This window comes from Melanerpes formicivorus, unplaced genomic scaffold, assembly GCF_026170545.1.
Source record: "Melanerpes formicivorus ecotype bairdi unplaced genomic scaffold, bMelFor1.0.p_v2 SCAF_78, whole genome shotgun sequence".
NCBI classification, from domain to species: Eukaryota; Metazoa; Chordata; class Aves; order Piciformes; family Picidae; genus Melanerpes; species Melanerpes formicivorus.
In genome coordinates, this window is record NW_027142430.1 from 2420640 (window position 1) to 2492506 (window position 71867).

Below are 71867 nucleotides of genomic sequence, written 5' to 3' on the forward strand. Positions count from 1 at the left end.
TCTGTGCATGTCCTCAGGCTGCTGTGGTGCTATCAAGAAGGAAACTTGTTCATTCTTCACTTTTGTGCAATAGACATTTGGAATTAAGCTTCATTCTTCCCTTTCATTCTCCCCAAACCAACTGAAATCATTATCAGACTACAGCCCCCAACCCAGCACCTCTGCTCGCAACCTGCCTGGAAGCTTTATTTAATCTCACCTGCAATCCAATTAAAAGCTTCTCAAAACTTCACACCTGTGATGATTGTGGATTCACATCACTGCTCCATAGTCATTAAGCCCAAGAGTAAAGGTTTTTATGAGTGCAACTAATCCAGTTTCTCAACAGAACGCTGGAAGGTTTATGTGCTAAAACAAGATAATCAGCATTCATGCTTCAAGACTGCAGCAGGGGTCAGGAAGGAATTATCTTGTCTTATGAAGCATTTCAAAATGGCTAATTATGTTTGCTCCTAAAATTTGGTCCTAAAACAATTGAAATCAGATTAAAAGCCTTTGAACTTTTAACTGTGAATGACTAATTTGGCTGAGGTGTTGATTTATATCCAAAAGCCCTGTGATTGTTTTACTCCTCACCGGAGACCAACAAGATACGCTTTGCAAATACAAACCTTGTTAACATGAAAGTCTGCAACTCCATGCTGCTTGCAAAAGTTGGAAACATGGTGCTGAGAGGCACCTGCTGCTGAATCTGTCTCTCTGTGACTGTATGTGTGTGTGGATGGATATCCACTACAAGACCTCAAAGTAGTAGCCTTCTATATTCTGCCCTGGTAAGGCCACATCTGGAGTGCTGGGTCCAGTTCTGGACTTCCCATTACAAGAGAGACAGGAAACTGATGGAGAAAGTCCAGTGGAGGCTCCAAAGCTGCTGAGGGGCCTGGAGCAGCTCTGTAAGGAGCAAAGGATGAGAGCCCTGGGGCTGAGAGCCTGGAGAAGAGCAGCTCCAGAGGGGATCTGAGCAATGCTCAGCAAGAGCTAAAGGGTGGTGATCAAGAGGATGGGGCCAGATTCTTTTCAGTGGTGCCCAGTGACAGGACAAGGGGCAAACTGGAACCCAGGAGGTCCCGTCTGAACAGGAGGAGAAGCTTCTTTGGTGTGAGGGTGCTGGAGGCCTGGAGCAGGCTGCCCAGAGAGGTTATGTAGTCTCCTTCTCTGGAGAGATTCCAAACCTTCCTGGACAACACAACCTATCCTTAGTCACCCTGCTTTAACATGGGGATTGGACTGGATGATTTCCACGGGGGCCCTTCCAATTGCAACCATTCTGTGCTTCTTATCTTACAGAACCAAGTTCCTAAAATTACCCATCTGTACATGGTTGCCAAATACCTCCTGTGGATCCCAAAGTTACTGGACCTAAATAGCCTAAAATTTTCTAGTTTGCTAGAGAGTTGTTTAGAAACATAAATTTCTTAACCCTCATACAGCTACAATCACCTAGCAGTGGAAAGCCCACCTAGCACCTAGACAGATGAGGACAAATAAAACCAAAGCAATGAGAAGGAAAAATCCTTGTACACCAGCCAGAAATCTTCTTTTGCTAATGGATTCCTGCTCCCAGTCCACCCAGGGTAAATCACCAGGCATGTGGCATGCAGAGCAGATGGATCAGTCATGGTAAATGTATACAGCTGCACATCTTTGTTCCACAGGTGCTTGGGCTCAGACTCACTGGCCAGAGTCAGAGCTGTTGGCAAATGACCATGGATTGGAAGAGAAAAGACAGTGTGAAAGTAGTCAGCTGGCACCACAGCTTTCCACAGCAGCCCCCGAGCCTGAGCCAAACCTGCAGGTCTCGTTCCTCACCCCATGTTCTGCATCACTGTCAAATTCCTAAACTTACTCTGCAGTTCAGTGGGAGGCTTTTTTGGCTGGAGCTGTTGGAAGGGAGACACTGGGATATTTACTGGAGACACTGCATAAGCTATTGAGCCCTTCAGTTGTTGGTCAGTCTAGGGCAGAAGTACCTGGGGGGAAGGCTGCATTTATGGGCCTTGGGGTTTCTCTTTTTGTTTCCCTCCAACTTGGTTGTTCGAAGTTGCGTTGGTCCTCCCCACTCTCCCTCCCTTCTTGTTTGGTTGGAGTTGTTTGTGGGTTTTGTTCCCCCGTGGTTGGAGTTGTTTGTGAAGTGTTCCTCCCCTCCTGGGAGGTTGGAGCTGCTGGTTTGGGTGTATTGCCCCCTCCATGGAGGTGTTTTTCCTGTTTCTTTTTTATTTGGGTTTCTGGAACATTTTATGTATTTGTTAATTTGTGTGTCTCTGTGTGTGTGTGTGAGAGAGTGTGTGTGATTGTGTGAGTGTGTGTGTGTGCGCGTGTGTGTGTGAGTGTGTGTGCAGTTTTGTTTCTTTGGGGTTTTGTTCCCCACCTCTTTCCCCTGCAGTTGTGAGGAAGAAGGGAGAAGCAAGGGCACAAACCCTCTGTGACAGGCTGGCATTGACCAGAGGCAGGGGAGGCTGGACATGCTGCAGGTGTAACTGAAGAAGGGTGATGTTCGTTATGTCCCTCTAAATAGCTGCTGCTGATGTTGCAGAACTGGTGCTGAGCCAGTAGAAATGTATGAACCATATTCAAGCTTGAAAAGACAACATTATGGTGTTGACAGGAAAACAAATCCCTCTCCACTGTTCATGCTGGGTTCAGATTCATGTGTGTCGTACCTGCATATGACAAGGAGCCAAATCACTTGCTGGGGATCTGTTGTGATATGAAAATTAGAGAGGTCTACAGATGGCCACTTTAAGCTTATACATCACAGAATCACAGAGTGGTCTGGGTTGGAAGGGACCTCCAAAGCTCATCTAGTCCAACCCCCTTTGCAGTCAGCAGAGACATCCTCAACTAGACCAGGTTGCCCAGAGCCCTGTCCAGCCTCACCTTGAATATCTCCAGGGATCCCCATCCACCCCAACCACCTCTCTGGGCAACCTGTTCCAGTGTTCCACTACCCTCATGGTGCAGAACTTGTTCCTCACATCCAATCTAAATCTGCCCTTCTCTAGTTTGAAGCTATTGCCCCTGGTCCTGTCACTGCAGGCCTTAGCAAACAGTCCCTCTGCAGCCTTCTTGTAGCTCCTTCAGGTACTGGAAGGTTGCTATTAGTTCTGCCTGGAGCCTTCTCTTCTCCAGGCTGAACAACCCCAACATACACAGCATGGAATGTATACATTTTTTTTCCTGACAGTTCCATAACTTTGTGCTAATCAGAAACAATTTTCTCTCCAACATTCAAAATAACAACACAAAAAGAACTTAAGGCCCTTGTGTTCCAAAGACACATTCAGTATTCAGTATTCAGTATTCCTAAGGTTGGAAGAGACGTCAAAGATCATCAAGTCCAACCTGTCACCCCAGACCTCATGACTAGAGTAGGGAGGACACTACTACCCACTGCAGGCTTTGAACTCACAACCTTCCCATTAAGGGTCTGATGCACTACCGCACATTTCCAGCCATGAGCCGGTAGAAGTTTGCCTCTGCTCCTTACTGTTAAAAGTATGAATTGTCCATTGAAGATTTCAGCTAGGGCATCTCTCTGCGTGTTTATAGAGCAGTAGCCCTAGAAACAGCCTAAGCCCCTGGTGAACAAATAGGGCCAAAAAGCCAGGGAACCCCTCACACAGGCTGTAACTGTGTGGTAAACAGCGATGGCAGGGCTTAGAACAAGGTCTGAGCAGCCATCCCCAAATTCCAGGCTGTGAGTATAAAACCTGGAACTGGGAGAAAGCCTGGAGACCCTGGGTCATCATTCTGACATTTGGGGAGCTGAGGGCCTCTGTTCAAAGCCAGCATTTTCAGCTATGCAGACCAGGTGCCTGGAACCTCCCAGATCCTTCAGTGCCCTGCCACTCCAGCAGGAGCACGGATGAGAAACTTACCCAACCCAAATTCCTTCAGACAAAACGTTTTAAAATGCAAAAACCTGGTGGTTGTCATGAAACTTTTTTTTAATTTCTGGTAAATTTCTGCCTTCAGTCCCTGTCTGGCTCCATAAAGTACCTGTGAAATGTCTGTAATTTAATCAGTGTGCTGCTAGCTTATAAACCTAATGGCAGCTGGGGGAATGCCAACATTTTTCTTGGCACTGCACTTCATTTTATTATAATCTTCCCACAGCTCTGGGATCGAAATCAGAATTCCTCCTTTGGATATCAGGAATCAACACATTTCCTCGGGTTGCATGGAGAAACCTTGATATCTTGGCTTCTTTTGAGCCAAAAGAAGACGTTCATTGCCAACAGTACCCCTCCAGTGAGGCCTGGGTGAGAGAGCTCTTGGATGTGCATTAAGCCATGACACAGAATCCTCAAACAATTCCCAGCCTACCTTTGCCTGACCTTTACTTTGAAACTACCCACAATGGGGACTGGGCTTTTTTTTCACACTTCATTATCTTACCACTTACATCCAAGTACTTCAAGCTTTCTTGTATTCACAGAAGTGTGACTTATGAATAGATGACTCCATCATACATATTGATTTCATAGCAATGAAAAATGGAGAGATTATTTCCCAGCATAGGAAAAAAAAAATTACAACTCTAGCAATCTACCAAGAAATCAGTAAAACTTCAAAATGTGGTTTAACCTTTATTTTATTCTTCTCTTCCTTCCTCCCTCCTCCATCCTTATTCCTTCTAAAGAATGTAGCATGGTTTGCATACTGTGGAAAGTCTTCAAATGTACCTTCTCCAGCCTAGCTCACAGAGCATGCAGACCAAGGGTACCTTCCCAGCAACCAGCCTGATTTCCAACCTGCCCTTCCCAAAGGTCATTTGTGCATTTTACTTAGCTCAGATTTCCACACACACCCCTCCACACCTACCCACACACACTTCAATTAGGCTGTTTAGACAGTGAAATACAGACAAGAAGAGGATTTCAAGAGAGAGAGATGCTGCTTTTAAACGTGCTTCGGTGGTGCTGGTGGCTGGCAGTGGCAGAACAACGCCCAACATGTCTCTGAAGCACATCAAGTTTAAAATAGGGAGGACCAGAACTGCACTGGTTCATCCTGCTGTGTTTTTACCAGCAGCTCATCACTGGCATGAAGAACAGCCAGTAAATACCCAGTACACTGCAGGCTGACACAGCTCTCCCTGCAACTGTTCCTAGCAATAGCTATGCTAATGTATGTAATGAGCTAATTACCTGTGCTATAAACACCAAGTGCTGCATAAAGAAGGCTTTTTAATTCCAGATCATTTCAAGTTGAAATCAGCCTGCTCAGAAATGGCCAGGTTGCTTTGATTGTGGTCTTGGAAAATGCTGTGCTAAAAGGTGATTTTTCCATCATTTATCTGAGTAATAACTTGTCTTCTCTCAGAAAAAACCTGAAATTGCAGAATTTGGCCTTTTGCAAAAATAAATCCTTTCAGTGTAGGGATGCTCTGTGGCCAAACTGCTTACCAGAAGGAGAATGCTCTCTGTTCATTATCTCAACCTCTTCAGCCTCCTCAATTCGAGGAGGAATTCTGCAAGAGCTCACAAGCACTAGAACAGCAAATGGATGCCCTGCAATGCTGTTGCACTTCTCCAGAGCTGCAGGATAATTAATTCATGAGCTGGGCTGGTGCTTTTGCATACTCCTGATATTTATCACAACTTTGGCATTTATTCTTCCCAGTTGGGCCAGCAAAAAGCAGCCAATTAAGGTGTTATTCAGGCATACAACTTCCAACCCCATCCAGAAGCAAAGTAGGACAAAGAATTATCCAGGGCTTTTTTTAGAAGCTTCTAATAGATTCAGCTGAAGTAGGTAGAGAGAGATCTGGGAGACGCCTACTTGCATGGCATCTAGGGATCGCTTGACCATGTCAAAGAGCTGGGTCCTTCCCAACAAGGTCACAATGCCTCTCTGCAGTGTTGTCCTCCCCAGCTTTCCTCAAGAGGAGCAAGGACTTTGTGGCCAGGTCCCACTGCCCTGCTGAGAGTGAGCTGGCTGAGCAGGGCTTTCATGGCTGCTTTCTGATGAGCCTGCTGACAGGCAGAGCAAAGCTCTTCTGCAGTAGTCATGGAGCTGTCTCTTGACTAGGAGGCAAGGGTGGACAAAAAAAAAAATCATAACTGGAGCTTACCTCCATAGCAGAGACAACTGAAGACATTGGGTGCCCAAGCCAGGAAAGCTGTGAGCTTGTGAATCTGTAGGTCTTTACTCCTGAAAAATGAGGCCGGCAGAAGCAGAGGCATCAATTCTTCTGGCTTGCTTCACCACTGCATTTGCACACAGAGTGCCAATGATTTAGGCCTTCAATACCCAGTTTGAATAGTCTCCTACAATGGATTGTGCCACAGGTTTGGCCATAAAGAAGCAATGATCTGGAGTTTTAATGGCAGTCTTAAAACTTTTTGGTCTAACAAGCAAATACCATTTGCTATGTCCAGCAAAGTTATTATCTCTTTATGTTTATGTCAATGCAATGATGTCTGAAGCAAGGTTTAAGTGCGGTGGCATCGCAGCTAAAGATCAAAGCCAATTGTGTTTTGCATGGCAGCCCTGTAAAACACTGCTATTCCTATTAACCAGAAATCCACTTTTCTGTAGCAGATTACATTGTTGCTTTGAAGTGTGAATTGCAGCAGCCAGTGTTTATAATAATATGTACATCATTAATCTTCAGGCTTTAATCTCTGTAGTCCTATCTAGCACGGCGAAGCTTCAAACACTGCGGTGCCTGATATTGTTTATTGAGATATGAGGTGAAATCTAAATCAAGGGTCTGGGGAATCAAAACGAGATCATAAAACTCTTTTAATCTGCATAACATATTTAATGCTAGATGTGTTAGAAAGCTACTTGTGGATTTGCCTGATGAGCAGTAATACAGACATACTGGAAAGGGTAAACATATTAATTAGAGCCTGCACATCTCTCTTTCTTGCTGGTGTAATCATTAAATTGATTTTTCCAGTCTGACATGTAATTGTTCCAGCGATGGAATCCTGCTTTCCACTCCCGTTCTGCTTCATCAATATTTCCTGTAAAACACAAAATGGGTTACATTAATCTAAATGTGAATCTCTTTATATGCTAATTGGAAAATAATTTTGATTATCAATGTCATTTGCTCCAGATAAATCATGAGATGGGGCCTTTGCCTCTTAAACCTGGAATGAATGAAAATGCAGTGATTAAGGCTTTATCTTTACATCAGCAAGGAAGGACTGCAAAGAGACAATTCTGGCACACCACAGGGTAATAAATATATTAAGTGTGGGCTTGCTGATTTTGGATCATACTTCTGTCCATCAAATTAATAATTTTAAAGCCTTTTTTAACTAGAGGGGGGGAAAAAAGAGAGAGAACCATCAAAATGTTCCTTGAAGTATCCTTTACAGTGAGACCTGCATACCCTTGGACAGACGCTTCTAAACACTCCAGCTTTGCTCACGACGACAGCAGTATTGCCATTAGTCCCAATGGACTTCAATGGATGGCCAGGATTCCATCCTGCTGTGGAATAGATCCACAAGTTTAATGTGTAAGGAGCACAAACCTGGGGAAGGATCCTGTAAACTGTGCACTATGTCAACATAAAACCATCTTCTCTTTTGCTTTTCATTCCAGCCTATAAAGTATTTGCCAATAATCTGGTGTCCCAAGGCAGTACTTATTGTTAAACTTGCTGTACTTAACCAGAGCAGAGGGTGAGGATGAGAAGAGTAATAAAAAGACATCCATTTACAAGGTTGCCAGAGCATTTTATGGACAAGCATCAGTTGCTCCAGTCCCAAGAGTTAAAGCAAGGGAGAGGTGCAGGGACCTTGCAGGGCCAAGCCACACAACTATTGAAAGTAAGAGGAGGAACGTGGGCTGTATCCCACACTGGGGCTTCTGCTTTTGGATCAGTTGTAGGCTTTAAAAACACAGCTTGGAAAACCATTTATGATCTAAGAATGCCTCTACTCATTTTGGACATAATTATCTCAGCGTTCCATATTGACATAGCTTTCTTCCAAAAACCATGGTAGTTGTGTTCAGGAGATAACAGTTCCAAGGCTTCTGCATGCTCTTGTGACTTTATGATCTGCTGCTGCAGCAGACTGTAGGGCTTTTCCCTCCATAAATGCACACTTTCCCCCTTCTTTATGATCCACCAGTATTGCAAGTTTAACTGGATATGTGGAAATGAAATATCTTTGTGTTTTACACATCAGTAGAGAAAATATTTTGGAAAGCAAGCAAACAGATTTGGGGATTTAGTCTGGAGAAGCATCCAGCAGTTTGGTTACTTATCTGTGGTTTAGTTCAACACTTCCAAACCTTTTTTGGTCTGGGAATCCAGATGGCAACTTAATGAGACTTTGAAATGAGATTTACATTGGTTGGTTTACATTACTTGGTTTCAGTGAGACCACAAATAAAACCAAGATACTTGTTTTCCTGGGGAGGTTCTGTACTTGTAGCCAAAAGGGAAATTGTGAAGAACAAAGAGAGGGGGGGAGGGGGATTAACAAAAATGAACCACAGTTCTGAGATGGGGCCCTGCCTTATTCCCACCCCACTTCCCATCCCCTCCAGCAAGGTGTCAGGGGAGGGAGGGGGTACCAGGACCCCAATTAATCCCGTAATGAACCCCCCACTGACTGCTGAGCAACCCCTGAGTGTTGAGGGGGTGGTGTGTCTCAGCTTCAGGGGGTGTCCCATTGAAGCTCTAGGAAGTGGGGTGGAAAGATGTGTGGCCACCTGCAGAGTGCAGGATTCCTTAGCCGACAAACTCTGTAGCTGCCTAGAGCAAAACAATCACATTCCATGGGTGCCAAGAACAACATCCTCACCTTGGCACCCTGGGATTGGCACAGGCTGAAAAAGCCACCTCCTTGGCATGCTGGCACCTCTGATTGGGAAAAGATTTTAGCTTATCTATGTGGTTGGATTTTACTGGATAGGGGATTGATAACACCATGTAAAAACAGCCACTCCAAGCTATAAGGTAGATTGGGGGTTAGGGCTGCTTCTGTAAGTTCACTACTTCTGGCTGGGGCTTCTGTGTAGGGAAGCTGCAAGGGATATGCTCAGGACTTCTGTTGGCTGCTTTGTCTCTTAAGGGCTTCCAGGACTTCTGCTGTTAGTGAGACTCTGAGACTCTGTATTGCTGGGGATTCCACAACGCAGCAATAAAGGACTTCTGGGAGGATTTCTGAGCTCCTGTGCTCTCTGCACTTCTGGAATCTCATTGCTATATGGCAACAGGGTTCCTGCCTTCATTCTTCACCCAATGGCAGCCTGGATCAGGGGGGAACAACACCAGTTGGTGCCTGAACGTGGATGGACGACTGGAAGATTTCAAGAGGCAATATCCTGCCTCTCAGAAACTCACCTTGGGACGTTTCTGAACATAAAGCTGCAGCCAGGGCCTCAGGTGGAAAATTCAGCTATAGCCACGTCAAATGGTTTGGGAATACTGGTGTTATTTGCAGAAAAATGCCTCAGCTCTATTTCTTATCTTTTCTTGGTTAGGGGCATCCAGTTTTGTTTATCCAGGCAAAGCCTCCCTTTAGGAATTAAATAGCCTGTTCCTTCTTAAATTATTCAAGTTTGGATGTGTTAGAAGTCTGCCCCAAAACGTTGGGAACTGAAATACCTGTACCATACACAAGTCCTCATTTAAAAGTCACTGTTCTGGGGTGTAAATTATGAGGTGTTTCAGCATTTCTTAAAGATCACAATGAAAAATTGAGTTGACTGGGGGGAGCCAACATGAAGAAACTCAGAGTGGCCACTAGTATGAATCTAAAAGACAAAAGGAGAAGGAAAACACTAAAGTAAGAACTTGGTTTCCCATTTGTTTGCTTTTTTTCAGTGATAAGATCCAAATTGAAGTCACAAGTCAATGCATCCCATTATCACCAACATCATCAATCTCTTTGAAGCAACCACCCATGACTTAGATGAGCTGACAGCTAGAAGGGAAAAAAAAAAAAAAGAAGGCAAAGCTTAGATAATTTCTCTTACCTAGGAATCACAGCTCAGAGCTGTGGTTACTCAGCAGTGCTGTGGCATTCAGCTTTTAATGCACTGGGCCGAATCTGCTCTATGCTCTCATTGAACAGAATCACAGAATAGCTCGCACTGGAAGGGAGCTCAGAGCTCATCTGCTCCAAGCTCCCCACCATGCCCAGGGACACCTCTCAGCTACACTCAGCTGCTCAAGGCCTCAGCCAGCCTGGCCTCAAACACCCCCAGCAAGGAGGCAGCCACAGCCTCCCTGGCCAGCCTGGCCTCAAACACCCCCAGCAAGGAGGCAGCCACAGGCCCCCTGGCCAGCCTGGGCCACACTCTCACCACCCTCACAAGCAACAACTTCTGCCTCAGCTCCACTCTAACCCTGCTCTGCCTCAGCTTCAAACCATTCCCCCTTGGCCTGGCTCCAGACCCCCTCAGCAAAAGTCTCTCTGCAGCCTTCCTGCAGGATGCCTTCATGTCCTGGCAGGTAGCTCTGAGGTCTTCTCTTCTCCAGGCTGAACACCCCCACAATAAAAGGGAGTAAGGTGTTGTGCTGGGTTGCACCCATTCTTGATGGGGGATGAAAAGAAGTGGGCAGAGAGAGACTTGGTTTTCCCCTCCCAGGAGGAGGGCCTCCCCTGGGTCAAACAGTTCACTCCCCCTCTCTGTCAGCAAGCCTATAAAAACGGTGGACATCTTTCTTCCCTTTCCCATTCACATCATCAGACCTCTGCTACTGCTTGACAGACCTCTGCTACTGCTGCTTCCTGTATCCACACTTTCTGAAGAACTGAATCCACTGGCACCACGGGAATCCAATGCCAGCTGGGCCTGGTTTTGTATATGTGCCTGTTTACCCTTCATCCTATACCTTTGTAACCTTCCCTGTTACTGCTATATGCTTGGGGCTTTTTTTTTTTGTTAAAAAAATTACCTTTATACTTCCAAACTGATTCCAGACCTTCTTATCTCATGATCTTACCTCTCCTTTCTCCTGCCTAGTTTGCTTTACCTTATCAGGAAAGGGAGAGGGGAAGGTGTTGGGGTTTGTTTTGAGCAAGAGGGGACATGGGTCCCAGGAACACCCATGCAATTCAGGCCTTGAAGAATTCTCTGTTGATAATATAGTGGTGGAGTAGGAGATGTGAGAAAGTTCTGATTGCTTGGTATGCTGAAGTCCAGCTGCCCCTGAGATGGGAGGCAAGCAAGATAAGGAGGAGGCGAGATCTGGGAAAAAGAGCAATTAGACCGAATAGAAGAATTCCACAGAGTTGTGAAAACAATGATGTAACCTTTTAGAGAGAAACCAATAGTATGTTGCCAAGTGGGCATAATTATAGTAAACTGTATATAAGATATGTCTGATGCTCAATAAAGTTGGATTTTCGCTGATCACATTGATCGTATAGCGGCCCCTTCTTGTAACAGGAAGGAATCGAAGTCTGTTTCCATTTGGGCTCTTGGACTCTGAGTAAAGCTCAAACCAGCACTGAAGGCAAGAAGAGCCCAGACTCAATCCCAAACTTTAGAGTGCTATCAATTAGCCTAATGCAAAGCCCAGATGAATGTCTGAGGAGGGAGATTTCCGCAGGAATGACTCACACCTCAGTGCTCAGGACCGTCCTGGTTGAGCAGACCACAAAAAGAAACGGGATTTTTTTGTTGGCCGCTTCGGCAGTGTCAGCACAGACAGCTGGCATTTCTTTTCTCTCCTTACAGCCATGCACCCCTTGCTTGAATGGCATTAAAGAAAGTTCATGTGCTGAACTGCTCAATGTGCTATGGGGTGCTACTTGGGACTGTGTTTTTGTGCATTAGCATTAAGCTTGGGACAAAGGCCATGCCGCTGTTGAGATAGAGCATAATGAATGAGGGATGGTGAGTTAGGGTGCATTTTTCCATCCTCAGCAGCCCATAAATGCAGGTACCTGCAAGCTTCTTGATTCATTAGAATGATAAATGCTACAAATGAATCTGTGCTGTAAGTTTTCAGGATGATAGTTCGTACATTAATGTTCAGAGAAGAGAAAACAAATAGTATCTACCCTTCAGTATCTCTATTCCCTGCTCTTCAGGCACACGCTCTGAATATCTATGCTCTTTTAACCACTACAGGAGATTTGGTTGCAGATGAATTTTTAAGGAATACAAGGTTTATAATTTTGTTTGTTTGTTTGAATTTTATTTCTTCTTCCCAAAGTGAAGAGAGCTCTTGGGGAGATGAAATACTGCCAGGGTGGTTCCCTTTCCTGTGATGCGAGGTGCTGGAGCAGGAAAGATCTCAGATTAAAGCCCATAGCCTATAGGTGCAGCGCAGAGTCTTATTTTGGTAGGTGCAATGGCATTGGTGAGGTTATGTCTGACTCTTCTGCATGCATCTGGTGCAGCATCCAGCTCTGTGGATATTAAAACTAATTCTGGTGGGGGTTTTCTGATGAGTCACATTTGTAGTATTTTTGCTTCCCTGAGGATTTTGCTCTCCTGAATCCAGATAACAATAGCAAATAATTATTTTGGTGGTCAAGAGGCTGAACTTTTCTTTGTCTCCACATTCAAAATCATTTCAGGGTTGTTTCAATACCTCATGTATTTATATCAGCTCCTTTGATTTCTCTGTAGATGATATATGATGCAGTAATATCAAATAAACCAGAAAACTCTGTATTAGGCACTCAAAAATCAGTAATGGAGCAATAAATGGAAAGCTTGGATGCCTGCAGCTTTCTATAATCAAGAGGAAATGGGCATTTATAAATAGTTAGGGCTCGAGATGCCTTAAAGATTGTGTTAAGGAGGGAGAGTCTAACATAGATGCATTTATAATTAAGGAGTGATTGCTCTAAAAGCCACTGAAGAGTCACTTGCTGCTTACTGCCCCTCCGGTGCATTTCTTTCAGAAGCAGCCATCAGGAAAGGTTCTGGTGGGGGTCCCACTGCTCGTGCCCTTAAATGAAACATTAAATGATGAATGCTCCCAGCTCATCTCAGGGTGAGTGGGAACAGGGGGGATGCTCAATACCCTTGCAGTGGGGTTGAAATCTCACCAGGAATCTTCCTGACTTGGAAGCGGGAGCCCACAGAAGGCAAATCGAGTTCCAGCTGCCCTGCCTAGTGATCATCAGGCTGGCCACAAGGACAGTGTCTGACTTGTGTTCTCCATGGTACTTCTACAGTTTGTGTATTGGAATTGAAGGAGAAGGCATTCAGAAGTCTTCACAAGTCATGCCAAGTCCTCTGGAGGTCTGAAAGCCAGGGTTTATGTGTGGCTGTTGCTGTCATCTTACTGCATGAGGCTTAGTTTTTACTATTTTTTTTCTCAACCCATAATTGTGACTTTTCCCCCCCCCTGATATATTTGATGAGGCTGCTTGAGGAAAATAACCATGCAGATGGCAGGGAGTAAATATTTTCCTCTCTCATATTGAACTGCCTCAAGGAACCCATTTTACCCAGCCTGTGATGGCAACAGGCTTGCTCAGAGGCTGAGCACATTTGGAGCTGGCCACTGCATGCGGGGAAGATCCCAAGGGGGTAGCAAGGCTTGTGCTAGCAGCGGATCAGTAACTAAATGAGTGGTTCATTACCAAGCATATCCATAACAAGTTCTGACCACTTGGGACAGTGAGAAATCCTCTTGCAATTTCTTCAAGATAAGTTAAACCGGTTTGATTGTCCTCTGCAGCTTCTGCCTGCTGTAATTCCATTCCCTCTATTCAAACCCTACTTGAACCATAACTCACAACAACAATAATATTAATTTCCCTTCCTCCTTGTTCTCTGTCATCTTGCAGCACATCATATTAAAGCAACTTTCTCCTTATGTGAATATTTCAGTGGAAGACATAATAGAAAAGATAGACCCTCAGAAGAGGAGGCATTGTGTGTGTTTATGGCACGTGATGTCCTTTGGGCATAAAAGGAGACAGAAATGCAAACCAAGATTACAGTGAGAGAACTGCCACAATATAAACTGCTGTATTGTGCTGGTAAGCAGAATCCTAAAGGTTTCTTTGTCAGGTTGTACAGGCAACATAAACATAGCCCCACAGGATTTCTGTTATGATAGTTCCAGGACTGAGAGATACAGCAATATCGCTTGACAATATTCCTGTATCATTTCAGGATCCAGGATCCATTCTTTCCTTCTTGCTCAAGAATTTATCTTAATTAAATTATGTAAATTCCTGTTGTAAATTACTGAAAATGGCAGAGTGATGTATTTATGTCTGTTGGCAGATGTGGAGTGCTGCTTTGTCATCCCTCACACTGCAGGACCATGCAAAGTGACTCTGCTGTCCTGCCAAGATGTGCTGAACTATGTCTGGTGATGTGCTCTCTCCTGCTCCTCCACAGAGCGGTTGGCTATGCACAATCCATTTGTAAGATGCATATTACTCAACAGGGGTTCACAGCCAGGTTAAAGAAATATGTAAATCAGTTCAGTCCTCCTGGCTCAGCACAAAGGGCTTGTCAGAGTTTGAGACATCTCCCTAAAATCCATCAGCAATTTGGTATACAGTGATTTTAAAATAGCAGAGTGTGCTTTATAAATTATTCATTTTACCTACTGTTTTTACTTCTCTTGATTTAATTGAAAAACAGCTTTTGAGGGGGGATAAACGTGGAGCCATAATACAGTTATAGGCTCAAATGAGGAGGGAATAAATTACTTCAGAGAGAATCATCTGTGTGCCGTCAAAGTTTACAGTTTTTAACACTAACAGTCAAATTGAATCTCGCAGAAAGCTTGTAAATGACTAATTAACAGCTTTAAAAGTGTCTCTTGTTTTTGAAGTGAGACTTCCCCCTCCCCTCCAGTCAGGCTGCAAAATCATTTTATGAAAGCAATCCCTTTCAAAGCCCAGAAGGACAGAGGGTTGGTGTGTTTGCTGGGCTCTGCAAACCCAGCTTCATTCGGCTTCTGAACAAAATCGGAGCCTTTTGTGTTCGTCTGAGCTTAAAGTTTCAAGCAGCCCATTATACTTTTCTAAGTAGTGAAATCTCATAAACTTGAAGTGTACATGGTTAGGCACAAATCAGTTCTGTTTTGCATAGGCAAATCCTGAAGTCTCTGGGTTGTCATCAATGATTAAGGCTCTTGAAATAAAACACAGGGCGCTCTGGTGTGAGAGGCAGAATAGAATCCACTCCTGGCAGCAGTCATGCACTTAATATCCTCTGTGGATTAGTTGCATAATAATATAATCCCATAAATAATAGATAAATTAATCCCAATGTAACACCTCACAACATGCCTCAGGTGCATGAAGGTTATACAGAATGTCTAAAGCCTCCAGAACCCCCAAGGCAAGGTCCCCCTTTAGCAATGTCTCAGGAGCCCAAAGCCAAGCCCCTCACAGGGCATAGCTTGAGACCAGAGATTTGCAGCGCTCTTCATGTCATGTTGGGTATGCATCTGTACTTGAGGACAGAGAAGGTCCACACCACTGAAATGCTGGCCCTTAGCCTGTCCCAAATCTTTTGTCCCAGCACACAACAGGGTGGAGAGTCCATGACACGCGACACAGCATGGACAATTCTACCCAAGATCTGAACGTGTAATGGAAATTCACTTATAAACAGGACTGTAAAGATTTAAACTCAGTATCCCTTGAATACCAAGCAAATGATCCTTGTATGAAAGTTCTACAAAACCAAATCCAAAAGTATTTTTTACCTGTCAATTCCAGGATTTTGGGGAAAAAAATATCCCAGAAGCGACAGTACTGAGCACGTAACTTTGTCAGCAGCTCTGGAGCGCTGGTGTTGAGGGTCAGGTACTGCTGCTGGCTGCTGTTGAAGGCTGGCCAGCGTCCTCCTTTAATCAGGGTCCCGTTTGGAGCTCTAAACCACAGAACAAACATTGCATTAGGAATGAGACATTTACCTCAGCACCTCAATGAAGCTTGTTTGGGTTTTTTTTTTGTGTAACAGTAATTTTTCAGCTGAAGTATTCAGTATTCCTAAGGTTGGAAGGGACCTCAAAGATCATCAAGTCCAACCTGTCACCCAGACCTCATGACTAGAGTAGGGAGGACACTACTGCCCACTGCAGGCTTTGAACTCACAACCTTCCCATTAAGGGTCTGATGCACTACCAACTGAGCCACTTGTGTGTTAGTTTGGAATTGCTGCAGCACCCTTTCATTAGCAACAGGTTGGAGGGGAAGGAGATAAACTTGATTGAACTCAAAGTGAAAAGGCAAATATTTATGTTCCTCTTTTGGGGTAATCAGGGTTAATAGCAAGTGCAATGGAGAGCCAAAAAGATGATCCAGGGGCTGGAACACCTCTGCTGTGAGGTAAAGGCTAAGGGAGCTGGGGTTATTCATCCTGCAGATGAGAAGACTTCAGGGGGACCTTAAAACTGCCTTTAAATATCTCAAGGGATCCTACAGGCAGGCTACAGAGGGACTTTTTATTCAAGAGTGTCCACCCATAGGACAAGGGGAAATAGATTTAAATTGAAGCAGAATAGGTTTAGATTGGATCTTAGGAAGAAATTCTTCACTACAAGGGTGAGAAGACTCTGGAATGGATTGTCTGGAGAGGTTGTGGATGTCCCTCCTTGGAGACATTCAAGGCCAGGCTGGATGAGGCCTTCAGTAACCTGGGCTAGTTGAGAGGCATCCCTGCCCATGGCAAGGGGTTGGATTAGATGATCTCTAAGGTCTCTTCCAGCCTAAGCCATTCTATGTATAAACAATCACACACTAACTACACTCCTAGAACCTGGAGATTTGCACAAAAGCTGTAAGTCACTATGGATAACTGCAGAGCAAACCAAGCCACCAGTCAGGTAGGTTTGAGTGGTGTATGGTTTAGTTTGGGTGTCGCTGACCCTTTCAGGCAGATGAGTGGGTTGGCCTAAAGTGCTAAGATAAAAATGTAGGCAAAGATACAAGTAACAGCTAGATGCCAATGAGAGCCTCTTCTCCTTGGTGGCAAGAGCAAATGGCTCCAAGATGCAGCAGGGCAGGTTCAGGCTGGATGCTAGGAAATATTTCTTCCCAGAGGGGGCTCTCAGTCATTGGAATGTTCTGCCCAGGGCAGTGCTGCAGTCCCCATCCCTGGGGGTGTTCAAACAGTGTGGAGCTGGTGCTTAGGGCCATGGTTTGGTGATGACCCTGCTGTGCTGGGTCAAGGGTTGGACTGGGTGAGCTTGGAGGTCTCTTCCAGCCAGATGTTCTCTGTGATTCTGTACTGGGAGAGAATAGAATTATTCCTCACTGAGAAGGAACCATTCCTACTGGAAGTATGTTGAGCCCTGTGAGCAGGGTGCCAAGAAGGAAGAATCTCAAACCTTTTGGAAAGCAGGAAGAGGAACAGAGTGTTTGGTTCTTTGTAAAACAAGCTCTGCACACTAAAGGATCACAGCTGTTAGTATTAAAATAGCTGTGATAAATATTTAAAATACAACACAATTCATCTGCTTCTAGGGATAGGCAGCTGGGGTTTCACCTCCAAAATCAGCAACTGGTATCTGTACAGCTAGAGGGGAAAACCCAAAAGGTTTACTTACCTAGAAAAAGAACAAAACTGGGAGGCTGGCATTAGGGAACAAATGAGACTGGGTGTGATTCTCAGAAAAATGAGGTGATTTGTGACTGCTTATGGTATAAATTCTTGTGAACTCTGATTAAACCTTAAGAATTAAACTTCTTATTGCAAGTGCAAGTAGAAGGGACTCGTTTTTCTGTTCAAGAAGATGATCTAAAGAAAATCTGGAGCTTAGAGCAGAACAGCAGCATTTGCTGGTTCTTGGGGAATAAATACAGAGCACCATCAGCTGTGTTCATTTGGTTATTGCTGCTTTACTTTTCACCCAAAGGCAGTGGTCAGAGAGGAGTCTGGGATGTGTGGAGCCCACTTGAGTTATGCTTGCCGAGAGTGGGAAGAGGGTACCAGGTGTGGGTGAGAGCAGTCAAAGCATGAGTCTCCACTGCTGACATAAGATCACAGCTCTCAGTTCATTCCTCAGAATCAGGTTTTGGGCCACCTTTAGTGTTCTGGAGCCTCTGGCATCAGCTCTTTGCAGAAAGGATGTTGGGGATTGGGCATGTAATTTCCTGAACTGCTTACTTCTTTACCCATATCTCTTTACTAATTCAGCTCTGATTAACCTGTGGCACCCTTTTTAACTGCCTATTTATTTGTGGCTCATGGGGCCGATGACTTAAGCAGAGGTGACTTGCACTACAGGCAGAGATCAGCACGCTAATGGTGCTGTCAGTACCCGTTTAACAGCTCCTCTCTCTGCAATAAATCATGACATTCCACATCAGAGTTTACAGCTGGGGGACGGGGGGGTACACAGTGGCTACAGATGTCTTTTACTGGAAATAACTGAAAGAACTGTCAGATGAACACATGAAATACATGGACCTGTTGATTACGGCATTCTCCCTGCATTTCTAGGAAGCTTCTGTCCAAGGGAGTGCCCAGCAACGTCCTCCCCAGCTCCACCACTGAATCACTGCCTTTAAAAAGAAGCTCCCAGTTACAGCAAAACACAGGCCACAGGAGCATAATTTGTAACTGATAAGAAGAAGTTATGAACAGAGCTTTGTTGTTGTATCATAATTACTGTTCATTCCTTCTTGCTAATAACTTCATGCTGAGAATTGCAGCGCACAGAAGCAGCTGTCAATTTCTCTGTTCTCTGCACTAAACTGAGTTTAATGTAGAAAATGGAAAGTGAGAAGCTTTCCTGAGCAGAAAGGAATCCAATTCACTGCACAGCCTTGTCTCTGTCCATCTGTGTTTGCATGACAGCTTACAGGAACTTGCTTCTGCAGAAACAAAGTTCAAAATTTCCATGGAAACCTGCATCCCATCTCTGCTCTTTCATCTCCTCGTACTACTCAAGCATCTCTTCTCCAGTCCATTCCAGTTTTACCCACCTGAGTGCTGTCAATGAGGCTCTATCTCTGCTCTTTCATCTCCTCATACTACTCAAGCATCTCTTCTTCAGTCCACTCCAGTTTTTCCCACCTGAGTGTTGTCAATGAGGCCTGAAAATAGCCTCGAAAGAGCTTGGGCCATGCTTGTTCAGGATCGTCCTCTATGTTCTGCATCTGCCTTGTCAAACCCTGATCACTTTTTATACAGCTCTATCCAGATGTATAGGTTCTGCTCAGGGGAGACCTTCATTTTCTTTGGAGAAAATGTGAGCTGCTTCACTTTTGAGTAAGAAGCTGGCTCATTCTCTAAGTAATTTCTGATGTCTGCAGGAGCAGGGCCAATGTCAGTTAAGAAATAGTTATTTGAATTGCTCCCAAAGGAGAAATGCAAGAGAGAAAGGAGAAAGACAACAACAAACATGCACAGAACACCACTCTAACTCACCCTTCACTCCCCCTGCCAAACTACTTCGGTGTTAAACAGAATTTGTTTCATTATTTGAGCTTTTTTGTTGTTTGGTGGTGATTTTTTGTTGTTTCTTTTTGTTTGGTTGTTTTTTTCTTCACAGAACATAGACTCATGGAATGGCTTGGGCTGGAAGAGACCTTGGAGATCACCTAACCAACGCCCTCCCATGGGCAGGACACCTCTCAACTAGCCCAGGTTACTCAAGACCATATCCAGCCTGGCCTTGAACATCTCCAGGGAGGGGACATCCATAACCCCTCTGGACAATGCATTCCAGAGTCCTGGTACCCTTGTAGTGAAGAACTACTTCCTAAAATCCAATCTCAATTATTCTGCTTCAATTTAAATCCATTTCCCCTTGTCCTATGGGTGGACACTCTTCTGTAAAAAGTCCCTCTGCAGCCTCCCTGTAGAATCCCTTCAGCTCCTGGGAGGCAGTTGGATGGCACTGTTCTGCAGATGATCCATCATACACAGAAAAAAATATATATCACTTGGCTTTTTGGTAAACTTTCACGATATAAAGTGTCTGTAAAATACTCATTTTGCCTTCCTGATTGAGCTCTGAGTAGTTTTGACTGCTGTGGTGTCACCATTTAACAGAGAGGCTCTTTTGTAATGTTAAGTTATATTTTGATATAGTCCACAAAGAGAAATTTTCTCTGATAGGTCTCCTGAAAACAGTTTTAAGCATCATTTACCTTCCTAATGAGTGTTGTAAACACTAACTGTACCACATGCCAGCTTAGATTGTCCCAAGCTTTCACTCTGTTCCTATTCAGCTGCTCTATTTGTAAATGGATCAGGTTAACATGTTGTGGTGTTTCTCTAGAGGAAGAGAAAAACAAACCCCACATCATTTCAGCTGTCAGACACAGATAAATTATACCAGCCCAAGCTCATGAAGAGATTCACAGGCTGGAATGCAACTTTCCCTTCAGTCCCTGGTAGCCTTTTCCTCCAGACAGACAAATATTTGCTCTGCCTGGCTGAAGCTTCTCCCTGAGAGAAGCATACACTAATTTCACCTGAGCAGGATTATTGCTCTTAATTGTCTCTTGGGTTGCTTCTGGCTTCTCTTTGACCCACACACAGAAGAGTTCAGCCAGCTCATCTGACCACAGATCACCCTGTGGGGAATTTCCCATCTTTCCCCTTCGTGTGGAGCAGCGGGAAGGTGGCCTCTGCACACACAGCCTGCCTCCTTCCTGCTCTCATCACCCCCACCAGGCACAGACACTTCCTAAGGCAAGTTCTTCCTCCCTGCCTTCTGCAGGTTGTCACCCAGCTGACATTCTGCTGGCATGGGTCTCGTTAACTCCACGGGCTGCCCACTGAGATTAATGAAAAGTTATGCCAATGCCTGGTGCAGCAAGAGCTGAAATTAAACAGAGACCTGCTCCTCCTGGCTGTGGCTTTATTGGCTTCACCCAGGCTGTAACTGCTGATGCTCATTTTCAATTTGGGCCCCTTTTCCTTTTAACCAGCTGCTTTAAAGGGAGGAGGGAGTGAATGTGAATCATTTTTATTAGCCATCATGCTTCCTCGTAGCTGGCAGGCAATCAGCTGGTTTTCATGGGATGGAGTTTTGCAGTGTGTTAGCATGGGCACGAGGTAATGGGGAGGGGGAATGGCCTGAGAGTGAGTGCTACAGCAACAGAACCCCAGCTCCAGCGCATTTTGGACAAAGCCTTTAAGAAGTGGTCAGGTTGGTATCAAATAAGACACATTCTGTAACTGTTCCAGCCTGGGGAGTGAGGGACATGTCTGCATAGCTCCACAGGAGCTGCTGAAGCTCATGCAGTTGTCCCGAGGGTGGCTTCAGAGCAGCTGTGTGAAGACTGCCAGCACCATGGCAAGAAAAAGCCAAAAGATTAGAGTTAGATAATGGTTAGACTCGATGGTCCCAGAGGTCTTCTCCACCTGACCCAATCCTATGATTTGTATCCTAACAATGTATCCCAGTTTTGCAATTGCTTTATTAGTTGCTGTGTCATGTAGAGCACATCCATTACTCAATCGTGCTGGCACTAAACCACACACCCACCCCAAATTCCTTTATTCATCTAACCCAAGTGGATGCATTGAGGGCTTTTCCTTTCCAACCTGGAAGAACATATTTTATTATTTCCCCTCTTTTCCACTTGGGCATAAAGATACTCCTCATTAGCTGGAGAGCTGTCAAGGAGCACCAGGCAGGCCTGTGGTGCCTCAGCCCTGTGGAGGGAAGCATGGGCAGTGTCAATCAGGTGAACGTCTCCAGATGTCTCACCTCATTTCTAAAGGCCATGATGTGTGATATTTGTACCTGGGTTCATTTTCTGGTTGCAGCACAACGACTGCCAGGTTAACAGCAGGTTTAGGCTGTGGTGTGATCCCATGGGGATGATGGAGTAGGGCCAGTGGGTGCGTGCAGCAGGCTTGGCTCAGGTGCTGTGACTGGGAGCGTGAGAGATGCTTCCCAGCCCAGTGATACTAAAAAGAAGAGCAGAGTTTACTGTTCAGTACTGGCTGAATCTTCTCAAACCCTCAAACAACTTGGCTTAATGATGGATTCCTCATACCAGATTATTGGGTTTGGATGCCTCACTGTTAAGGAGACACTGGAGAGGGCTGTGAGGTTGAAGATTCAAAGTCCTTAGTCTGAGGAGCAGTCCTAGCAGTTGGAACAAAGGAAATTAATCTGTTCTGGAAACCTTTCTTAGAAAGGTTAGCAAGAGAAAGGATGAAGAAATGTCAGTAACACTCCATTAGCTGTACAAACATCAGCTGCTGCATAAGCTTTCTGTTCAGAGACTGAGGCCTGTGTAGGTCTGGAAGGCTCTCACTGCATGAGTAAGTGGTTTGCTCCGATGTGGTATCAACATCAACTGAGTCCACCTCTGTCTGATTCAGTACGATTAATGTATTGTTAGGTTCCCAAAATTCAGTCATCCACAATATTTTAACAGGCCAGCCAATTGTCTAACACTAATGAAATGGGCTTCATGGAGTCCCTGAAATCTTTACAGCAAAATATTTTCCTTTGAATTGCACACTTTGAGGCTTTTGTTATTCGACACTGCAGGAGAAGGTGACGAGGGCACTTTGCTGTCCATTGTCCAGAAGCTGTGATTTGGCTCATTGGAATAGCAAGACCAGGGGAACTATCAGCCCCAAATGGACAAGCTGAGAAGCTGCTGTGCTATCACTGCACAAATTCTGGCATTGCTTTTGACACCACTGCTGCTACCAGCTGGTGATCTTTATACACCACGCTGCATAACAAGACTTTGCCAGTTTTTATTTCATTGAGGCAGCTCTCGAGAGCATCCCTTATTATCAGCTAGTCACTGACCATACTCTCTATTGGTCTGATGGACCCTCTGTACAAATGCTCTGCCACACCTCATGTTTGATTGTGAAATGCTCTCTTGATGTCCTCTTAGCCTAGTAGGAAAGAGAGAAGCTATGTAGTTTATCAGCTGAAAAGGGTGAGTGGTGCCATTTACGATAACCAAGCTATAAAAACCGCCATGCTGGAAGGGACAACACAGGCAGGGGTATTGTCAGCCTGTGTGATATTGGCTGATTGGGAAGCAGCCACAATTAGCCATTTCATGCACTTCCTTCTTATCTCCTGACCTCAGTCTTCTTGAGGAATCAGGCCTATGCTCCTGTGGCATTTTGAAGAACTGTGTAATTAAAAATAAACCAATTCCATCTTTGGAAACATTTAGAATGTGATTCTGGTACTAAAATTCAACCAATTTCTGAAAGTCTGCATTAATTAAACCTTTCTCACTGTGATGCAACAGTCATTGGTCCTGGTTCTGCAGTGTTTGAGCCTTACTCCTATTCCCACTGTAGTGCAACGTACAAACAATGTACAACAAATCCTTGAAGCAGAGGTTGTAGATTTGGACCTTTCCAATTACTTTTCTTAAGGAGCCGTTCAGGGAAAGTTCGTTCAGTTCTGTGGTGCTCAGTTCTCCCTCACGGAGGGCACACGAGTTTGTCACCCAGTCAGGGTAAAGTCCCCCTGAGCCACAGTACAGGGAAACTGCTTTGCAAGTTCTGTCATAGGTAAATATTATTTCTTCTGCTGATCCTTGACGAAATCTGTAGGATCCAGCTGGCATGCTTGTGACTGGCAGAAACTGGAGAAGGACCCTTGCATCTGGGCTTTCTTACACCTTCACAGGCTAAATAAAGCTCAGGATATTCCTTCCAGATTCCAGCCTGGTGACAGCACTTGTGTGTTTAAATGTCTTAAACTATAAATTATTGCGGCATGCACTACTGCAACTGATACCAGTTCCAGGAAATGAAGCAACAAGCTGCTGCTTCCTTTTTGGTCTTATTGTGTTGTGCTCAAAACAGCCTTGTAAAGCACCCATCAAGGTGAAATGATTCTTGCCTGGGCGTGTCCTGCTACTTATTTGTGAGTTCCTGCTATATATAAGGTAATGGCATGGTAGGTCTTAAGGTATCAGCCATAAATAATATAGTATTTGAGAAATTTAGATCCAGGATGTTCTGCCTCAGCTCTTTGGGCATGCTTGCCATGCATCTAGAAGTTCAGTGCCTCAAATCCCTGGCTCCTGGATTGGAGCCTGCCCTGGTATGAGAAGTAATGATGAGCTGGATCAGCCAAGCTAGAGCTAATGAGCCCTTCAGACCCCGCCTGTGTATTTCTAACCTCCTTGGCCCATACTGGCACTGCTGCACGTAGGTCTGCTCCACTGTGAAAATGCTCCAGCAAAGCTCAGTGCTATTTCAGGAAGCCCTGCCCCAAACTCCACCATCTTTGCAGTATTTGATGAGCTGTGAATATCATACAAGGTCTGGAAGAGCAGTGCCACCATTCTAAGAGTCACTAGCACTAGAAACTTGAAAGTGAATTAAAATGTCCTTTCCAGAGTTAAACACAACCAGATCTTTCTCTAAGGTTAGCTCTACTTAACAATGAAGATCCAAACTGATTTAAATGACAAGAACAACGTCCCAGTGAGTGAGGACAATCAGACCTGTCTCTTGTCCTCTCAGCACATCTATGCTACAGTCCTAAAGCCCTAACAGTCAGAGATCCTTCGGCACCTCTGTTGAAATGCATGTATGTTCCGCACAGTTTGAAGAGTGTATAAAGAAAAGACTGAGACTGTAAGACTGAAACCATGCTGGATCTCAGCTGTCTCATCACAGAGAAAAAAAACAAGCTCTGCAAATGGAAAGAGCCTGTGATGCTAGAGGATATCTTGGGAAGAAGAGTGACTGACAAAGAAGAAACAACTAACCAAGACAAACCCAAACCCTAAACCTAGCGAACAATATTCAATCTAATGGTGTCACTTCAAGGAGCCAAGAGAGTTGAATTCAGGGAAATGGATGAAATTTTGCCAATCATGTGGAGATAATTTTAAACCAGCACTTTACTCTTGCTTCATGTGCCTTGCACTAGGTGTGGTATTTTGCATGGTATTTGGAGACCAGTCTTGCACTTTCTGAGGCGAAACAACTTACTCATTAGGGGCTGATCCAGATACAAACAAATGCAACAGACTGATTGACCCTAAAAGCTTTGAGTCAGGTCCCAGCTGGAGAAATAGCCATAGCTGGTTGGGAGAAAAAGGAAAAAAAAAGCCCTCCAGGTGCTGGGGTGAGTGTTCACAGTTTGTATTTAAATCACTTTCGAACAGGTATGAGAGAGGCAACACAGTAGCTTAGTTCTTTGTTCTAGAGGAACTGCTTTGCCCATTTTAGTTCTGTAAGATCCTTCTGCCCTTTTTCAGGGTGTCAGGTTTAGCTTTCAAAGACCATTTTTCAGAGCTGGTTTTTTTTTCATGCTCCTGGCTGCAGCATGAAATCAAACCAAACCATAGTCTTTAGACTTGTGGAGGGTGAGGATGGCTATTGGAAATGGAAGGTGCTGAACCCTACTGAGACCTTGCAAGAGGAAGTAACTCCCTTAGAAATTAAGAAGAAGACTGAGCAGAGAGGAAAGGATGTAGCACTTGCCCTTTTACTGCAACTGTCTCCTGTGCTCTACAACCCCACTTGTCCTTCTCATGACCTGGAAAAACATAAATTTACAAAGTATCTCAACCAAAATTGCTCCCTGGGATGAGCCTAAGGAGTGTGTGTAAAAGCAGAGAAAAATGTTCTTCCTGCCCTGCAACTATTAATGCTCTGTTTTAAATTCCCAGGGGCTTTGGGAAAATTTTTCAGCCTGGTTGGCCGTGAGAAAGAGTGGATGCTGTGTTCATGTGTATGATTGCTCCTTCCATTTCTTCCTTTCTCTCCCCTTAATAATTCCATCCCAGACACTCAGAAATTGCGAGATAAATTGATTCAGTGCTTTCCTTATCTCTAAAGACCAAGTTTTCAGTACGGTCTTTGTAATAGATACTACACTAGGAGAGAATATTTGAGGTTTGTTTCCAATTGTAATTGTCCTAATCCTGATTTCTCTTCAGGATGGATCTTCCTCATAGCTCTGCATCAAATAAAATCACGTAGATCCATTGCATCCTGATGGACTTCTTCACAGTAGCATCTTTCTGGGTATTTTCTACTGTTGCCACTGGTTTACTTCTGTGAATGGTAGGAAAAGCATAACTCACAAACTTCAACTACCAGATAATCGAGGCCAGATTGAGAAGTGCTATAAATTAAACCCTTAGGTGGCTTTCAGTAGCATGTTTAGGTGCTATTGCTTCATCTGAAACAGAACCACTGAGACTTCATGTTGGGAAAGGTAAATAAGAAGCTGAAGTGTCCCCCACCAAGTATTTCAGAATAAAAAAGAGGATAATATTTCCTTCTCTCAGTTATAAATTCATTGTAGGTTTGACATCCACAAGTGGAAGCCACACAGAACTGCCTTTGATAAATACACTCAAGTTATGCCCCAGTATTACAGCATCCTCCAAGTCTTACTTGAACCACACCAAGAGGGAGATGAATAGAATAGAATAGAATAGAATAGAATAGAATAGAATAGAATAGAATAGAATAGAATAGAATAGAATAGAATAGAATAGAATAGAATAGAATAGAATAGAATAGAATAGAATAGAATAGAATTAAATCAGGTTGGAAAAGACCTTGGAGATTATCCACTCCAATCTATCACCCAGCACCATCTAATCAACTAAACCATGGCACCAAGTGCCTCATCCAGGCTCTTCCTAAACACCTCCAGGGATGGTGACTCCACCACCTCCCTGGGCATCACATTCCAATGGCAAATCTCTCTTGCTGGGAAGAATTTCTTCCTAATATCCAGCCTAAACCTCTCCTGGCACAGCTTGAGACTGTGTCCTCTTGTTCTGGTGCTGGGTGCCTGGGAGAAGAGACCAACCCCCACCTGGCTCCAACCTCCCTTCAGATAGTTGTAGATCTCAAACACCAGCATCTGACTGAGTCATGAAAGCTGTGCTCTCAAGAGGGGAGGAGGCTACTGAGCCCATTCAAAGCCTTTCTCTGAAAACTGAGGGCACTTTGTGCTGTATGAAACTAGGAAATGGCCTTGTGCTCCATCAAAGGAACACAGGTGATGGCCAGAGATCCCCATGAAAGCAGACAGTGGCAGCTTTGAATTTGACATCTCTGCTAACATGCAATTGTGTCACATCACTAGTTGTAAGCAGCAAAATCCGGGTTTCTCCTTCCACATCTTCTAGGTTTGTGAGGACAGAATCTCATGAACCCTGTGATGAAATTGCTAACTACATTTACTCACAACTGACTTCTCTCCTGATTGAAAAAAAACCACCAACCCCTAAAAATTAAACCCCATATTGAGCTACCTTCAGAAATATGATGTTGGGTAACCTCTGGTGCTCCTCATTTCCTCTTTTTCTCCCCTTTGCCACCTCCCTGAAACAAGCCAATCCCTTGTCTAGAAGAGTAAATTAAAACATGGACCGAAAGGTTTCCATTCTTCATCTGAAATTTCTCTGTAGGACTTCAGATTAGTATTCCAGAACCACCTGGAAAAATAGGGTTTGCAGACCTTTTAAACTGCAATTTCTGTCTTTTGATGATGAAACAAGGACTAAGCTGCAGAAAAGCAGCACCCAAGAAGAGTGCTCCTGAAAGGAGAATTAACTGAGAGTGAACATTAATTGGGATTTCACAGTGACTTGTGCAATCAAGTCTCCACATGCCTGCAGCTGTGATACAAGGAATGCCATCCTTAATCCTAGATTATCTCTAAAGTCTGTTGCTCTTGGGTGTGAACTTGCCTTACATGTAACTTCTAAGGAGTTCATTCATGCATTCCCTTCAGTCCACCCTTCACAGATGCTTTCACCTCCCAAAATGTCTCTCAGACATTTTCCTCTTTAATCTCTCCATTTCTTTTTGCTCTTCCTCGTCAGTCTTGTCTTGCTCACCTGGCTTCCTGAATCAGTATTTCTCTCTTTCATTTTCTCATCTTCCTTACCTATGTCATTTCCATCAAACTTTCCATAGGCCCTTCTTATTCCCACTCCCAAATCTGAGGGAGCAATCATACCATGATTTAACTTCAACTCTTCAAGCAGCTCTCTTCACTCCTCTCCCTTCCCTAAACCATATCCACACCAGGCTCTGGGCACAGCAGAGAACCATGCCTGCTACAGGGTCTTCTGCCTATTTCTGTCACTAGAACAGGCAGAGCCAAATCCAAGATAGTTCACAGAATCACAGAATGGTCTGGGTTGGAAGGAAACTCCAAAGGTCATCCAGTCCAACCCCCTCTGCAGTCAGCAGGGACATCTTCAACTAGATCAGGTTGTACAGAGCCCTGTCAAGCCTCACTGGAAGTATCTCCAGGGATAGGGCCCCAGCCACCTCCCTGGGCAACCTGTTCCTGTCTTCCACCAGCCTCCTGGTGCAGAACTTGTTCCTCACATCCAACCTAAATCTGCTCTGCTCTAGTTTGAAGCCATTGCCCCTGGTCCTGTACCTGCAGGCCTTTGCAGTCTCTCTTCAGCCTTCTTTTATCCCACTTCAGGTACTGGCAGGCTGCTATTAGGTCTGCCTCGATCCTTCTCTTCTCCAGGCTGAACACCACCAGCTCCCTCAGCCTGACCTTGCAGCAAAGGTGTTCCAACCCCTGATCATCTTTGTAGCCTCCTCTGCTCTATTAGGTACATGTCCTTCCTGTGTTGAAGGCTCCAGAGCTGGACACAGCACTCCAGGTGAGGTCTCCCCAGAGCAGAGGGGCAGGATCCCTCCCTCCATCTCCGGTAACACTGCTTTGGATGCCGTCCAGGCTTTGTGTGCTGCAAGCTCACACTGCCTGCTCCTGTCCAGCTTCCCTCAGTTCTTTGCCAGGGTCAGCCAAGGCAGCAGAGTCCTGCAGAAACTCAGCTCAAAGAAAGCCACTCTGTCATATCTTTGCCTGTGCAGGCAGGTTTCTGTGTCTCTGCCTGCAAACACGGGGTCTTCACTTTGCTCAGTCCCAGGACTGAGTGGGTTTGATCACACAGCCTTTTCCACCGTGCTGGACACCCTTTGCTACAAAGGGTTATGTTCAAGGCAAACCCTCACGTTACTGTGTTAGTTTTGTCTCACTCAATTACTCCTGCAACATCTGGTCATTTCCTTAATGGATGTTCTCACCTCATGTCTGAAAGGAACGGTTGGACTCAATCTGCTGCAGAGAACAGGATCTGTGCTGACAGAATTGCGTTGGCTGCACGGACAGGAAGAAGCAGGACATCTCCTTGCAAATTTGGTATAGTTGTAGCAGCATTAAACCAATCCAAACAATTTGTATCCCAGACCTATTTTCAAAAGATGACTGAATCAAACACTCCTGGTTTCAGTTCTGGACTTCAATGACAGCTTGTCAGCTCACAAGCCAGTATGAGACGCCTGCCAAATGCAAGTGTCTGGTTACTGATTCTTTCCATGATGCACTATTTCCAAACAGATTGCTAAAAAAGTGTTTCCATTATTGCCTCTGGATGTAACAATAGGTATGAACCCTGGAAAGATGATGAGTCACTTTTAAGAATCCAAAAGCCAAGAAACAGGAGAAAGTTGCCTAAAATCTGACCTTTGTTTTGTTCAGGGCTACGGTTTCCACATTTTTTTTCATGGCTCAGAGGTGATTCCAATGAAAGACAGTGAGTGTGAGACTGCCTGTGCTCCTTTGGGTCAAAATTAAAGTTCTGCTTTCTCCACACACGAGGAGGGAAGGCTTTCTGTACATCTTTGTGTATTTTTAGAAACCTCTCTCATGCCTCGTTTATACTACTCTGCTTTTTACCTCACACATCAAAATCCTCTCTTCTGGATCCTTGGTCTGATCCAGTCAAACCACTAGTTAAGATGACAAATTCCAGAGGTCCAGAAGCAGCAGCCTCAGGGAGAAGCCTCCTTTGGTCCCACTGAGCTGCTGCTCTGCTGTGTTTGAAGGCCCTGTGAAGGGCCAGCACCAGGTTGCAGCTGAGTGGCTCCAAACTAGTCACCCATCCCTGTAGTCACCCAACTCTGTAGTCACCCATCCCTGTCCCTGTGAATGTGGGGGAGAAATACAACTCCCAGCAAATTTTTGCCATCAGATGGCTGAGTGGTACATAAAACTTCCCAGCTCTGAAGTATTTGAAAATTAAAAGTGGTTGAAGTATTTTATTTTCTCCTTTCTCCCAGTGCTTCCATTCTTTCCATACATGGAGTATATAGGTCCCCAGTTCAGGCTGCTGTCTGGGCTCTATATGAGGCTGTTGGTTTTGTTCTCGCTGCTCTGAAATGACCATCTATAAACATGTTGTGATAAGTTGGTAACAAAAGCACTGAAATTTATTGTATGTCTGCCAGTGGAACATCAGGGAAAGGCAATAATAACCAGGCAAAGTGCTTCAGAGCTTTAGTGGGACAATCAAAGCCTCACAAATTCCCCTAAAACAGAGGAGGAAATATTTCAAAGACTTCACTTTATAGAAAAAGCTGCAAAGATTTGTTCCAGCAGTTGTAAAACTGGCAGAGAGACAAGTTTCACCAGTTGCCTTTTATCTGAAACATTTTTCACCAAGCTTAAAAATATTATCTTGGTGTCTTCTGCTGCACTCTTGTTTGAGTTTTCATCTCATTTGATTTGTCCTCCTCCTTGTCTCTTTACGTCACTCACGTCTAAACAACGCTGTTACCAGGTCTAATGAATAAAGTGGCACAAAAGGCACAGCCTAGCAACCACAGACTTGGGGTGCCAACTATTTTTTCATGATAAATAAAACTTGTACGAGCAGCATTCTGCTGCTTATGATTGATAGTACCTCTTAGAGACCCTTGTTTACTTTCAAACGTTTTCTGAAGAATAACAAAAGTGCAGCAGAGGAATTACTCCTAGAAGTGTTTCAAAAGAGTCATTTGGATTCTTTCACCATGGATGTCCCTTCAAAGGAAACGTGCTGGAAAGCACTTCAGGAGAAGGTCACTGAGAACTAACAACATGACAACGAACTGATACACAACCATCACGATACTGAGCTTGACCCATCCTCCTCCAGATACCACACTATGGTTTGCTGCTGAACAGTTTGTCTGATTTTGATTATGTCTTGAATTTTATGTGATTGTAAGGCTGAAAATGGACACTCAGCTGCCAACGTGCTTAAATACCAGAATCAGCTGAGAAGACCCTAAGGGAAGGTAAAAGGAGGAGTTCTAAATCAATGTGTAAATCGGTAGTGGTAGGGCCATATGGGCCCAGCCTGAACCCAGACAGGCCTTGGTGTGTCTAGACATGGTCCCCCTCTCTCCCCTCTCTCCTACAGGAGTCAGGGTAATGTGGACAAAGGGAGAGGACCTAACACGCCGGGTAAACAAGTGTCCTTCTGGGGTAAGAGCACATGCACCGGTCACTGCTTCTCCCAGACCAGGCCGCTGTTTCTGCCTTTTATGGCCACAGCCTGGCAGAGTCCCTTTTCATTGGGTAGCTATGTGCTGGCTTCAGTTGCCCTGTTGGCCCAATTGGATCTTGGGCAAGATTTATATACAGGCTGAGTTGTAGTTGCCTCGCTTTGCCGGCTTGGACCTGCCTTGCTTTAATTTGCCTTGCCTCGAGTTGCCTGGTCCAAAACCTGGGACAGAAGCCATGAGCCCTATGCACAGCAAGCTTGAGAAGCCATGAGCTTTAGGATCCCAGCATCACTTCCCCTTGCAACTAGAATTCACGCCGTGCCTCAGTTTACCCAGGAGTATGCGAGAGCCCTTCACGAGAAGCGTCGTACAGCTGCGGTCCTGCAGGAGCCAGACCAGCCCCGAGCCTGTGCGACCTTCCTGACCACACCCAGCCGTGCCTGGCACACCAAAGTGCCCCCAAAAGCCTCAACAGCTAATGCAGCAGCACCCCCTACTTGGGGTAGAGCCTTTGGTGAGTATTTATTCATTGCCTCCTGTATTTACGGTTCTTGTTAAGTCTCCCCTGCAGTGGCCAAACACCATATTGCTCCCAGAGACTCTCTCTTTCTGTTCTTCCTCCCCCTTTGCTTAAAATGGTTAAAATTTGTTACACTTGCCTGCATACTGTGCATTCCCACTGCACGTATATCTTCCAACCCAACATCCAACCTATTTGATATGTTTTTGGCAATTTTTCATATTAATAAAACAATACTGGTATTTGTATTAATGTGCATATTTTCCATATTAATTTGATGAATTCATTGCAAAATCGAGAAGGTTTGTTGTGGAATCCGTCCTTTCTTATAAACCAGACATTTTGTTGTACATGATCTCTTCAGACAACCTTTTCTGTTCCCTCCTTGGTGGAACAGAGCCTTTGAGGGGATGATGAGAATGTTGTTCTCCCAAGGCTCAAATACCTGCCAAACCCCAATGTTTTGTGAAATGATGCTAACAGCAGTAGGAATGCCTTGGTCAACCTTATTTGATCCTAAAAATGCAGTCATTAGAAGTCATAGTGATAAGGAAACAGAAGAGTTCAGGTGATGGAAAAGGAATTGCCACACCTGGAAGCTTTTGTTTTCCAGTCCCAGGAATTCATTGGCACTTCAGTAAATCATCACCTTTCTCTGCACCTCAGTGGACACCAGGACCCACCTCAAGACTGACTTCACACTATTCATCCAGGACATTCCTACCTAGTCACTTGCTCCCTCGCTACACTGAACCCAATTTTAAAGTGAGAAGGTCATTGGATGATAAATGTGTCCAGCTGCCAGCAGACTTCAGGTACCAGCAGCCTGAGAGACTGGCAACACCCATGGCTGGAGGGCAGAGGCACTTCAGCTGTGCTGGGAAGGGCAGGAACTGTTTGCACGTCTCATGAGCAAGACTGGAGAGATGCCCTTCTTAACACTGTGAATCAGAGCATGGTATTTTGGCACTTCCTTGCAAGAGTCTAACAGGTAATCTGTACCACTGTTTGCTTGGATTTGCTCCTGACATAAATCACAAGCAAACTCCTCAGGGGAAGAGATGCTGTGAGTGTTTAACTAGAGGGCAAGCTCCCCACACCGCCAGCCTGCTTTGCCACAGCTCTGTGGGCAGTGCTCATCTCTCTCTGTCTGTGGCCTAGCTGTGAGCATGAGGGATAGCATTAGCTAGAAGTCATTCAAAGGACTGAGCCTCAACATCACAACCAAGAATCTTCAGTACCTCCCAGTCTGTCCTTTCTTCAAACCACTTCATGTCAACTGCTTTGTCAGACCCACAAGTTAATTTGCTTTCTTTAAATTCTCAGACTCTGTGATGTGAAGCCAGGTTATTTCTGTGAGTAGATGCTGTGGACAGTGCTGAGCAGCCTGTCCCTGTGAGCAGTAACTGGGGTAGTTACATTGCCCACAGTTCCCAGAAGATCCTAAGCTGCTGAATCCTGTTCTGGATAATGAATCTGTAGGGAATCTCATGCCAGAAGAGCAATGGCTTGTCAAAGGCTGCTTCAGCAGGGTCTTCATGAATGTCACAGTCCACATAAATATGTGGGAGACTCCTAAAAACAACCCCATGCCCTTGGGTACTGAAGATATTGCTGCATAATGGCAGCATCTAACTTAGAACCTTGCAGGTGAAATGTCTGCCTCCTTCTCCTGATGAAACATCTCCATCCCCCATTCCCCATCCACAATCAAAACCAGACAACCTTTATCCCTGATAATTTTCCAGAAATGGTCAGTTATCACTAATAGCTACTTTTCAGCAGGGATGTGAAACAAGGGCCTAGAGACTGGGAACGTTGCCTCTGCTGTGGATGGAGGCAGCGGCTGACTGACAGTCTGCTCTTGTTTACAGAGAGGGGTGGAAATCAGGAATTCCACACACTCTTTTGGGATCCTTTGGGTAAGCACTTCTCTACTTCTCCCCAACAGCTTTTCTTCTGTTCTTACATGCCATTAGGTATTTCTGAGAAACAGAAATTGCTCCTACTGGACATCTAGAACTTTGTCTTTTCTTATTATCATTCTTATTGCTACTGACTATGTGAGAACGAAACCCAGAGATCAGCAAGGTCAGACTATGGGATTGAGGACCCCTCATCACAGTATCACAGTACCAAGAATCACCAAGGTTGGAAGAGACCTCAAAGATCATCCAGTCCAACCTGTCACCACAGACCTCATGACTAGACCATGGCACCAAGTGCCACATCCAATCTCCTCTTGAACACTTCCAGGGATGGGGACTCCACCACCTCCCTGGGCAGCATATCCCAATGACTAATGACTCTCTCAGTGAAGAACTTTCTCCTCACCTCCAGCCTAAACCTCCCCTGGCACAGCTTGAGACTGTGTCCCCTTGTTCTGGTGCTGGTTGCCTGGGAGAAGAGACCAACCCCTTCCTGGCTACAACCTCCCTTCAGGTAGTTGTAGAAGGCAATGAGGTCACCCCAGAGCCTCCTCTTCTCCAGGCTAAACAACCCCAGCTCCATCAGCCTCTCCTCACAGGGCTGTGCTCAAGGCCTCTCCCCAGCCTTGTTGCCCTTCTCTGGACACCTTCAAGTCTCTCAATGTCCTTCTTAAACTGAGGGGTCCAGAACTGGACACAGGACTCAAGGTGTGGCCTAACCAATGCAGAGTACAGGGGCACAATGACTTCCCTGCTCCTGCTGGCCACACTATTCCTAATGCAGGCCAGGATGCCCTTGGCCTTCTTGGCCACCTGGGCACACTGCTGGCTAATGTTTAGGCAGCTGTCAACCAGCACCCCCAGGTCCCTCTCTGTTCGGCAGCTCTCCAGCCACTCTGACCCCAGCCTGTAGCTCTGCATGGGGTTGCTGTGGCCAAAGTGCAGCCCCTGGCACTTGGACTTGTTGAATGCCATCCTGTTGGCCTCTGCCCATCTGTCCAGTCGGTCGAGGTCCCTCTGCAGAGCCCTTCTGACCCTCTAACTGACCAACATCTGCTCCCAGCTTGGTGTCATCTGCAAATTTGATGATGACTGACTCAATCCCCTCATCCAGATCATCAATGAAGATGTTAAAGAGGATGGGGCCCAGCACTGATCCCTGGGGGCACCACTGGTGACTGGCTGCCAGCTGGATGTGGCACCATTCACCACCACTCTCTGGGCTCTGCCTTCAGCCAGTTCCTAACCCAGCTCAGAGTGCTGCTGTTCAAGCCATGAACTGAAAGCTTAGACAGCAGTTTGCTGTAGGGGACGGTGTCAAAGGCCTTGCTGAAGTCCAGGTAGACCACATCCACAGCCTGCCCCACATCCACCAAGCAGTCACCTGATCATAGAAGGAGATCAGGTTGGTCAGGCAGGACCTGCCCTTCCTAAATCCATGCTGGCTGGACCTGAGCCCTTGGCCATCCTTCAGGTGCGCAGTTATTGCCACCAGGATAATCTGCTCCATCACTTTCCCTGGCACTGAGGTCAGGCTGCCAGGCCTGGAGTTTCCAGGTTCCTTCATCCAACCCTTCTTGTGGATGGGGACCACAATGGCCAGTTTCCAGTCATCTGGGACCTCTCCAGTGAGCCAGGACTGGAGGAAAATGATGGAGAGTGGCTTGGCAGCTCATCTGCCAGCTCTCTCAGCACCCTAGGATGGATCCCATCCGGTTCCATGCACTTGTGAGTGTCCAAGTGGCTCAGCAGGTCCCCAACTAATTCCTCATGGATTTCCAGGGCATTACACTGCTCCCCGACCCCATCACCCAGCTCCGGAGGCCACTTGTCCTGAACTCCTCCTGCCTTGCTGTTAAACATTGAGGCAAAGAAGGTGTTCAGGACCTCAGCCATTTCCTCGTCTTCAGTCACAGTGTTCCCCTCCAGGTCCAATAAGGAGTGCAGGTTCTTCCTGCCCTCTTTTTAGTGTTAATATATTTGTAAAAATGCTTTTTATTGTCTTTCACAGAGGTGTTCAGCTTCAGTTCCAGCTGGGCCTTTGTCTCTCTAATTCTTTTCCTACATAATCTAACAACTTCCTTGAACATACCTCAAGAAGCCTTCCCCTCCTTCCAAAGGTGATACAGCCTCTTTTTTCCCCTTACATCCAGGCTGGTCACCTTCCCCTTGGCTTATCTTTCAGCACGTGGGAACTGCCAGTTCCTGTGCCTTCAGAGCTCCTCTTTGAAGTAGGTCCAACCCTCCTGGACCCCTTGGTTCTTGAGGGTTGATACCCAGGGAACTTTGCAAATAAGTTTCTTAAAGAGGCTGAAGTTTGCCCTCCGGCAGTCCAAGGTGAAGGTTCTGTTGGTGCTCCTCCCTATCTCCCTGCATATTGAAAACTTCACTATCTCATGGTCACTGCACCCTAGGCAGCCTCCCACAATCACCTCTCCCACCAGCCCTTCCCTATTGCAGAACAGCAGGTCAAGCAGAGCCTGTCCCCTGGTAGGCTCGCTTAACAGCTGTGTGAGGAAGCAGTCCTCCATTCGCTCCAGGAATCTTCTGGACTGTCTCCTCTCTGCTGAATTAAGTTCCCAGCAGATATCTGGCAGGTTAAAGTCACCTACTAGGACAAGATCTGATGATCTTGAGACAGCCTCCAATTGCTTGTAGAATAATTCATCTGCTTCCTCATCCTGGTTGGGTGGTCTGTAACAGACTCCAACCAGGATGTCAGATGAGAGACACCAAGCCACAGGTTGCAGTGCTAGCAGTGAGATGGAGCACACAACCCTGGGTGCATGAAGCTGAGCCAACTTTCAGTCTCTCCCAATCAGAAAGTACCAGGAGAAACCCAATTTCTCTCAGCGTCGTTTGATTTTACCTTATCTCCTTTCCTCTGCAGGCTTCCCTTCAGTCCCTTGTGCTTTCCTACTTCTGCACATTAGAATATTAGGTCAAACGCCCTCACTCAAAATTGTGCTGTACAATTTTTCTGATTTTCATATATTTTACTTAATTTTCTCCTCATCTAGTGGAGACATCAATGGCAAAGCAATTTTCCCCTCAGAGGTTTGCCCTTTGATCGTGCCAGACTTTACTATAAACATTCTGCCAAAGGGGGATTCCCTGGCTCTTTATAAATGTTTACTGTGTGCTGAGTGCTGGGAACACAGGGCACAGCTACGGCTGCTGCGTTGATTAACAGTGGTTTTTGTTTCCCCACTCACTGCACACACTGAATAATGTGTTGCAGAGCCTTAGGGATCTGTGCTCTGGATGAGGAGGGAGGTGTCACACAATGGGTTAATAGTGAGCTGCTCTTGTCCTGTCACAGGGATTTTGTTAAGTTTGTGTTTTTATTTTACCCTAATTGTGATGGTTTTGTTGTTTGCAGTGCAACAGGGATTATTTGCTGTTTGCTGTGGAAACCACTTGAAGTTCAACCTATAGGCTAATCTAATTATAGTGAGAATGACAATCAGACTAGATGCCAGGACTGGCTTCTATAAACTTAAACCTGAATGTACCTTGTGTTGTCTAATTTTAGCCAGTTAGAGTGACAGGGGCAGTGCACTCTATTCTGCACAGAACGTTAATGAGGTATTTTTATAGATACATAAACATAACATTGATATACACACAGACATAGAAATGAAGTATGTCTATATATAACCCAGGGGGAACCAATAGTTCACATAAATGTAAATATTGTTGTGAAAAGTCTAACATAACCCTGAGTTTCTTACTAGGAAACAGCTCTGTTTAATGAAAGAGCCACTGGCTCTAGTGCAAGATCCTGACTGCAAAATGCTCTAGGGCCGGCTCTAAAGCTGCAGGATGTAATAAGGGCCCTTTGCTCAGTTTGCTCTGCATGAAGGGCCTAATAACACCAGCTTCAAAGCAGTGTTGCCATGTTGCATGTCTTTGTGATGCAGGAGCTGGCACCAAGCTTTGCCTGACCTCACTGTGCAGGCTTCATCTCGGGGAATCCATCAGATGCATTTTTGGCATTGATAAATCAACCACACAGCACATTCCCAGAACCCATAGTCCTGTGAATGCTTCTTCTTGTGCTCCAGTCTTTCACACCAAATTCTAGTGGAGTGGTGTCACCAGGCTCTGATTAAAGAGGGAAGCAGGAAGAGCTCATAGACTAAATTTCAGGTGACATTTTTCAGGAATAAAACCTGTATTAAAATCCCATCCCTCAATAAATACAACTCTCTGGGTAGGAACTTGCTGAGCTTGGAGATGCTCATCACTTACAGCAAAAGAATACAACAGGCTCCAGCATATGAAGGAGATAGAAAATGTTAATAGAATATTCCTGAATATCAAATCAATCAATTAGTCAGTCACATCTATTGATAAGAAAATCTGTCAGAAAAAAAGGATGCAGATAAAACGGAGCTGGTAGTTCACCTTGGATTAAACAGAGGAATATCATTTTGAGCTGGAGGGGACAGATGACAGATGTAGTGTATTTATTTGCTTCTTACCCAGGCTGGGTCATACCTAAAGAGGAGTCTAATGGAAATAGCAAGTGGTTTGTCATTAGCTTCAGTGAAGCCCAGGATGGTGCTCAGCACACATGGGAAGATAGACTCTGTGAAAAGAGCACCCTGCAATCCCAAATCACTCCATTGTGTGAATGTAATGCACCTCCACGTTACACACCTGTGTGTTCTGGGCAAATGGCATCTGAAAGGAAATTTGGGATTTTTTTGCTTCTATTTTTGCTGCTGGAAACCTTGCCCAGAATGTGAAATATTTTCTTGCTAAACCTTGAATCCATTACCTTCCCATGGAGCAGCTGCTGCCATGGCAAAAAAAAGGTGGTTACTATTTGCTTTTCTCGGTGTATGCGGATTGTTTGCTTAGGTTATCCAATACAAGGAGCTAGGCATCAAGGGTTTGTTTTACTGGGTGGTGTTTCTATCCCAACTAACCCAGGAATTCTGGATGGCTGAACGATTAATCCTTCCGCATCGTTCTTGTCAGGCTTCAAATCCCCATCAAAACAGCGTGGGTATTTCCACCTGTGAAACAACAAACCCGTGACCACTCAAACAGACTGCTGCAGCAAACTCACCCAGTCTTTGCAAAAGTGGCCCAGTGCCTCAGCATGGTCCGGCTTAGGACTTCTTCAGCTTTGGTATAATTCACTCTTCTCTCTAGGGGCAGTCCGAACACAAACTCGATCTCATAACCATGCATCACTCCCATCCACTCTGGCCAAGGTAACTTTGATGATCTGTGTTCAAAGAAATAAAAGAAGGCATTGTGCCCTCGTTGTGCAAATCTCGTAGTGAATTCCACTACAGGACATATTATGTTGTAGTCACCGACAACATCGTCCATTGCATCTCGGTAATGTTCTGGCTTTTGCTCATTTTCCCAGTCTGTGTACTGAAAAATGATTGCTTCTATTGCCAGCTGGCTGGCCTCTGGGAAGGACAGAGTTAAAGCTGTTTTAAATTCAGTTTTATTGATTAGGCTATCATTATCTTTGCTGAAGCCAGGGACTCCATATGCTAGAAATGATGATCCTTCATCTTTATTGACACCGACTAAGATCTGTGTAGGTTTGAAGAGGCCACTCTCAATCAATGCTCTTGGCATGTCTGAGAGAAAATCCCCATCCACAGTGGGACAGAAATACACACGCAACAGAGGGTCATGTGCTACAGCAAAAACTTCATTCTCCAGGATATCCTTCGGGTCCTTGTCTCGGAGGCAGAGAATCAGCTCTGCCTCGTCGACGGTGGGACACTGGAATTTTTTAGCTAAAGCCACTGTTCGGTTTCTGGCTTCAGCTGCTGTTATTGCAGCCCAAGGGGCATTTGCAGATCCACTTTGCATGATGGCTCTGGTGAATAAAGGATGGCTCTGGGGAGACAGGATGTGGTAACTGACAGAAGCAGAGCCAGCACTCTCTCCAAATATGGTCACACTTTTGGGATTGCCTCCAAAGGCTGCTATGTTCTCCTGGACCCACTGAAGTGCCAATCTTTGGTCGAATAAACCTGCATTTCCAGGAGCTTCCTGGTTTCCTGGCAAAGCAAGAAACCCTAATGCACCAGTCCTGTAGTTCATGGAAACTACAATGACTCTTTCAACCCTGGCCAGAAATTTGCCATCATAGACGGGTAGGGAAGTTGACCCAGACTCAAAGCCACCGCCATATATCCAGACCATGACCGTTGCATTCTTGGGCTTGGGAGAAGGAATCCATACATTAAGGTATAAACAGTCTTCACTTAGGTTTGTTTTTGGATTCCACATCTCTGATCCAGCAAATCCTGGGAACGTTGTGTCTATGACCTGGTAACAAGAGTTTGCATGCTTTGTGGCATCCCAAACGCCTGTCCACTCCTCACAAGGCTCTGGCTTTCGGAATCTCAGTTGACCAATGGGTGGCTGTCCATAAGGTATTCCAAGGAAGGCTGTCACAGTTCCCCCTAGTACCTGCAAGCTCGTCCCCCTGACTCTGCCTTTCCTTGTTGTAATGATGTTATCTTCAGGCATTACCTTCCTGGTGAATACATACAGGAGAAGAAGCCACATAAGATATCTAACGTGCAGAACTGTGCCACTTGTCCACATCATGATGCCTGAAACACAGGAAAAAAGTAACTCAGAATTGGTATTGCAGTGTAGGGGCCAAAACAGTGTGTGGTCAAAAAGGGTGTAGCTCATCCCAAGGACACTGGAAACAAGGTGCTGCTGGTGCTACACAAAGCTCAGAAGTCTTTAACCATAAGTTGTTAGTTAGTTGTGTTGCAAAGACAGCTTAGCATTGATAGCTGGTACAGTGCTTCAGAAAAACTCTGTCACTACAAAACACAACTGAAGAAGTGATGAAGCCAGGCCAGGGAAGGTAAATTCTCTGCTTCAGTTAGCAGGTGACTTTGCCACTTGCTTGCATGCCCACTGACAGTTTATGATCCATGGCAGAAAACGTCCAAGCAGCCACTGCCCTGCCAGAGGTGACTGTGGCAATTTGTATTCTAGAATTGATAAAGTGTGGTAGCAGCCATCACTAGGCACAGATTTTTCCACACATAAACACACATGCTGTGAACACTGAAGAGGAGCATGAAGACAAGTTTTAATCCAAGGATCTCCAGGTCAACAGAAGTTTTAAACTATATGCCTGTGTACATGCCTGAGCTGAAGCAAACCATTGAGGTGGCATTGCCATAGACTCAAAAAGCTGGGGGATCTCACTGCTCCACTCACATCTCCTAGGATCTGAAGATCTTGTAACAAGTGAAGCACATCAAGGACCTCTGAACTGACTGGCAGTTCATCAGTTCCTGTGGATGACCACACACAGATGTACACCAAGACCTAAATGAAGTATTTATTTTAAGGTCTTTTTTCTGTAAAGTAACTTAACCAATTTTAGAACCATCATGGTTGTGAGAAGATGTCACACATCTGCTACTTAGAATGAGCACTAAAGTGGTAGAAAGCCAAGGATTGGTCATATATGTAGGTGGTGCCTAATAGCTTAAGTAGGGCCTGGCCTTTAATTCCAGAGAACTTTCTGAAGTGATAATTAACACTCTTTAAAAGCGAAGGGTATCCACATTTAAGCATACTCCTGGTCCTATTCACCCCAACCTTTTCAAATGCTATAGAACCCCCTCGAAATTGAAAAGTCAGACAAAGGAAACTTGCATCAACCCATTTCCACGGCTTAGATGTCTGAAAATGCCCAACAAAGCTTCCTTCTCTTTTTTCGTTTGTGGCCCTCTCATACACACTGTGCTCTGTCCTGCCACTTTAAACAGGCCACTCTTTGTCAATGAGAAGCACTTGTGTCCTTAAAAGGCATGAGGCTAATTTCTGTGGGAAGTACAGCTGTGGCCTCTGCTGAGCTCTTCTGCTTGTTTGTGTATTCTTAGAAATTGGGTAAGAAAGGGAAAAAGGAAGGTTTTGCTCAGAGTATCCTAACTTTGAGATAGCATCAAAAGTATGGGGGAGAATCTTCAGAGAGAATATTTGTAACATTCATCCAAGCAGACATAAAGCAGACACACATTAGAAAACAGAAATATTTACACTCTTTTTTTTAGCAAATGGGGGAAAAAAAAGATAAGGTGGTGCATGGGAGCAAGAGATTTCAGAGCTGGTCCAACACTCCTCCTTCAGCTTTACTTATATAAACCTCCAGATGCTCCCATGCATGCTAAACCTTAGCGATGTGAGCAGTCAGCTTGAACAACCCACATGGTCCAGCAACTCCTAGGAACCTGGGTAAGCTGAGACTCACTCCAGAGCCTTCAAGTCCCACATGGGAGGCTCAGCTCATTCAGTAGTGTTCAGCTGCCTCCACTATGTGGCAGTCATTTATTTATTTATTTTCCATTCAATCCTGCAATCAAATCTTTCAAGAGCTGGGTAAGAAAAAGTGTGCAAAGATCAGCTTAGGGCTGAAGTCTATTTCACAGCCAGCCAAGGCAACCGGGGTGGCTTTGAGAAATGTAATAGTATGGACTCAGCTGGGCATTTGTGCACCAAATGGGCAACACTGGGAGAAATGATTCCTGTAAGTCTGTTAATTCCCCTCTGCATGTTCCAGTAAATTAAAAAGAAATTTTTTGGGAGCATGGCAAAACACAGAGGCACATTTGACCCTAGGAATTTTTAGCTAAGAACTTTAAGAAGGAAAAAAATTGAACACAAAATTCTATCGTGCCCCTTTTCAATTAGCTCTGCAAAGGGAAGGAGCTGGTGTTTCAAAGAAAAAAAGGTGGAAATCCATCAGGGATGGAAAAGGCAGAAGCTTTGCACTGCTGAAGGAGAGGACTTGCCTGGTCTCAGGTTACTTCACTAAAATTTAACAGAAGTAGCAAGTGGCAGAGGATTATTGCACCTCAAATGCAGGGTAAATATTCCATTAATAAGGTTTTTAATGCTGCATTAGAACAAACTCAACAACGCAAAGCACACTGAGCAAAACAAATACTACTGAATTGTCACTGTGAAAGCAAAAGGGTCAGAAGATTGCTTTAGCTCATCAGCCTCAGCCAAGCAGAGATGCATCCCATAACAGATTTGCATACTTTGCAAAGCTGCTTCAATAGTAGTTTCCCAGCAAAGTTAAACAGACTCCACTTTTGTATTCTCGCTCAGCAAGGGAACACAAATCTGTTTCAGTGACTATTTCCTCTCCTCACAAAGCCCCAAATTCTTTGCACGAGACTATAATCACTATTTAAACAGAAAAGATGAAGGATCTAAGATGTGATTTTTAGCTCAGCTTCATTTACTTAGCCCAGGCTTCCCTCGGTAATCCCCAGGTCTGATACCCACTCCTGCTCGCTCCTTCCCTTTGCAGAGCAGCCTGAGCTGTCCCAGGACAGCAAGAAATGTGCGGAGGCTGGAGTGGTCCAGGATCCCAGTCCCTCTAAACCAAGCTCAGCTAGAAATTGTCCTGGCAGACAGAGACGTGCAAACAGAGAGTCACTTACCCACCTTCTACTACAAGGACTACAAAGTTTGCAAGATTCGGGATCTGTGGGTAGGTCGGGGCTAAGGCAGCGAGCCGCTGGTGCTTTAAGCCGGGGAACTGGACAGGGCTGACATTGACATCAACTCCTTCTGACAGAACGCTCGCGAGAGCAGGCAGCGGCTGGAGCTGCGGGCAGGCAGCTGCGACTGGAGCTGCAGGCAGCTGCAGCAGGCAGCCCTTCCGCACGCCGTCATCTGCTCCAAGGCTGCTGGTAGAAGGGCTGCAGAGAGAAACCCATCTGGGAGAAACCCGGGTGTGAGCTGCTACAGGAGAGGGAGGATGCAGACATTTGTTCTTAGCACGGGGCAACAGTTTTCTAACCTAGAAAGACAGAACTAGAAATGCAATGAAATCCTGCCTCTGCTTCCTTCGGCTCGCTCAGAGCACCCGTCTCACCCCCACGGTTTCGCTGCTCTACAGCTCCCCATTAGCACCACTTTAAAGTACCTCAAACTTTTCCTTTGGCTCTAAGTAGTTATGTTTGCTCTTAAGCAGCTGTGGCAGATAAAAAGGAGCATCCTCTGCATGGACGTACCAACGGCTGGCAGCATCAGCTGTATCTCTTGACCCATGGGCAACTGCAGGCTACGGCAGAAATCTGCCTCCTCCTCTTCTGATGTTAACATTCAAAACAGTGACCCGTATGGTGTCACACGCTATGTTATCACTCTTCTTAAGCTTCCAAGAAGTCCCCCATGCTGCTTAGCACAGCTGATGCCCTCCTTTTGCCTGAATCCCTCAAGCCTTCTTTCCACCAGAATTCAGCACCACAGGTGCAAAGCCAGTTTGAAGCACAAGTCAGAGCTGCCGAGGTTGCAGCACAGCTGGGAACATGTCCCACGGTGCAGGGGGGATATTTAAACTGCAGATATTTCAAGGTGCAAAGGAAGGCAGGGGTGAAGAAGATAAATACATTCTATACACTGTCTTTGTAAAATGTCTTGTCAAACCCTCATCCCTGAGCCAATGCTTGAAACCAGAAGGTCACCCCTTGGTGGTGGGGCTGCTGTTCCCCAGCAGCATCTGCTCATCCCCAGCAGCATCTGTTCTCTGGCTCTACTCTGAGGGGGAAAAAAAAAAAAAGGCAATTCTCCCACAATTTAAGGTTCCCTTCTACTGAGAGCCTTTGCTTCCCCCATTAGAACTGAAGACAATTACTTTCCCCTCTGTTTAATAATCAAACTACAGCTCTGTTTCAATTACACAAAAGCAATATTTGGCAATGCATAGAACAGGAATAAAGCAGAAATAAAAAGTTAAGTATGGAGTTTATAGACCTTAACGTGGAGACTACAAATGGTTTTTAAAAGCTAGATGTGAAATAGTGTTTTAATAGAGAAAAGCTCAAGAAAGCATGGCCATTTCAGCTCTCCCAGGAGTTTTACAGCCTTCCTTTAGGATCAGACATTCGATAAGTATCCTGCAGGGACACGTCCCAGTCTAAACCTAAACCAGGTTTTAAATCCCTAAGAATCCAGCATGGAAGTGTCCAATCTAGTTGCTGGCAAGAAATTCAGAATATTCAGAATATTTAATAACAAAACAGGATTTATTCAGAGTCAACTCTTGCTGATCAAAACTTCTTTTCCTGCAAGAAAAGCAAAGTTGTGCTCTTTGAGGCAGTTTCCAATGTTCTTTGGAATGCAGATTCACTCTGATGCCTCTTTAACCTGTTTGGAAGCATGGCCAGATGACACATATTGGCTGTGACATCAGAGGGATGAATCATAAACCCCAAATCTTGACAGAAGCCACTTTTAAAGGAGGTATTTCTGGCACTTGTGACAAACCATTCTACCCTCAGCCCCCATCACCACCTTGAGCAGCAGAGAAACAGCAGGAAATTCAAACACTAAAAATGTTGTTTGTGGTTTCATTTCCCAAGTTGACTGTGGTGTCCTGCATCTGCTGTCACCACCAACTCCCTTCCCCTCTCTGCTCCCCTTTACACTGCCCAAGGCACTTGAAGCAGCCTCCTGCTCTGAGGCAGACACAACTAATACATGCAAAATGTGGAGCATTTCTATGGGCTCTGACAAGGTGACCCTGGCATCACTGGTTTAGGCAGCTTCTAAGGTAGCAGGAAACACTGAGTTCAGCTTGTGGGTTACCTGAATGTCTCCGGGGAAAAGGAGCATCAGGCCAGGCTGTGTAGACCATTCCACTTCTCACCCATTGTGCTCTAGTCTAATGGCAGACTATTATGCTGTACTTTTTAAAGAAAACTCAGCCCCCTTCTATAACTTTTCCTTTAATTAAAAAATTAACATATAAATTGAAGTTTCACTACTGTGTGCTGTGAGAGGAAACACTTACTTTAGTTATTACTTAGCTGAGTAAAAATACCTACGTGAAAATTGGAGATGAAATACATTGAATGTCTTCAGTAATTCCCTACACAGTGGTCATTTTCTCAGTTTCCCTTTGGGAGCTGGAAAGGACAAGAGCTGCAAACCTGCAGGTAGAACACCAAATGTATCTATATGTGTGCGGAGAGCTATTCAAGAGCTGCTCTGTGTGTGTACATTGGAATGTCTCTATCCACCTATCTCCCTACCTATAGTGTTTGGTGGGGGGAGAAGCTGGGGGGGGGGGGGGAGACAGGTGAGGTTATGCAGATTTTTATTTAAGGCAAGGTTCCTAAGAATCCTGACCAAAGAGAAAAGTGTCTTTTGGTTATTTAATGTGTACCTGTGGAAAGAGATGTCACACTGACATAGGCGTTTGGGTCTCTCAAGAGCTGAAAGCAAAGGCCAGCTCCAGGGCAGGCTGACATTTAGTGGGATAAGAAGCTCAGAATTCAAACAGCATGTACTATAGAAATATCAAACACTGACTGCAATTGAGTTCACTGCTCAGCTGCCCCTCAGGATATTACCTAAGCATATGCAGATGTTTACAGTTACGACCATCCTAAGTCATGGACATCCTGGGTAACCACAGAATCACAGAGAACATGCAGTTGGAAGAGACCTCCAAGTTCATCCGGTCCAATCTTCAACCCAGCACTGCAGGGTCGGCACCAAACCATGTCCCTAGGCACTAGCTCCACACTGCTGGAACACCCCCAGGGATGGGGACTGTATAAAATATCATTTGTAGAAAAACATGGGGAGGTTTTGTTTAAACTCAGGCTTGGTAAGCTCTCTCAGGGAGCCTTGACCATCTCTGATCCCTGGCTGAGTTTCCACACTGAGCATCTGTATGACCTTGGCTCAAACCTCTGAGCAATCTGCTAGGTTGTGAAAAAAAGCTGTGAGGAAAGCAAGCAAACACAAGCTGGTACAGGACACAAAAGGTGAATTTTCACAGACAGAGTTAAGATTGCTGTGATGGGGACAGTTAGCAGCTCAAGGACTCAGAGGGATAAACACCAAAGCAGCAAGCTGTGAAATCTTCAGGTAAAACACAGAAGACAAGAGCTCAGCAGCAGCACCTGAAGTTACTGGTGCTCAGCACTGGGGCTCTCATTCATGTTATTCTACTTTGCATATGAGGAAGTAAATATTTGGCTTTACTTCCAAGTAGAGACATCTGCTTGCAAAGCACCTCTCCATGCCCTGATACAGTGTCCCTGAAAGTTTGTGTCACTTTTGCAATGTACCACCTGTGTACCTCTATCAATTTAAACTGGGGACACCCTAAATAAACCTGGAGAGAGCTGCTGTGTTGCTGCAGCTGTTTGTATCCAGTGACCAGACCCCTCTGAAATGCTGTTGTTATTCTGGTTATCCAAACAAGCCTCACTCCAGGGGATCTTCCAGGAGTAGCAGGAATTCCCAGCAATAGATCTGAAAGGCAATTTGATCATATTAGGAAAGGCATCTGAGATTTACACCATGAAAATGGATATCAGTTTATTAAGTGTAGAGAAGACACTAACGCTCACATCAGCCATTAAGCATGGTTGGGTTTTCGTCTTAAGGGCTCAGTTATGATCTGCTGTACCTTTTCCCTTATTACTCTAATTATAGGTCGGTATAATTTCCTCTTTATTAGCACAGTAATGGTCTGTACTGTATAAAATTCTGGGAGAGATGAAAGCCAATGAGAAAATGTAACCAGTTACAAGGTAAAGGCATTGTTATTACTTCTTTGGAACGTTCACTTTCTCTTAATTCACAGTATCACACAGTATCACAGTATCGCTAAGGTTGGAAGAGACCTCGAGGATCATTGAGTCCAACCTGTCACCACAGACCTCATGACTAGACCATGGCACCAAGTGTCACATCCAATCTCCTCTTGAACACCTCGAGGGATGGGGACTCCACCACCTCCCTGGGCAGCACATTCCAATGACGAACGACTCTCTCTGTGAAGAACTTTCTCCTCACCTCCAGCCTAAACTTCCCCTGGCGCAGCCTGAGACTGTGTCCCCTCTTAACCAAATAAGCATTTTGTCTCATGGAGGGATCAGATTCAATGAAGAAAGTAAAAGATGGTTGGTGTATGCTCAGAATGGCTGGCATGAGGTTGTTTCAGCCCAGTGTTTGCAAACAGGCAGAATGGGAATGTCAGCAAGGAGCTGAAATCTTGGGTGAGCTTGGCAAAGCTGATCAAACTGTAAGCGAGGTTACATGGGTTTCTGCAGATTATTTAATTGGCAATGCAAACTCTTTCTGTTTCTTTTGATTGCCTATGGATAGTCAATCTTTAATTGCTATAAAGTATGTGAAGGTCTGGATAACCAAGCTTGGTTAGTGGCCATCACCTACCAACAGCAATGTAAAGTTCACAACAATGCGTCCTCTCATACCTGGACTCTGTGACTAACTAAGGAGTCTGACAGATAAAGGAGCTCATTTGAATCTGTTAAGAGGTATTCATAGCTGTTAGGTAGAACTCTTCCCAGTTCTCTCTCCTTATTTTAGACCTTACCACTAATCTGCTCTTTCAGTTTCTGCACCCTCAAGAGAGATCACTGTCTGTCACATAGAGATGTTCAAAAGTTTAGCTTAATCCACTGCAGAGTTCAGGCTTCAATTTCATCCGGCATGTTGAAAGCAGGAAGGAGAGAATCAAGCCTTACATCAGGACTTGCTGGGACCTGTGAGTGGGAAGATAGAGAGACAGGTTCAGTGTGCCTCAGCCCACTCTCCAATAAATGGGTCATAGCAGCTGAATGTGTCACAGCTTTGAATTTGAGGGGGAATAAGTAGGTGTTTGTCAGCAGAGAAAACTTCAGATAGAGCAGTGTCCTGCTGTTGCTCTGCATGGGTCTGGAGTCTGTGAGAGAGGACATCTGAGAGGTTACTGCTGCCCACATCCAATGAGGGCAGCTGAGCTGTACCTAGCCAAAAGCTTTCTTTGCTCGAGCAGGGAGAAAGGCTGAGAGACCTGGGGCTGTTCAGCCTGGAGAAGAGGAGACTAAGGTGGGAACTCATAAATGCTGATCAACATGTAAAGGGCAAGTGTCAGGAAGATGGTGCCAGGCTCTTTGGAGTGGTGTCCAGTGACAGGACAAGGGCACTGGACACAAACTGGAACATAGGAGATTCCACATAAACATAAAATTTTTCAGTTGAAGAAAAAAATTCTTCAGTTTGAGGGTGGCAGAGCCCTGGAGCAGGCTGCCCAGAGAGGCTGTGGAGTCTCCTTCTCTGGAGGCATTACAAATCCACATGGGCATATGCCTGGGTGGTTTATTCTAGGTGATCCTGCTCTAGCAGGGAGGTTGGACGATGATCTTCAGAAGTCCCTGCTGGTCCCTAGCACTCTATCATTCTGTGATCTCTATTCCAACAGTGTCCTTCAAACCTGAATCATGTATAACTATTAGGAAGTGTTTCTCTATAAAATAGTTGAAGAGTTCTTCAGCAGTAGCCATCATTAGTTTATTACTAGTACACTCTAGTCATGATTATTCTGCCCTGTGTAGATTCCTGATGCATTAACCCACCCTGTAAAGTCATCTTTTCTTCCTCTCACCTTTGTTTGCATGAAGGAATTCCTACAAGCCTCAAACAACACTGCCTTTTCCCAGTCCCTTTCCTCCTGTTGTGTAGCAGCACTTCAACATGGAAAACAACTCGTAGGAGTGTTCTCCCCAAGCAGGGGTTGCAGCAGGTTGAAACAGGAAAGGAGAACTTCACTGCACTGGGAGAGAACATGGCACCACAGGCAGACCTCACAGACCTCAGCTGGCAGAAGAGGCATTTTTTAGTAACTGCAGGGACCTTAGGATTCTGTGCTCATTCTCTCACTCTTGCCTGAAGGGAGGTTCAGTATAAAATGCACAGACAGTCTGCAACCTCAAAGACTTTCTGTTCAAGTTATCAGACCAAGGAAACTGGGAGACGGAAAGATGTGCCCAAGATTGTACCAAAAAAAACCCAGATTGCCTTCAGACACAACTTGAGCACATCATCCTTGGTTTGCTTGAAATCCCCCAGTTTTGGAGCTGCAGGTTTGTAGATTTTCTCTCAAAACAGTACTAAAAACTGAAGATGTTTTTGATGGTCACCTTGAATAAAACAGCATTACCAGCCATTTTCCATGGTAAAGAGAACTCACCTCTTGGGATTCACAGGGGGCATTTTCTATAAGTCACCAAAAGCTACAACCAGAAGTTACTGCAGAACACTCCTGGGGCTGAGGGAACTGGGATTGTTTAGACTAGAGAAAAGAAGGAGGTTCAGAGGAGAACTTCATGCTCTCTGGAACTCTTCTCTCAGGTAACAATTGATGGGGTGAAAGAAAATTACGTTAGGCTGGATATTAGGAACAATTTATTCCCCAAAGCAGTTGTCAAGCCCTGGAACAGGCTGCCCAGAGAGGTCATGGAGTCCATCCCTGGAGGGATTTTAAAGACATGCAGATGTCATGCTTAGTTACATGGTGTGGTGGTTTGCACCTTAACTGGGATTTAAGAGCTCAGATGGGGGCAAGACTGAGAATCCCTCCCCCGCTTCCCCTTCCTCTTTCCTGATAGAGAAAAAAAGGGAAGGGGAAAGAACAAGGAGAGATAAGAGAAGAAAAAAAGAATAACAGGAAAGAAAGAGGGATAAGCAAAAAAAAAGGAGAAGGTAAATCCACTGAGGAATAATTTGGAGTCAGTTTGGAAGTAGAGAGGTAAAATTTTCTTTAAAATATATATATATATATATATATAATACAATAACAGAAGGGTCCACAAGGGTAAGGAACAAGGATGGATAGGGAGATATACAAACCCAACAGTCCTTTGAAGATGCAGCAGGGAGAGAGACCAGGCCTGACCACATGGCAGAACCAGGAAGCCAGCAGCGGCTCTCTTGGTCCTCTTGTCCTGGCGAGGCAGAAGCAAAAGAGAGCCAAATGCACACCATAGCCTCCCCTTATAGCTTTGCTGGACAGGGAGGGGGAGTGGAACAGACTAACTTGGTTTCCCAGGGAAAAAAAAAAAAACTCCAGGGAGAGCAGGGCTCTCACAACCTCTCTCCCCATGCTTTCAGGATGGGTGTAACCCATCACACATTGCTTAGTTCTGGACTTGGCAGTGCTAGTTTTATGGCAGGACTCAGTGATCTTGAGAGTCTTTTCCAACCTGGGTGATTCTATGATTCTGTTCTGTGGGAACCATGAAACCACTGTGCATAATATTATGGGTAAGGAAAAACAATTCATAGCAGTCTGCCCATGGGCATGTCAGAATCTCTTGCTGGAGCCACCACTGCAGCAGGGTCTCTTGTGCACAACATCTAATCATAATAAATGCTGTAGTCTGGATCTGGTCTAGAGATGGATTCAGAAGGCACAGATGGCACAAACCCATGTGCCTTCCTTCTCACTAAAGCAGCAGCTCACTGGCGTTGAAGAAAGCCTGCAGGCAGGCAGGAGCTGCTAAGTGACTTGTACATGCAGGATCCCAGCTTAAATAAAATCCCATCTTAAATAAAATGCCAGTCTATTTCTCGTGCTGCTGGAGGAACCAAGTATAATGGCTGAGACTTGCTCAGTGAAAACTTTCAAGCAATGATTCCAATGTTTGTGTTCATTAAAAAAAAATAATAAAAATAATCCCCTTGGGAGCTGCTGGAAACATGGAAAATGTTGGACCCCACATTAAGAAATGCCAGTGCCTGTGGTATTGCTGTTCTGGCTAAGCACACCTGTAGCAAACATAAGCTGGCCTCTCCAGCCAGAGGTCAGCTCCAGTGTTTAGGATTTAACCAGGGGAAAAGCAAAAAGCGATTTCCTAGCTCTCCTGTGCTGCCTTTTGTCTCCTCCTCCTTTGTTACAGTTTGAAGGCTGTGTGTATTTGTAAATAAGAATAAGATTTTCCTAGAGAATTCAGTCCAGGGGCTGGACAAACTTTTGCAGAGGCTGAGCAAGCACCAGAGCTAAGTTTATTTCATTTAATTGGTTCTGCAAATTTCTATATAGTTTAGGAACACCAAGTGTTCTCTTTCTCCTTTCTTTAGCTGCCTTGCTTGTTTCTCTGTGTCTGTTCTGTGACCTTGGTTGCTTGGCCTGATCCTACTTGTTTAGCTATGGTAAGAACTGCCTGGGACAGGATAGAGATAACAGGTTAGCTGGAACAGCAGCCCTCTGGGCTACCCAGGAGGGTGTGGGTCTGGACAAGGGGTATTGTGTTCTTGTTGAATTGTATATATGTGGAAATATATCTTGTATAAGTTTATTGCCTTTAATACTTTTTATATTTAGCCTGCTTTTGTAGATATAATTTCATCTTGTTCCAAATTCTGAGTCAGTGTGGTAAATTTACTCCAGGGGAATTTCCAATTCATCAGGGTGCAAATCCAACATACAACATCCTTTTATTCCACCCTCCCCTCCCCCACCCCAGTTTTTAGTCAGCTATTCACAGCTTTGCCAAAAATTGTGCAGAAATGTTCTTAATGTGCAGCTCTGCTCTTACACACAGGATACAAACAGCAGTATTCTCAAATAAATGCTAACAGTGGCCATAAAGCAGCAAAACAGAACAGCACCAAGAACAACCAATAAAAGCATGCACCAGAATGAAGCATTGATGCATGAAGTATGGAAAGGACCTGAACTGAAGTGCTTCAGAGAGAAACCAGGAAGTTTGTGGAGTCAGTCTATAGCTTCTTCAAACTAGGGAAAAACAGAACAAAGCAAAACAAACAACCAGACAAAAGAAAAGACATAAGAAACTCTGCAGTGTGTACACCATCGGATCCTCCAAACCTGCACTTTGGTTGCTCTCACCAGGCTGCCCTCCTGCTGTTGGTGTGTCCATGGGTACCTGCCCATCCCAGAGGGCACACCTAGACACATCCAGCTCCTGTCTACAAGCAGACCCAAAAGCCATGTGGTTGGCAAGCAGAAAATAGGACTATGCACAGCCAATACACAGCGGCCTTCAGAGCTGAGCCAGGGTGTATTTTGGATGGTCAGACAAAGAGTCAGTAGGATCACTGCACATAATCAGCTCCAAGCTCTGGTGACACGGACTTTGGTGTCTGCTCTATGGAATAAGAGCTTTCCACCACTGAGCAATGTGGGGTTAGCCATGGGAAGACAGACCCTGCCTGCAGTAGTTGGAGGGATTTTCCAGCTTCCTTCAGTACCTCTGGTGTTAGGATATGGGATTGCTATGGGATGAGCTGCCAATGGTTCAACAGGTGTGTTGCTCTCCATCTAGCATGTTATACTTGAGCCAAAATATAATCCAGGAACTCAGGGGTTAATGGGCACTAAGAGATTTTCCAGCTTAGCTCTTTCTGTTCCGTTCATAGATTCACCAGCAGCAGCTCCAGCAGTGCTTCCTGTGCACCAGCAGTATTCATTCCTTGAAGACAGACACCTGGCCTCCTCCTCATCCAAAGATCCCGAGGGGCTTATGCAGCCTGCTAAAGCCAACCACCTCACTTGAACAATGGGTGCATAATAAACCTCCAAATATCAGCTGTGGATGGTGGTGATACTGCACAGAGTGTCCAACCCAGTGACAACAGCCAGCATCTGATAGAGCAAACATCCCAAGAGCAGCTTTTATTTGTGTCACTTTAGAAATCATTCTCTATGCCTGGGCTAAAGATCTTTACCAAGGCCTGTATGACCTTTAGATGTCCCTTCCAATCAAAAACATTCTATGATCAATGTGATCTAGTTGGGCATTGAACTAGGTAACTCTTCCAACCCAATGCATTCTATGATGCTATGATTTCTTCACTGAAAGAGTGCCCAGGGATTGGAACAGGCTGCCCAGAGAGGTGGTGGAGTCACCATCCCTGGAGGTGTTCAAAAGTGTACACATGGCACTTTGGGACATGTTTTAGTAGTCATGGTGGTGTTGGGTTAGTGGCTGAACTTGATGATCTTAGAGGTCTTTTCCAACTTCAATGAGTCTAGGATTCTGTGATTTATTGTGGAAAGCTGTACTTGGGCTTCACTCTGTGACCGGAACTTTAGTCAGGATCAGGACTTTTCATGTAATGGGGTGTGCAAAGGGATGATCTATGAGCAGTCTTAGTGAAAGCTTTCAATTTAAGTGTCAGCTGATGGGAACAAGGATGGGACACACTGAGAACCACAAAGCAACATTTGTCACCACATACAGCATATTCCCATGTGACTGTAAGGCCATAGAAGGTGACAAAGTTGTGTGGAAACACTTATGGGAAAGCTCCCTGGTGGTACAGAAGAAAACAGAGGTGTCTGTGTGAGACAGCATCAGCCAGAAACAAATTCTGCAGTTTTTGGCAGGGGCTGCCATCTCAACAGAGGTGGAAATAGGAGGTAAGTTGAGGGCAGGCAGTGAGGATAAGTCGTTCAGATGCAGAATGCAAGCATCTTCCTGCTAGCTCCCGTTGTCCCCATGGTGCCTTCAAGTCACATGAAGGAAGCCTGACCCTGGCTCCCATTAGCTCATTTACTAGAGCCCTTTGGCACGGCACCCAGGAGAACATCCATCAGGATGGAGCTGCCAGGGACTGGATTTCCAGCACTCCACACAATGCCTGGCATCTCTGCAGCGCTGCTAGCAGGAAGGGCCCTGGATCCAGCACTGTGCAAAGTGCCAGTGCCTCCCACCGTTCTTAGCATGTCTGCCTTTGACAGGATGCCCTTAGAGCTCCTCCATGGGACAGCTGCTCTGCTGCATCACACCAGTGCCCAGGCTCGAGCTATTACTACCTCCTAATGCCATAGTCTACATCCTGACAGTGCAGGCTGTTGGGCAGCCCTTCATCAGCAGAGCAGGGTTGTGCATACAGCAGCCCTAGCAGCTCCAGAGCTGCACAGTGCCAAAGCATGCTACCCACAGTGCAGCACCCTAGGTAAGCACTCAAAATGTTACTTAGTTCAGAGGAAAAAGATGAAAATTCAAACCTGAGCATTTGCAGATCCAGGGCATGACTCATAGAAGGCACTGGCTGGACTGGTTGGAAGGGATCTCTAAAGTGCAAAGGTCATTCAGTTAAGCACCACTAAAGTATGCAGGGATGCCCCCAACCAGATCAGGTTGCTCAGAGCCCCATCAAGCCTGACCTCGAATGTCTTAAGGTATGGGACCTCCACCACCTCCCTGGGCAACCTGTTCCAGTTTTCCACCACCCTTTTAGTAAAAAACTTCTCCAGCTTAAAACCATTGCCTCCTATCACTACAGGCCTTTGTAAATAGTCCCTCCCTGACTTTCTCCTCTTTGTGTACTGCAAAGTTGCTCTAAGGTTTCCCCAGAGTCTTCCCTTCTCCAGGCTGAAGATCCCTAAATCTCTCAGCCTGTCCCCATAGGGGAGGTTCTTCAGCCCCCTGATCATGCTCCTGACCTCCTCTGGACCTGCTCCATCATGGACCCGCTCCATGCTAAAGGTAATCTGAATGTTCATTTTCCAAGTGCCCACCTATTTGTGAGATACAACCCAGCACTACAACCAGCCTTTTGAACACTTAACAACAAAACATTGCTGCTTGTTCTGCTGGCAGACCACTTGCATCACTCTAATTTAGGAAGAAAACCATTTTACAGTCATCACAGACATGTAAATGAGCCCCAAACCACGGTGTTTATTTTGCTGCCTTCCAAATTTAGGCTGACCTAAATAATTTCACACCAATTTTGCAGCAACGAGAAGACAATTTGGTGGACACATATGGGGAACACATTGAATTTGTACTATGGAATTGTTACTCCTCTGAGTAAGAGATGATTCACCCTCCCAACGTGCTGTAAATGCTTGTCCCGTTCTGGTGGCACAGTTGGCACTGTGCAAACAATGCAGACCCTCCCCATCTGCCTGCCATGGGATATGGGGAGAGGGGAGCTTTCCCCTGCTCAGCCATGAGCACTGGGGTCATGCTTCCTGTCTGAGGGGGTAGCACAATTGGCAGGTGACCCCAGGTTTTATTATGAAGTTGCAGCTGACAAATCCTTTTTGCTAGCAAGGAAAAGGGAAGGGAAGCAGAGCAGGGCACTGATCCCAGCACTGCATGGCCACACTGCCCTGGATGCTGCACAGCACTTATGGCAGTAGGGACTGATGGATGATTTGAGCTCTCCATGGGGTAATCAGCAGCCACCTCCTTCCTGAGCAAAGTGAAAACCCAGGTCTGATCCAATGGGTTCTAATTACTGAGAGATGAAAAGAGAACCTATGAAGCGGGCAGGCCTGGCATCACCATGCTCACCAATGACTTTTAGCAAGATGAAAAGCCCACTGGAGTGTGTGGGAAGCTGGCACAGAGGCTTTTCATCTCAGATGTGTTAGTTTTCTCTTCACAGTTGTGACTGGCTGCCATATCTGCTCCAGCGGGATGAGCCATATCACCTAGCTGTACTTCAGTGGACTTTTAGAGAAGGGCTGTGAACAACAGGATTTGATTGTGCACTATTTTGACCTTTGATTCAGCACTCAAGAAAAAGAAAACAACTATTTATCTCTTTTGTTTGTATTTTTTTCCATTCTACCCTTTTCCAAAGCCCTTTGTACAGTTTCTTCAACACTATCATCACTGCTCTTTGGAGTGTTTTCTCTTATTATGTGCTGATGGATTTCCTCTGTAATAAACTGCAGCAGAATAAGAAGCATTGTCATAAATTCCAGCACACTTTACATTTCAGAGATATTCCATCACAATAAAACAAATTAAACTTAAGTGTGAGCTTAAGTGCAACATTAAATGCATTAATCATACTTCCAGGTGGACTCCAGTGTTTTCTTGGACTGTAAATCACATTTCAGCCACCAACCAGATTAAAGTACAAATATGAAGCAATGAGAGACCTGAGCATTCACTGTGCTGGCAGCCCTACAGGGATCTTCACTGCATAAAAACAGTGCAGCTTTGTGGCTCAAAGCAATTCAGACTCAGTGCCTTCAAAAGTGCCTCAAGATGTCTTTTCCCAGGCCCAAACCCACACTTCCTGAAATCAAAAGTACTTTCCAGCAGGCTAAGCAGGAATTTGTGTTTTGGACACAGCCTGAAGATGAAAAAGGTTTGCACAGCATCAGGACAGGCCCCAGCACTGAGCTGGCTCCACCTTTCTGGTCCCAGATAGTGGCTTTTGGCCTATTCTATGTGATCAGCAAATGAAGCTCACAAGAGTTTTGTTCAGCACCAGCTCTGCTGCTGGTAACACCATGGCCCCCTCTTCAGAAGCAAGCAAAACAGAAAATGGAATTCACTTTATGTGAAAATTCTGTCTGAGCACATTTGGCACCTGCTGCATTTCACTGCCACATCAGGGGCACACTCTGACCACTGTCACACTCCCTGAGAAATATTATTGCCAGTGTTTGAATATTCAGTCTGTGTAAATGCATGGCAGGCTTTGCTCGGCTCCAGCAGAACAGGAAAGCCAGCAAGACAAGCTTGGATTTTTTTCTGCACACCCTTTCCTTTTGTCTTTTTTTCCCCCCAAATTTTGCATAGCTTCTCTTTTTAGTTATACCCCTCTAGCTACTGTCTTGGAACAAAAACACAGACATGCCCTGCACAAACCCACTTGGAATGGCTTGACACAACAGTGCCTCAAGGTTTCAGAGGCACAGATGTTGGAAAGGACTTACTCATTTCTCTTGCTGCACCTGCCCTTGCAGTCTGCTTGTCTCTATTTATCCTGAAAACCCTAGGTAAAATGGTACCTTCCAAAGGAATGAATGAAAACCAGCTTCAGCTCTGAGCTGGTTTCTGGGACAGGGGAAAGCCTGAGTTTTCTTGTGCAGGTACCTGACCTACTGCATCAGAATAACCATAAACCACCAGGCTGTGCTGTTGCCCTTAAGCAATAGCAGTGCTGCAGAGCTGTGCTACTGTGCTGGTCTGATGGCTGTGATTCGTCTGGGAAGAGCCTAAAATCCTAGAAAACCAGAAAGAAAACAACTCTCTCAGACTCATTTCCCTTTTGATTATACAGCTCAGGATTCTTCACGGGACTTTGGCTCATTTTGTGAAGCACTGCCAGTGTTTAGCAGCCATGTAATTCAGGTACAAAAATAAGTGCTCTGCCTGCACAGGCTCAGGATGCAAACACTGCAAAGCTGACCTGAGGAGCGGTACCCTTTCCAGCAAACCAGTCCTTAATGCTGCTTGCTTTCACGACTGCGTTTCTCCCCCTGCCATCCACAGACCATCTCAGACTCCTCAAAATTTTATGTTTTTGGAAAACTCAGGAATGTCCTGAGGAGAGAGCTTGGAGAGCATGTTGATTAGGCAGAGACTGTTGTACATGTTGGACACCATGTTCATCTGCAGTTGGAACCTCAGCAGTGCTCACACTAGGCTAGTCCTTTGGATCTTATGAGTGCCCCTGGCATGCTGGATTTGTTCAGCATATCTTTCAGATTACCCTTTTTGATCAAATCATAGAATGGGTAGGGCTCAGAAGGGACCTCTGGAGACACCTACTCCAACCCCATGCTATCACAGGCACACGTTTGTTAAATACCTGAGCTATTTATGTTTCCTGCTCATTTCTAAATAGATGGAATTTTTACCAGGTTCTCCATTACACAGTCCTGAGGTAAATTCTAGAATCAGAGAATCATTCAGTTTGGAAAGAGATCATCAAGTGCGACTTTCAAGCCAACAGCACCATTCCCACTAAGCCATGCACTAAAGTGAGTCACCACTGAACTGAGCAGACATATTTTTGTCAGGACTGATCACCTCAGACAGCAGTGTAACTCCAGATTACTTTTCCACAAGGTACAACTACAGAGATCTGTTAATTGCAGAGAGGCAATGAGGGCTTCCATGAAACAACAGATGTTTCCAAGAGGAACATGCAGCAATGGCCAAAGAGAAATCACCAAATCCCAGGTAGGTGTGCAGAAGTAGAAGAGTGGGCAGAATAGGTAATGGTGCATGGAAAACTGAGTCTCAATAAGAGGTGACGTTTTAGTACCTTATTGTCACCCAGAGGCTTCTCTCCCTCAATGTGTCCAGGCACTTTCTGTGACTTGGGAAACCTTTGGCATCCAGAACATCTAGTGACAAGTTCCATTGCATCAGTCCATGAGCCATGAAAAACATTTCCTTTCAGTTTGCTTTGAAACCCACCACCTGCTACTTGCAAACAGGATAGTATAAAAAATACTGGACTGAGATTCATGGCTGGATCCTGATACTTCCCCTCATAAAACTAGAGAAATACATAAGAGCTGTTTTGGGGGGGGGGGGTTGGGGGGGGGGGGGGGTGTGATACAAGAGACAAGACCAACCCACAATGCAAGCCTAAGCCAGGACCTGAAATCTTTAAATCCAGGCAAAATATCTCAGAGTCACATTTGGAGATGAATCAGATCAGTTCTAATGTCCACACGTTAAGCATTTCACTGTGTTCTCTTCTTAACATCCCCAAACCTTTTAGGATACTTCCCCAGCTACTCCTCAACTTTCTGTTTGGTGCTGGAGTAGATTTTCCATGCTGTGTGCTTTAATCCTCTATTGATGCAACACAGACTTCTATCTTCCTTCAAAGTACTCAAAAAAACCAAACCAAACCAAATCAAACAACCTCCCCCCCCCCCCCCCAAACCAAAAACCAGCCTAAAAGGCAAAGCTATCCTTAAAAAGAAGAGAGGGAAAAGTCTTCCTTCCTTTCATGCAGCTCAGTGGGAATACACTGGATTAGGAATTGCTTTAACAGAAAAAATGCAACTCTTCAGCTGCCAGTGGGGATCTGATACCCTCCCAGGTTGCAGGTCACACTTCAGTTGCTAGTGACATGCTGCACACTTCCATCCTCTCCTAAAGCTGTCTCCTAAAGAATACAATCAGATTCTTAGCTACTGAAAATCGCAGTAGCAGTATTAGAGCCTGCTCTTGTACATGTGTTTGAGGGCAGATATGAATCTCTTCATTCAGGAAGAAGGTAACTGCATGTTGGACATTGTCTAAATAAATGAGCAGCATCTGGTAGTATGGCAGGTCCAGGGTTTCAGATAGGGTGATAAATACTGATATAAAACTCCAGAAGACTTACAACATCATGAAAGAGAGAAAAACCTTTCCCTGCCTGGAAAGGTTAAAAAGTTTGCCCCACAGATCTGTTTAATGCCAGCAAAGAAAACAAGCAAACAACAAAAAAACCACCACCCACAAACAAACAAACACCCACCCCCCCAAAAAAACACCCAAACCAAAGGCACAATGACTTTACAGAGCTAAAAAAAAACAAGTCAAGGAGTTCTCTCAGCTGTAGTTTTAGAAGGCTTATTAAAAAATCCACCAGCAAAGCCTATTATGGAAATTTGAAAACTACAGGGTAAAAGGTAAATTTCTGCCATGGATTAAAAACTATTGATGAGATAGAGAAAACAAAGGCGAAGGGAAAAAGACACACAGAGAGGTTAATACGGAGTGCCCCAAGACTTGCTGCTGGGACTGATTTTTGTCACTTTAAATCACCAGCAAAATGCAAAAAATCCTTGCTTACTCAGTGAGTATTCTGCACTCCTCCTCCCTTTACAAGAGGCTCCCAGATCTCTGTGCCTTCACTTGTAACAGCACCCACAGGATTATCAGGGTGTGCAATGGGGAATCTTTATCTCCATGTGGTCACACATAAGAAGAAATGTCTCAAGGGGAGAATCTGTGTTACTTGTGATTGCTCATAAATCAGAACAAAGACAATCCTTCTTTTAAACCATTCAGTGAGTCTGAAGCTCTGCACGGCAAATAAAACAGATTTTTCCCTTGTACACTGAAAAAAAATGTAGGCACCATGCTGCTGCTGTGGGAAACTGCTGTTGTGTCTGAATGAGTGGTTTGCATCATCAAAAGATTATTTAAATTCCAAGTAAACTCCATCCTAAAGACTTAAGTCATTCCATGTGTGTATGCAGATCCTCAGCATAGAAGTAAGTGGTAGAGGAAGCTTCAAACTGCTGAAGATTGACAAATCCAGTGCAGACACCCTAATCCAGTGCAGACACCGTAATCCAGTACAGACACCCTAATCCATTGCAGACACCCTAATCCCACAGACACCCTAATCCAGTGCAGGCACCCTAATCCAGTACAGACACCCTAATCCAGTGCAGGCACCCTAATCCAGTGCAGGCATCCTAATCCCATATAGACACCCTAATCCAGTACAGACACCCTAATCCAGTGCAGGCACCCTAATCCCATACAGACACCCTAATCCAGTACAGACACCCTAATCCAGTGCAGGCACCCTAATCCAGTACAGACACCCTAATCCAGTGCAGGCACCCTAAACCAGTACAGACACCCTAATCCAGTGCAGGCACCCTAATCCAGTACAGACACCCTAATCCAGTGCAGGCACCCTAATCCAGTGCAGGCACCCTAATCCCATGCAGACACCCTAATCCCATACAGACACCCTAATCCAGTGCAGGCACCCTAATCCCATGCAGACACCCTAATCCCATACAGACACCCTAATCCAGTGCAGGCACCCTAATCCAGTGCAGGCATCCTAATCCCATACAGACACCCTAATCCAGTGCAGGCACCCTAATCCCATACAGACACCCTAATCCAGTACAGACACCCTAATCCAGTGCAGGCACCCTAATCCAGTACAGACACCCTAATCCCATACAGACACCCTAATCCAGTACAGACACCCTAATCCAGTGCAGGCACCCTAATCCAGTACAGACACCCTAATCCAGTACAGACACCCTAATCCAGTGCAGGCACCCTAATCCAGTACAGACACCCTAATCCAGTGCAGGCACCCTAATCCAGTACAGACACCCTAATCCCATACAGACACCCTAATCCAGTACAGACACCCTAATCCAGTGCAGGCACCCTAATCCAGTGCAGACACCCTAATCCAGTGCAGGCACCCTAATCCAGTACAGACACCCTAATCCAGTACAGACACCCTAATCCAGTGCAGGCACCCTAATCCCATACAGACACCCTAATCCAGTGCAGGCACCCTAATCCAGTGCAGGCACCCTAATCCAGTACAGACACCGATGGCTTCAGAGATGGTTCTTTAATAAAAACAAACCTAAAACAGCCAAAAAGCCAATCCCAACAATCCAAACAACTCCATGAAAATATCTGTTTGTTCTTCAAAAGCAGCCAGAAAAGGTTAATGTGTTGCAAGTGATCTGGAAAACAGATCTGGAGAACTCTGAAGAGCAAGTGTTAGGAGGAGCTGCTGAGACAGCTGGGGTTGTGCAGTCTGGAGAAAAGGAGGCTGAGGGGAGACCTCATTGCTCTCCACAGCTCCCTGAAGGGAGATTGGAGTCAGGTGGGAATTAATGTCTTCCCCCCAAGTAACAACTGATAGGACAAGAGGAAATGGCCTCAAGTTGCACCAGGGGAGGTTTAGGTTGGAGATTAGGAAAATTTCCTTTGCTGCAGGAATGGTCAGGGATTGGCACAGGCTGCCCAGGGAGGTGGTGGAGTCTCCATCCCTGGAGGTCTTCAAGAAATGTGTGGCCATGACACCTGGGGACATGGTTTAGTGGGCATGGGGGGGCTGGGTTGATGATTGGACTTGATGATCTTAGAGGGCTTTTCCATCCTTAATGAGTCTATGCTTCGTTATGATTCTAAGGGACTGCTACCAAAGAGATAAAGTCCCATTTCGAAGTTTGCTCATATTATATATCCTCTTGATTTTTTGGTCAGTTTCAATAACAACACAGGAAATGTGGAAAACATTAAGAAGAAGCAAACTAAAGTGTCTTCTAGAAAACAGGAGCTTCACAAAGTGCAAAAGCAGTTTCAGACATGGTTCTGCAAATTTCTTCTGTCTGTACAGTGTCCCTAGAGCTGAAAAGCTGCTGTGACTGCGCTGATTAGGGAAACCCGACTCAATTATCCTGTGCACAGACAGCAAAGTAACAATACCAAGTGTGATGAATACTCATGATTCAGAACATAAATTGATTAACAGTCAGATGAGCCAGGAAGATGTCTTTGGGGTGTATTTTATAGCTAGGCATCATGGCAGGAAGAACTGGCAGAAAGCGAAGTGGGACATTGAATTTCCATTGTCAATCGTTGAAGCAATAATCTCAGAGAATCAGTTCCCTCATACCAGTGAATATTGATGGATGCAGCTGTGGGATATTTTCATCTGCTGCCTACTGTTGGCCACCTAAAATATCTTATTTTGCTAAAACTGTGGTTGGAAGTCTTCCCAGCTTACACTTCACCTTTGCCTTCTGGAAAAAAAATGCAGAAGTGAGGTCAGGAAGCGTGTTTTATTTTGGGGTGTATGCAGCACATTCACCTTCTTCATGGTTTGATGAAGTCATGATGGGTCCTGTAGCAGAAGGGGTAGAAATCAACACTTGCTGTCCACCAAGAAAGCAATTCAGAAGGTAGCTCTGATCTTTATTGGTATTGCTAAGGATGTGACATTCTGTCCACAGTGTTTTCACAATCTGTATGTGTCGATGTCTCTTTCCTTTCTCTTGCTCTTAAATCCATGGATTCAAATGAGGCTGAAGATCCTAGCGTACGGTGTAAGAGATGGAGCATTTCAGGTACCTCAGGTTCTTCATTGTTACTTAGTTGACAAAAACATAGGTGAGTTAGGGCAGAAGGCTGGCTAACCGTAATAATCCCCAAAGCATCTCTTTGCTGGAGCAGGCTGATAGCTTCTGCCCAGTTCTTTCCTTTTGAGCATGTTGCCTAACAAAAAATTACATTCCTTGACACTTCCTGCTCATCATGTCCAGGTGTAAGAAAGAATTGTGTATTATTTCACTCAATAGCTGATTAAGCATGATCTTCTTCTGCACTTTGCTCCAAACAGAAGAGCATTTGGCAATCTCAGTCTCTTCCTCCTGTTCACAGAACAAATCTACAAACCTTGGTTTGTCATGAGCATTACCATTTTCTTCTCTGTTAAAGATGTTCTTGCTCACTGCAGGGAGTTTGGGACCAGAAGACCTTTGAAGGTCCCTTCCAACCCAAACCATTCTGTGATTCTGTAGTTTTCCATCCTGGTTAAATTTATAAGAAGGAAAGATCTGCTTTAGCTTCTTTGCCATTTTGCTAAGTTAACCTAACCTAGGTCACTCTAGCAGGCTGTGGTGGGTAGGACAGTATTTACTCTCCCCTCACCAGCCAAGTAAACCTCTTCCACCATGTGTCTCTTTGAAAGCATCACTACTGACATGGAGGAATATAAGCATCATTACAAGAAGCTCCATCAGTGTCTTACACTTTATGTCTTATTTCTCCACAGCTATGCCAGTGAAATGATCCTAGACTAAGCAGAGCTGTTGAATTCCTCCCTTTGTCCCTGAGTGCATGACTTGCTTTGATTTGACACTACAAAACCAAATAAGCTTGCATCATAGCTTGAGATCAACACAAATGCAGGAATAGCAGAAAGTGCCCTGAGGTGTAAATTCTGCTTTCCGACCACTGCCACATTTCCTTGGCTGCTCTGAACAAGCACAGGGCTCGGGTCTAGAAGTCATCAAGAGCAGTAAGCTGTTTGCTGGTAACTGTGTTGTGGTGCTCATGTTTGAAAAGGGACCTGAATCCACAACATTTTCAGCATTGCAGAATGATGTTTACTTGAAAGCAGAATCCATGGGGGCGATTCCCCAGCCTGAGTTCTAAAACTTCACCTTGTTTCTTTGAAGTCAGGCTGGTAGGGATCAGGTCATCAAAAGCAATGGAGCCAAGACATAAAGAAAAAGAAATGCTTTTTGCAAAGTAGTTATTCTACACAGTGCTGAAGGGCCAGGGACTGCTCAAGAGTCATCCCTTCTGCCTTCCTTTCTTGTCTTACAGGATCTCTGGTCCTCTTCATTCCCTCTGGACTCATTGACCCCATCTATTTTTCAGCTTTGCTTTGGGTGAGAGAAATAAAGAAAGATTGTTTCTGGAGTCAGAAAAACTCTGGCAACAGGGATAAAGAAGCAAAAGAAATAAAAGCAGGGTAGGTGGGTGTGAAGTAGGGCTGGAATGACCTGGAATGAGCATCAAGACATAATCTGTCCATTATTTGTAAGTGAGGTGGTAATTCAGCACCATGAGTGGATGGTCGGCTAATGCAGCATTCCTTCTGCAGCACTGAGACAAGAGGCACTGGGTCCCTGTCCTTGATGCAGAAGTTGGGAGAGAGGCTCAAGTTCTTTTTAAAACATTCCTGTGTGTGAAATTAAATCACAAACAAGGTGAAGTATCAAAATTGAAGCTATTTATTAAAGAATGAAGTAAATGAAACAGGAAGGGAGAAAAGGGGGAGAGAGAGGAGAGGGGGAATGGAGAAAGAGAGGGAGAGAGCAGGAAAGGAATTATATTACCACGGGAGGAGAGAAAGGTCCTTTTGGGTTGTGCTGTGTGAGGGTGCAGCCAAGTCCCGTGGTGCTTCCAGCGCGTGGTGTCCCCAGCCAGGAGAAGGCAGGGCAGGCGTCCAGGGGTGTGTCCTCCCTTGATGCGTTTCCCCCTCAGAGCAGGCTCCCGTGCGCAGTGTTTTCAGTGGAGTTCTCCCTCGAGCAGCCGTTGCTTAGGGCTTTTTATACAGGTTTTTTAATCAAAGTTTCCCCCTGGCCCCTCACCCTTATGCCTGTGTGTCCAGGTGCTGCCTCCAGAAGGGTCTGGTGTGGCAGGGTCTGACACCAGAATGGGCTTTCGCCCCCTCTTTGCCTCCCACCTGTTCACACACCCCCTGAGCTTATTGGGCCGGGATGTGCTCATTTCTGTTCCACATTCCAGGGGGCTTTCCACCACCACCACCACCCCACCCGCCTTCCAGGGCAGCTGTGGTCTTGATGGGTAGAGATGATCTTCGTTGAGACATTCCTGATGCATGCATCCCCATCACAAGGTGATCTGCATCCAGACACAATTCCAGACTCTTTTTTTCTGCACTTCTGTCTGATTCCCTTCTTACTGCAGCTTCACACCAGTATTCTTTGCTGGGTATGAAGCGAAGTGCTTTGGGCTGAGGAGGCAGCTGAGCTCCCTGGCCACAGCACACCCCCGTGCTCACACCTCTCACTGGAAACTTCTTCAGATGTGGGGGGTTTTATTTTCTTTCCAGAAAGCTGCTTTCTGAAACTCCATATTGACTGAAAGGATTTTTAGGGGAAAAGACTTTCAGATCAGTGACTTCAAACACATGGAAGGAATTTGCTGTGTAAGAGACATACTTCTGCCAGAGAAAAGCAGAGGGAAGAAGAAAAAAATAAAACAAAAAGCTTTTCTAAGGGATCTGTAAGTGGGAATGCCTGGGAACTTTGTTTTTCTGAATTCTTGGAAATGCAATGATTTGCTGCTACTGCTCACTAAAACTTGTGTGCTAGTTAAGCTAGAAGTGCAGAGATGCTTATGCACAGACTGAAAAGACAAGAAGCTCAGGGAGCCTGGAGCAGTCTGACAGACCTGTCTGACTTGTTCAGGATCCAAAGAGCTGAATACAAACACTGTCAGGAAGCAAATCCATGCAATGAGATTAATCCCAGGAGGAAGAAGACAAAGATTTAACTAACCGCTGCTGCAGGATCACACATGGCAGTCACCCACAGCACCGACCTTGCCACCACGTCAGCTGATCAGTAACACCATCTTTGCCACCACCTGACTCTTGTTGGCGCCTTGGGGTCAGCTGGGAGCAAAAAAGGGGAGAAGGTAAGAAGCTGAGCAAAACTTGTGTGTCACAAGGAAGCTGAAGAAGGGTCACTCAGCAGCTGAGTGTTGAGCTGTCAGGTGTTTTATATTAACAACTGTCATTTGTGACTGCTAAAGCTCTGGGATATCTGCAGTGCCTTGATGAGATGTGACCAAAGATTAACTGCAAACAGCCTCCTCGTGCATGAGCAAGTTCCCCAGCCTAGAAAGCATGAAGCCTCCCCAGCAGAAGCCAGCAGCACTTTGGAGATCTACCATCAAGTGATGGCTGACTTCATCATGTGAGTTTTGCTAATCTCATAGCACAACTGCAGTGCAGGAAGAACACATCTGAAGTGTCAGCTTTGCTGCCAGCAGTGATGTGCCACTGCAGTAGCAGGAGCTCAGCTCAGAAGCACTTGCTCTATTTCTTCTGTTTATAGCAGGCTTTGCACAAAGGCATCTGACAGCATTATCAGCTCGGGAGAAAGAGCTGCAAACTGCAGGGGAACTTGAAGTGTGTTTGTTATGGCTGGATTTTTGATGACTGAAAAATTCCCAGTGGGATCTGGGAGATGCAAGGAACTGGCATTTAAAACATTTGAATTCTGCCTTGATGTCCCACTGAAACTCCAGAGAGAGGAGAGTGCACGCAGCCTCATTCCACGCCGATGCTTCCTTTGATCTCCTCCAGCTTGCCCAACCCACTGCTAACTCTCACTCCATCATCACTGTGCAGTTTTAAGGCTGACATTTACTGCTTTGGCTGTGGTAGGTGGAAGTGAGCTCTTGTCCTCCTCTGCAGCACTGCTAACTCGTACACCAGTCCCGTTTGCACAGGGGTGACTCCACATCAGCTAAGTACAAACCATGTCCCTGTGTCTGCCCTTAATGTAGAGATGTTTGTTGTGTCCCCAGTGTGACACAGAGGTGTCTAAATACCTTTTTTGTGGTTGTCTAAAATGAGATTCTTTAGCAGTAAAATATGATACTGAAGTGGTGCAATACATTTACCTGCCTATTCCTCCTCCCGGAGCACATTTTGCATTGTCAGCAATAAACATTATAGAACCATAGACCTTTTGAGGCTGGAAGAGACCCTTGAGATAATCAAGCCCAACCACTTGCCCAGAACTTGCAATCCCACCACTACTGCCAAGCCACTGCCACTAAACCCTCATCACCACATCCATGTGACTTTTAAATACCTCCAGGGTGGTGATACTACCACCCCCCTGGACAGCCTGTTCCTTCTCCTGAGAACCCTTTCTGGGAAGAAATTTTTCCCAACATCCACCCTGAACATCCCCTGGCACAACTCAAGGCTGTTTCCTCTTGTCCTGTCACTCATTGCATGTGAGGAGCCCAATCCCCACCTTGCTCCAACCTCCTTTGAGGTCATTGTAGAGGGCCATGAGGTCTCCCCTCAGCCTCCTCTTCTGAAGACTAAACAATCCCAGTTCCCTCAGCTTTTATGTAGAAGACCAACAACCAGATGATGTTAGCCATCAGCAATTAGCCAATTCTCTTTGGGGTTCCCACAGAAGAGGACCCCACTGTCTTGCTTAGCATCTTTACCCATGCCGTGTACACAGCTCAAAGCGCAGAGAGAGCTCCAGCAGCCTGAGCCAGGCTGTGGGATCAATTCAGTTCCTTCTCCCAGAACTATGATTTTATTGGGATTTCCTTGGCTGACCGAGGTTCTGAACAACCTGCAGCCATTCAGGGACAGTACCAGTGGCAATCTCTGCAGGACTGGCCACTGCCAAGGGGACAGACCAGAGCTCAGTACCAAAGAATGCCAATGCCCCCCTGAGCCCCCGCTGTGGAGTTTAGGGTTCCAGCTGGCTCTGCTCTCATTTCCCCTCTGTCACACCCATGACAATGGCAACAAATTAACACAGAAAGCAGCAGGGGTGGTGGGGGGTGGGGGAGGGAGGGAAAGAAGCACTTGCTTCTTTACTTGAAACTCCCTGCCTGGTCAAATCAGCACTTTCACCTCTACCTCCTTTAGCAGTCTTTCACCTGAAAAGAAAGAGAAAGGACCAACCTTAGAAGCTGATTTTGCTGTCTTGCTGCTTCTCTCTTGGAATAAATGAGCTTTTTCAGGGCAAGAACCATCTCCCAGGTAGCCAGACTCCTTATATCCACAACTGTTGATTTACCTGCTGTCAGGTAAGAGTCAGATGAAGGAATCAGGACAATCATCTGACTCCAAAAATGCTTTGTTTCCACACTTAGATAAGGTACTGAGAGAAACACACACATTTCTGTTCAGCTCTGTTTGCACATCTGCTCATTTCCCACTTTGCTGAGACCTTTGCCTGCTGTAGCCTGTTTGGAGAGCTGCTGATAGGAATGGAGTCCTTTGTTTGCCTTGAAACCCTTGCCAAGATCCACAAGAAGTACATATAGATTTGATTGATCTTCTTTAACTGTTTGCAGTTTTAATTCACAGGGTCAGTTTATTATTCCAATGGAACATGTGAGATTACTAGAAATAAAGCAAGAGGAAGCCCAGGGCAGCACTGGGGCAGCCAGCCAGCTCCTTCCCTCAGTTTTCATATCTGCTCTGACTTGGCTGTATGAGTGTGGGATGGCAGCTCAGTGCCAGGGACTGAGAGAGGGCCCCGAGCTGCTGTGGCACTGAACAGCTTTCTTTTCCACTTCCAATTTTCTGATGAAAAAAGAAAATCGCTGGGTTTGTGTTGCACTTTGGTTGATTGGTTGTGGGTTTGGTGTTGATTGTTTGGTTTTGTATTTTTAACATTATTTATTGTCAGTATTTCAAATTAATAAAGCCTCCCAAAATTTACTCCAGAAAAGAAATCGCTGAAACAGAATTTCCACTTGAAGAGTCTTCACCATTCAGTTTTCTGAATGTTGTCACTGTCACACTGAAGATATTGAGGGGTATTGAGGGTGCTTGATGGTATCCTCTGTCCTCTGTGTGCTTGCCATCTACATCACAAAATCCATTTCGAGCCATTTGTGTGCTGAATTTTGTCCATCTAAGGCAACATTTTGAATAGAATAGAAGAATGGAATGGAATGGAATGGAATGGAACGGAACGGAATAGAATAGAATAGAATAGAATAGAATAGAATAGAATAGAATAGAATAGAATAGAATAGAATAGAATAGAATAGAATAGAATAGAATAGAATAGAATTAACCAGGTTGGAAGAGAACCCCAAGAGAACCCCACTCTGACCCTAGCCTGTAGCACTGCATGGGGTGCAGAGGGATCTTGCCAGGCTGGACAGATAGGTGCAGTCCAACAGCATGAGATTGAACACATCTAAGTGCCAGGTTCTACACACTGGCCTCATTTTTATTATTATATGGAATGGAATGGAATGGAATGGAATGGAATGGAATGGAATGGAATGGAATAGAATAGAATAGAATAGAATAGAATAGAATAGAATAGAATAGAATAGAATAGAATAGATCACGTTGAAAGAGAACCCTAAGGTCATCAAATCCAACTTATCACCCAACACCATCTAATCAATTAAACCATGGCATCAAGGGCCTCATCCAGACTCTTCTTAAACACCTCCAGTGATGGTGACTCCACCACCTCCCTGGGCAGCACATCCCAATGGCCAATCTCTCTGTCTGTGAAGAATTTCTTCATAACATCAGCTTAAACCTCCCCTGGCACAAGGAAGTTGAGCTGGAGATACCACTTGACTTGCTCCAGCTATTCACACAATCATCCCCAGGTTGAAGAGCATGTCTTGAATCCATGAAATGAAATCTTAAACACCTTAAAGGTTCAGCTAAAGGTTTAGTTAATTAGGCTAATGCTAAAGATTAACCATAAATTCTGGTGGGAGCAGGCAATGTGGGTGACAGACTGTGAGGCTTGTGAAGGAGAGGGTTGCTAGGCTATAGGTGAGCCTCCCAGGTACCAACAAGTACTTTTCCACTTTGAAATGTGTGCTCCTATGTCTCAACTGCCACCTGATGTTCTGGGCCCCTTTATGCAGCCTAGCTAAAGCAGAGAGATCTTTCCAGCGACTTTAAGTTTGTGTCTAGCTGCAGCAGAGATGCATCTTCAACACTGTGTTCCTCTGCTCAGGCTCTGACTGTGACCACCCAGGGTAATTTCTGCTCAGGAGTGACCTTGCTCACTACCAGCACATCCAGTCAGAATGACAAGGCTGGTGAGAGGCCTTGAGCACAAGCCCTATGAGGAGAGGCTGAGGGAGCTGGGATTGTTTAGCCTGGAGAAGAGGAGGCTCAGGGGTGACCTCATTGCCCTCTATAACTACCTGAAAGGTGGTTGTAGCCAGGAAGGGGTTGGCCTCTTCTCCCAGGCAACCAGCACCAGAACAAGGGGACACAGTCTCAAGCTGCGCCAGGGGAGGTTTAGACTCGAGGTGAGGAGGAAGTTCTTCACTGAGCGAGTCATTCGTCATTGGAACGGGTTGCCCAGGGAGGTGGTTGAGTCATCGACCCTGGAGGCATTCAAGAGGAGATTGGATGTGGCACTTGGTGCCATGGTCTAGGCATGGGGTCTGTGTTGATAGGTTGGACTCGATGATCCTCGAGGTCCTTTCCAACCTAAGCGATACTGTGATACTGTAATGGTTTGGGTTGGAAGGGACCTCCAAAGCTCATCCAGTCCACCCCTCTCTGTAGGCAGCATAGCCCTGAGTGAAACTGAGTTCCGCTGGCCTGTGGTTGCTAAGCAGAGCTATGAGCATCATCTCAGAGGAAAGCTGGACCAGGGAAAAGGATTTTAGTTTGTGAAACTCATTAGGAAACCAGGCTGGAGTTTCTGAGCTGAGGTTTCTGCTTCTCTCTACGATATTGGAGAAAAGGTGGCTTGGTTTGAAAATCAATCTTGTTGCACCAGGAAATATCCACTGATGGCAGAAGGATGTTACTCTGTAGAAGCTAACTCCTGGGCTAATTATTAATTATTACTCTGTGAGTAATGTTCACTGAGTACCCTGATTCTTCACCTATGGATATGAGCCTGGCCCTGTGCATGTGAAGACAGCTCTGGATTTCAGGAGTGTAAGTTGGAATATTATCTGCACACACTTCAGCAAGGCTTCCCTGGGACCATGGATCCTGGGCCTTTTTCTCTTGCAGTTATTAACTAGCTTAATTCTGACTGCTGTATTCATGCTGTGTTTTACACAACCTATTTTGGCATGATAAAATGATGCCTATTACAAGTCAAGGTTGTTTTTGCTCAACCAAAACAACCACATGAATTCTAAATTCAGTGTAAACAAGAAACAGAATAAATGTTTTCCAAGTAGAGCAAAACAAATCTGGCAAGGAATAAAACATATTCCTGCTTTTTCCTGCATAAGGCAGGTGTGCAGAAATAGAGATTTGGGGGAGTGGGGTGAAGAATGTCAGAACATTTTACAGTCTGGCTTAGGTGTTTCTTTCCTTTTCACTTTGAATTAATTCTTCATCTCCACCAGCCTTAATCCTTAATCTGTTTTATTTCATGTGCATATATCCAGGCCTGGATTTGATTTGAGTCTGAGCTGAGACTGATTCTGAATGTTTTCTGAGACAAGCACAAATCAGAGAGGGCACTGCCTGAATGTAACCGAGAATAAACTAATAGCACAGAAACCCCTCACTTCGCTCTGGATCTGAGTGGCATAGCAGCCAGGCTCCACTGACGTCAGTTATGCTGCCACAGTTAGTGTAAGGAGCAGAAGATTTATTTAGTTTAATAACTTAGTATCATAGTATCATTCAGGGTTGGAAGGGACCACAAGGATCAT

General features: G+C 45.2%; 1 protein-coding gene across 4 annotated transcripts; it reads right to left on the reverse strand.

The window, feature by feature from the left end:
* Positions 1-4566: 4566 nt before the first annotated feature.
* BCHE (butyrylcholinesterase) lies at positions 4567-43192 on the reverse strand. 4 transcript variants are annotated; one of them, XM_068164263.1, is made up of 4 exons: positions 43075-43189; positions 38681-40202; positions 15623-15789; positions 4567-6977 (listed from the first exon to the last, which is right to left on the reverse strand). In XM_068164263.1, the coding sequence occupies exons 2-4, from the start codon at positions 40195-40197 to the stop codon at positions 6850-6852; spliced, it is 1812 nt and encodes a 603-aa protein (XP_068020364.1). In that variant the 5' UTR covers positions 40198-40202; positions 43075-43189; the 3' UTR covers positions 4567-6849. The 4 variants fall into 4 exon arrangements, with proteins under 4 accessions (XP_068020364.1, XP_068020365.1, XP_068020366.1 ...); XM_068164264.1 differs by having other exon boundaries at positions 43071-43189; XM_068164265.1 differs by lacking the exon at positions 43075-43189 and adding an exon at positions 40831-40841.
* Between the last annotated feature and the right edge of the window lie 28675 nt (positions 43193-71867).

Bases quoted from the DNA above. Each gene is read 5' to 3' on its own strand.
- BCHE (XM_068164263.1), bottom strand. From the start codon at position 40,197: ATGATGTGGACAAGTGGCACAGTTCTGCACGTTAGATATCTTATGTGG. The intron at 15,790-38,680 runs GTGAGTTTGCTG...TCTGTGGTTTAG, and splicing joins GCCACTTTTGCAAAGACTGG to AGCTCCAAACGGGACCCTGA. The intron at 6,978-15,622 runs GTAAAAAATACT...TGTGTTTTACAG, and splicing joins CAAAATCCTGGAATTGACAG to GAAATATTGATGAAGCAGAA.